Source organism: Gossypium hirsutum, chromosome A07 (genome assembly GCF_007990345.1).
Source record: "Gossypium hirsutum isolate 1008001.06 chromosome A07, Gossypium_hirsutum_v2.1, whole genome shotgun sequence".
NCBI classification, from domain to species: domain Eukaryota; kingdom Viridiplantae; phylum Streptophyta; class Magnoliopsida; order Malvales; family Malvaceae; genus Gossypium; species Gossypium hirsutum.
The window spans coordinates 27,124,083-27,196,171 of NC_053430.1; the positions used below are offsets into that span (position 1 = coordinate 27,124,083).

Genomic DNA, 72,089 nt, shown 5'->3' on the forward strand with positions numbered 1-72,089 from the left:
CAGCTATGTCTTGTTCTTAATAGTTAGTCTATGTTATTTGGCTTGTTCTTAAAAAAAAACTGTGTATACACATTAGTAGTAATCTTTTGTTTCTGAGCATAAGTATTTAAATTCCATATTTTGAGAAAAAGCTCTGTTGTACACAAGTGATGATTAAATCTTTTTCTAGTTAAGTGATTTTCCAATTCAATCTCGATTCTAACCATTTCTTTCAGCTTGTGACCACATCCTCTAACCAAAGCCACGTTACAACCCTCTAAAGACCTTTTGATTGATGTATCATCTCAATTTATAGTAGTGGAGATGTGATTTTCATGCAAGCCTATGGTAATAACTTTTCATATTGACTGGTGAGTGCTACTTTCATTGTCCTTAAATACTTTGAGTGATTTGAGTGAATCTTTAGTGAGGATGTTAAACTTCGTGAGATTTCGAATCGAGGTAACCACTTAGATAAGGGGAGATGCCTAAGTCTTGCATGATTAAATACTCAACTTGGAATGTTTGAAGCTCTAATGTTCTTTTAGTTGAATTCTCAATGTACGACTACTCATGAATTAGTTTGAGATATTTTCGATTAAGATTACAAGTTAAGAAGAATTTATTTTGATTATGAGTTGAGAATTTTGCTTGAGGACAAGCAAATGCTTAAGTGTGGGGGTATTTGATAAATCATAATTTATACATATTTTTACCCCATGCTTAACACAATTTTATGGATGATTTTTCCTTAGAATTGGTGAATCTGATGCTCCTAATGCCTTAATTTCATGTTTTATACTTAGGAGAGTATAAAAGAGCGAAAGGAACGAGAAACGGGCCAAAAACAGAGAAAATCGACTAAAGTTCAAAATCAACACGGCCTGGACTTCCTCACACGGGCAGACCACATGGCCGTGTCCATTTGGAAGAATCAAAGCACGACTTACATGGGTAGAACACACGTCCGTTCCATTCTAACAGGTTCGAGCACGGCCTGAAGTAATCGCACACGGGTGTGTCACACAGGCGTGTCCCTGTCGAGCCCAAATTGAGTCTAATTTGGAAAAAGCTAATTTCGAGGGTTCTTAGGCATTCCAAAGCCTATAAATACACCCTAGAGGATGAAGAAAGGGACACACACAGTTAAGGAGGCAAGGAACTGCTCAAGGGAAGCCGATTGATCCATCTTAGAAGCCAGATTCACCACCAAGACTAAAAATCTCCCCTCAATTTCTCTCCAGGAGTTTTGGGTTTTCTTTATGTTTTGTATTCATTATTCTTCTGAGATGTTTTCCTTTTTAGTTATGAGCTAAATCCCCTAAATACCTAATGGGAATGAAACCAAAGACGAATCTTGTTATTATTTTCTGAATTGTATGATAAATATTTGGCTTGTTCTTAATTATGTGTTCTTAATTGTTGTTTTGATATTCCAGGATATTGATTCAAGTTAAGCTTTTATTCAGAAGAGGAATAGACCCTGTCTAACAATACAATTGTCATAATTAAGCAAAGTTGATTGCGCGCCTAGAGATAGGGTGACAAGATTTTTCTGGATCAGGGTGAAACCTAATAAGGGGATCCATAGATCGAGTTAATGCAACCCTAGGGTGTTAATTAGAGAAAAGTCTCAATTATTCAATCTAGGGATTAGACGTTATTAGTCTTGAATAGGGATAATAACATAACTTAGGGATCTCTATAGAACAAGTTAAATGAATAAATCGTCCGATTCAGAGTTAGAATAACAAGTGAAGTCTAGGTGGATTCTTCCTTAGGTATTGTCTTAATTCAATCATTTTCCAAAAGTAATCCCCCAATTCTATTTTTTGTGAATTCTTAGTTTAGTTAATTAGTTAGTTAAAACAAACCCCCTTATTCTTAGGCTAGATAATAGAAAGACAGTCATCACTAGTACTTTTAGTTCCTTTGGGTTCGACAATTCGGTCTTGCTAAAACTGTACCACTGTTTGATAGGTACACTTGCCTACATCGTGATAATAGTTAGTTTCAAGAACAATTATTTATAAATATTTAAAACTTGTCACACAAAAAATCGCGATCAATAACCACAGAAGAACCTTAACTTTAAGGTTCTATAGCTATTAATACTTTTAGCTAATAGAACGCTACTTTTGCACTTTTCGCGACTTAGACCTTTTTACCGAATTAAGCATTTAAACGACAAAATTTTTTTATGAAACTTTCAAGTAATTAGTCTATCATGATGTAGACCTTATTAAAATAATAAATTAATAAAATAAATATTTTAACTTCGAATTTGTGGTCCCGAAACCACTGTTCTGATTTGACCTAAAGATAGGTTGTTACAAGTTGGTTGTATCGTGGTTTAGCTCCGTAACTCAAGTCGGAATGATCTTTCCACCCTGGGTTCTAGGTATTAGCATAAGGGTCATATCACCTTTGGGGTGGTCTAGAAAAATTCCCCACAACATCCAAATAGGCCATAGTGTCATCACACAAACTAGGGCATGTGTTTGTTGTATGTTCGAATGTTACACAAATTCCGCATGGTTGGGTTGGTCCTGTTTTTGCTGCAAAAAGAGAATTCATGATATTAATAAGTCGATCAAATTTATCTTCTAAAGCTAAAATACTTAGCTGGTGAACCCTTTGGTAGGCTTAGGATTGGCTCGGAATTGCTGAGTATTTACAGCCATTGTGGATTTCAAGTCCCTTGCCTGTTGTGAGTCATGTTGACCAATGCTTCTCCACTGACGGAATCTACAATATTCATCTTTATAGGCTTTAAGCCCTCATAGAAGTATTGGAGCAGAGACTGTTCTGTTATCCTATGTTGTAGGCAACTTGCACACAACTTCTTGAATCATTCCCAATAGTGTAAAGAGATTCCACATCTTTTTGCCTTATCCTAACGATATTTCTTTTTAACTCAGCTGCACGCGATACTGGAAATAACCTGTTGAAAACAAACGAGAAAGATCAATCCAAGTTGTAATAGATCCAGGAGATAGATAAAACAACCATTACCTAGTAGAATCTGTTAAAGGAAAAGGGAAAGCATGCAATTTGATTTGATCATAAGTTACACTTTAAGGTTTCATACAAAGACAAACTATATGAAACTCTTTTAGATGTTTTTGTGGATTTTCATTTTGTAATCCGCGAAAAGTCGGTAGTAACTGGATTAATTATAACTTCAATTCAAAATTAGTATCCATAGTAGGACACGCAAAGTATAATGACAGTTGTTCTGAAGGAGCTTCGGCCAATTGTCAGATCGTTTGAGCCATAGATTGATATGCTAGATTCGAGTTTTTGTTAAACCTAGCGTTAAACACTTCTTTTGGTGGATCGACTCCTATTATTTCATTTTCAAGTGTTTGAGTAGGGTTTTCGTTAACCTTAGACTCAACTTTGACGCCTGCTTCTATTTTCGGCGGTGGGTTACTCTGAGTCCCTACCATCTCTGACTGGTTTTTACGTAGCTTTGTTTCCTTGTGATTAGCTTTTGCAGTCTTCTCTATTTCTGAATATAACATAAGAATACCTAGAGTAGATCTGGTCATAAGAAACAAAAGAAACAAGATTAGTACGTTACCAGTCCTTGGCAACGGCGCCAAAATTTGGTGTATCATTGAAAGAACCAAAAATAACCTTTCCATATGAAATAACGAAAAAGAATATTATAAGGGAAGTAAGGTCAAATCCTGAGGGACTAGATTTTCACAAATTATTGTTCCTCGAGATCCCGAGCATAGTCGTGTCCAAGAAAAAGTGGCGTACCTAAAAAAACATAATTTAAAATATAGAGGGGTTGAAATTGTATAAATTGAAATCGAAATTGTAAAAAGAAACATAATTGAGAAAAGTGATTCTTTGATTGTGAGATTCCAGCCTCTAGTTATCTCGATCCTCCTTAGGTTCAATCCTAGGCTTTTAGGTGATCCTTCTAATGACAGAATAAGCCAGTTATAGTGGAAGACAATCCCTACGACCACTAGCTCCACTTAGATTTTAACCTTACGATTTAGAGGAACCTAAATCTAACCAACGGTCACTTTTTTAGGACCGTCTTACATTATATCATCACTTCTCAATGGCGAATGCCACGTCATTTTGTCTCTTGGGCTCAACAACCACTGATGAAGTAAGCTAACGAACCGACTGTGTAACCTTCCCAAAACATATAAAGTTGTCGCCTTTGCACAAGATGAAAAGATCACTTTTGGAAAGACATGGACGAAAGCATCAGTCTCGTAATGCGGAGAAACGATGAATACTCGTTGAGAAGGCAAAGTGTGGATTTCAAGCCTCATGAACCTTTTTGGTGGCATCTCGACAACCTTTGGCTAGATGGTTTAGTGGCTTATGCTTTTTGGGAAAAAAGAAATGAGTTTAATCAAATGAAATTTTATTGAATAATAAAAGGAACAAAAGCTAAAAGCTTTAGGGAGATGAAGTTTTTATAGAAAAGATGAGTTCATATTTATATCACTCCTTCCCCTATTTATAGTACATAAAAAACTTAGTTTGTTCCTATTTAAACTCTAAAAGATAAATGAAGATAAAAGTTAAAATTAAATCTAAATAATGATCCTAACAATAATCCTAATAAAATTCAAATTTAAATGGAGTCTTATTTTTATAAATCTCTTCTTTGAATTTTTTCCCCCAAGTCTTTCACACTTTATATTTTTTGTGCCACTTCTTTCCTATTTCGCATGCTGACCTGTTTTATCTTTAAATTCACACTTTTTTCCCCCAAATTTCTTTTTACCTTCAATTTAGTCCATACAAGATAAAAAACTATAAAAAAGCACAAGTTAGTAGAATCATATTCAAAATATATATGCAATTAACACATAAAAGTATGTCATTTTAGAGTATTATCATTAACTAAATTATCATAATAAGTCTAAAAAGGAATCCACATATTTACATAGGATGAGAGTTGAATACGAAATCTCAAAGTTTCCAACACCCCAATCTTACCATTGATCAAAGCCTCATTAGCTCCTTATGTCTTATTACTTCTCTTCTATCTAACTCACCATCTTCTCTGACCCTTTCAAGGCCATAACCTCTTCCATCATCATATGCAAATCAAGCAACCTATAGCTTCTTCTAGACTTTTTTGGAAAATATTTTCTTTTTGAAGTTTTGGTGAGAAATAATGAAGCAATCATTAACAATGTAATATTTTTGAAGATTTGTGGTAAGAAATGAGCTACATATCTTATTTCCTTTAATTGCTCACTTAGTCATTGTTGGGCTATAATTACTTATTTGTATAAGGATAGATTGAGTTTAAGCAAATAGGTAATCTGAATAATTGTTGAATAAAAATCATTAACCAAGCGAGACTCCACAAAGTAGGATTTGTGAATCTGAATTGCATTAACAAATCCCATGTGTTTCTCTCCTCTTATTTGCTTACTACTTGTATTCTGTCTGAACTTGTGTTTGAACTTCTATTTAAACATCAGTTTGAACAAAGAGTAAACCGAAGTTCCTACAATACTCAATATTCATTTTGATAAGTACAATCAATAATATTTACATTAGTATTACACAATATACAGATCCAAAGTCATATCCAATGTCAAGTACAAATCTTAATTTGTTCATCATAATTCTTTACAGTGATTTAATTTAGTAACACCCTTTTTGTAAAAAATAATAGAGACTAAGATTAGATACATAGATATCCGACCCACACGCCATGAATGCATACAACACTAGTAATAACAATAACAGAAATTTGGAGATATAGAGTGTTACTAATAAACCAACCATACATGCTAGTACTTAAAGCACTAACAAAACACCTACGGCACAAGCAACCCGTACATGTCATACGCGCAGATAAAATTCCGTAACCATTGTGTATAGAACGTCCCATGCAAGTCGACAGATTAAATGGAACTCAGACACAGTTGAACTGGCACAAATCGTGGAATATACGGATAAGCTCATCTACCTGAAGCCTTGGTGGTCCAATGAAACACTCCAATAAAAGTAGAGGTACTAGGGTAATTAATGTAAATCCTAAAGGATGAAGATGTATAGAGTTTAAGTCACTTAGGACTCTCATCTTGTAGATAGACACAAATCTTGATCATCGATGTAACTCAATCTATACTATTGGTTTTGGGGGAGCTCAACTATAAATAGAGGCCTTCCCCCTATTTGTATCCACTCAATTGTAAACCCTCAAAATAAGAAACTACTTTTGAGAGCATTTACTCAAACACTTGGTGTGCGCTATTTTTTTGCGACTTTCTGTTCATTTATATCTTCTTTTTTCTTTCGAGTTTTCTTCGGAACCTTAGAGAATTTCTGTTGAGAATTCTTATTTTTCGAAAGTAGGCTGACTTAGGCAGGATTTGAATCCAAGAGATTGCCTAAGGCTGTGTGATTTGCTAAACTAATATTCTAACTCCATAACATACACACAATAATAATCAAAGACACAATACTATTATTTTATGACATGCCAACTATACTCAACAAGATTTACCTTGTTATTTACAAATGCTTATACAATTTTATCGACTTCTCTCTATTTCAATATTTGTTAAGACTCATTACCAATTCACCTCTCACAATCAATCCAACTAATGGCAAACAATTTATAACATAAACTTATCTTGATCTTACCTCCATATTTCCATTTAGCTTTAAAAAAAAGTACTACACAATCAAAGCTTAGCTATCATTAAAATTCAATATAAAATTGTCATCTGTCTTTAACCTTATTTGAATAAATCAAATGGGTAGCTCTAATTCTGATTATTCTCCTCAATTAGTTCACTTGAAGATAGAGAATTAACACAAAACTAATCAAGTAACTAACTTGCTAAGATTTTCTTACAAACTACAAAAATTGGAGAGGCACTCTCACTTTTCTTGAAGCTTTCTCTTCCCTCCTGAATGATAACCATTCTTTTTGTGTTGCTCCAACAGCTGGCTGTAACCATGAAATTGGGTGGGAGATTCGTGAAGCCAAGAGATTGACACATCACTTACTAACCCACCATATATGCTCAATTTAAAGACGCCTTTCAAACCATCAAATGTAACCTTTAAAATTTGGATTTAATAACTCTAATTCTCCGATCTCCACTTATAATCGGCTCCATCTGATTATATAATAGCATGATTAAATTGCCAATTACTCTTCTATATGTTCTTTCCAATTTTCTCAATTTAAGATACATTCACTTCACTTAGGCCACAAGGACAGCCGGCCAACTTTGCATGAAAGAGAGTAATTTGGCAACAAACCTTCCTGTGTTTTTTTGGCAATAGTTTGGTGGACTTCACCACCACCATTCTATTTCTTTTCCAAAACTGTTTGTTTGCCAGTAAAATGTTTTCCGGAAAATGATTTACTTTTCTGAAAATAATTTACTTTTCTGGTGTTTGGATAAATGTGTGTACAATATTTTCTGTTGTTTGGCAGATTTCCTAAAAATATTTTCTGGAAAAACTGTTTTTACATATATTAGTTAATAAATTTATATTTTAAATTGTTTTTACATATATTGCAATGATTTTTTTATAAATAAATAAATCAAATTAAATATATAATAATACTTAATTATTAAGCTAGAATATTAACATAAATTGAAATCAACCAAAGTTTAGACAATAACACAATGATTGGTGAGTAAAATGCTAAATTATTTAAAACATATCAAAAAAACAGAACTGGTTCAACCATTACCACCCTACAATGAAAAATTGGTCAAAAGTGGAACAATATATTAAACAAATTACATACATATATATATAGTTCAAATTAACTACGACAAGAGAAGCTATTGTATCAATGGACTTCATTTTTTTTTTCTTATTGTCCTTTTCTTGTATCTGTATAAACCCCTTGAAGAAGAACTAGCAATGGAGGCCTCATGAATGGCAGTCAAAATTTGGTATATATAAATGGGGAAGACGATGTAAGCGAGGGAAAAGGGAGCTAATCAAGTGCTGCTTTTTTTTTTACGAGCAGATATTGGCTTTGGCAATAATAGGCTATTGAAAGAGTAAAATGACTGACGATATTTCAAAAGAGTTTGATACAAAGAAAATAACAAGTTATTTTGTTTTAGCTACTACTAGTTCCTAATTCCCTTGTTAGCAAAAATTTCACAAGTCTTATACACGATTCACTACTTACGTAACTATATGCCACTTTTAGCTAGTTGCCAATGACCGACTAAAAGTAAGATGTTCATAATATAGAATGCAGAAATGGGCTAGGGCTGCAACACACACACACACAAAGAAAGTTTATTCCAGTTCACTACTACAGCAATTTTTAAGTATAAGAGCAATCATTTTCAACTTCCATAAAAGTGGATATTCCAAAAGCTAGAAAGAAAACCCATAAATAAGGTCTAACAAAAAAAGAAAACCAAAGATTCAAGGGTGATAATGATGATTATGATGGAGAACAAAGCAAACCCACCTGATCCTTATAAAGATTATCGTTGAATATGTCTTCAAGAGACCATTGAAACACAATATCAATGAAACCCATATCTTTTCTAAGATATTAAGAAACACCTAACACGTTTATTTCATCATGCTTTGAACAACAATAAACAACCATAAGGCAGTATATTAACTTAGCAGATCCTTCGACAGCCAGAAATTTCATCAAAATTCCATCACTCATACCAGCATAAAGATCCAACAAAACAACCAAAGAAGAAAATGTAAATAACTCGCTACCATTTATTTAATTAAGTAAATAACATATGCAATTGTTGCATTTTTAGCAAGTTTAAAACATTTTTAAACAAGGAAATTGCACACTAAAAAAACTTCATATACTTATCGCATCACGAAGATTAACATGTCGTAAATAAGCCCTTTGGAGGTTTGCACCCTTCAAATTTGCATTGCTTAATTTCGCACCCTGAAGACCATGTTCATCACAATGAACTTAATCACACTAAACATGTTGGGTCAAAACAATTCATTCGAATGTTTATCAAAATATCGAGCTTGCTAGAGTTATCAGGATAAGTTATCGCACATATCAAATTAAGTTATAGAACCCTAGTATTTTCTGTTTGGGTGCCTAATGATAACTTCACATAAATAAAATGATACATGTGATAAAGCAATTGACTTGTAAACGCCATGCTTAAGGGTCCCTTACCTTCAAATTGGCTCCTTCAAGATTAGCTCCCTCTAAGTTGGCATCAGTAAGATCAGCACTCTAAAAGTCCAGAGATTAAGCATATTAATAGTTTACAATAACACAACTAACACACTAAGCATGTAATTTTAATTTTAATCATTCAACCGAACCATTATAGCTCAAACAATCACGAATCTGAAAATATTATTCCAACAAGCTTAAGGAATTTATAATAACCTAAGATCTTGTAATTTCCTACTTTATATATGCACATTCTATTCAATTCAATGAACCACCTTTGCTTTTTTATTTTAATTTGGTGAATCACCTGTAAGTGTGCAGAATGAAGATCAGCCCCACAGAAGCTACAATCTATCAAAGAAGCATCTGCAACAATGTAATTGATGATGATACATCAATATTTAAACCTTAACAATAAATAGTAACAACATTTAGGTCTGAATGTCCGCTATGGATATGTTCAATTTTTTTGTTTCAGGAGTTCCATGTATTTGAAGAGTCTTTATAAGACTGTATCTCTATATCTATATCCAGACATGCATCTAACATAGGTATTGGACTTTGGTACTTCAAGAATATAGACATTTAGTAAGAAATCTACTAACTATAGAAAGATGGCAAGTATTTGCCTTGAAGATTTGCACTCTGAAGATTCGCCCCAGCTAGTAAAGCCCCACGAAGATTTGCCCCGGTAAATTCACACCTTCCCTAGGCAAAAAAAAAAACCGTTGCAAACAAAGTTCACAAGAAAATGCACTCTCCAAAACGGATAAATAATTCTGAGGATCTTACTCGCGCAAAGTTGCATTGTGAAAATTCGAACCCACAGCATCCACATGCTGTTACAAAAACAAAGAGGTTTATTATAAGTATGGGCTTAAATTTAATTAAAGCATTGACAGTTAATCACATACTTCACTTAAGAATCAGACATACCCAAAATTTTGAACACTGAAGATTTGTACGTGAGAAAAATACATTTTTGAGACAGGCAAAGCTGAAATCCACAAATGAAAGATCCTGCACAAATAAAGAGGGAAAAAGGAAATGATGAATCCAAAGTGCAATAACAAGCGACATTACATTACTTCTGCTTCTTCATTAGACTTGAAGTTGAACCACAAGGGATAAAATGATAATAAAGAGAGACATCAAACATTCGGATTAAAACTGAAACACACACACACATTCAACAATCTAAAAGAAAATGCCACAAATAACCACCATCATCATGGATCAACGAAAATGAGAAAACTAGTATTAGAGCCAAAAGGCATACACAAAAGCTACAAACAAAAGATCAATGAGACCGAGTCTCGCTTCCTGCGAACAAGGATTCTACTTCTCGAAAATAAGAGTTTCCCACAAGATTTTGTCAAAAATTTGGGATCAGAAATTATTTACCAATTTAGAGAGATCAAGGCCAGAAAGGTTAACTCCTCAAAATTTAACTCTTTCAGACTGTATGCACTTGATGATATCTGTACACGTCAGTTCTGCTGGAGACTTTTCATCTTCCTTCCTCTTATTAAGAACAGAATTGATTCCTTCGATTAATCCCTGAATCATATCACATAATACTGTCACTGAACAAAATTTCAAGAGATCATACCATGGGCTGCAAATAACAATCACCTAAAACTGTTGCAACGATCGAGATCCAAGCATTTCATATGATGTCGTTAGTAGAAGGAAGATCGCTCTATAAACAGTAGCACTGACGCCATAACCAACCTCTTCTAGAAGCTTGTAATCACTGGGATTCGCTGAGTAACTCCGACTTCCTCCCATTCTCCGCAAAACCTAAAGCCTTAAACCGCCTTTTGGAAAAAGAACCAAATCACTAGCAGTCGAGTAATCGACGTTGAACGCCGGCGGCAGAGTAATTAATGTAAAAGAATCGTAGTGAAAATAAAAAACGCGGCAATGAAGACTAGAAATGGATAGGGCTTTTTTCTTTTTGTCAATGAAACTACTGCTGATTGTTTTTGATACAGAGATGAATTCTGGGTCGGGGACGCAATGAAGGGAAGGGGAAGGGGAAGGAGAAGGAGAAGGAGAAAGCGTTTCAAGATGATGGGATGTGAAGAGGAAAAACTTTGGAAAATGTCTTACCGAATTAGAAACGGTAAGACATTTTCCCCAAAAAAAACACTTCCTTTTCCCGTGTTATGTAAAATATTTTACAGTGAAAAATCATTTCCAACCAAACAAACAACAGAAAATGCTGAAAAGCTTTTACGGAAAAGCTTTTACAGCTATACAAACGGAGCCTAATTTTCATTTTATTTTCTTAATGGTTTTCTTTGCATTATGAGCAGCTAAATTTTCCTTCTGGCTTTGGACTGATAATTAATCTAATGAAACTGTATGTATATCCTTCATTTTGTTATATATCTTAAAATTAAATACAAAAAATGTGATTAGACTATTTGATAAACATAATTTTAAAAATTTTAAAAATAAAATATTTATAGGATGATGTTAAAAGAAATAAAATAAAAAGAACTAAAAAAAATTCTACATTAACTCATTATCTGTTTATCATTTTTCACATTTTTATTAAAAAAAATTATTTATTTATTATGAATTATCATTAAAAAATTTAAATCTTTCAAAATATTAATTTTCAGATTACTTGTTTTTCAATGGATTAGAAACAAAGCCTTCCACTTACTTTCCTCTTCATTTATCCCTTCTCTGTTTTTCTTCATCTAGTTGCCGTTTGCAATATGTTTAAAAATTTAGAGTCGAATTTAAAAATAAAATGTTTAAAAATTTAGCGTCGAATTTAAAAATAAAATGATAGTTTAAGACTAATATTGATATAGTTTAAAACTTAAATCACATGTTAGTTTTTGCTGTTTCTTGTTCCCAAAAAAGCATGGGATACAATGGACAAGTCAGGGTCTCGTAAAAGGTTCGGTTCCTTTGAAAAATATGGGCATGGCTGCCTTGCCCATGCACGCAGCTCTTGTACAGCTAGCTAGGGACCCTCTTTTCTGCACCAAATTCAGGGCATCCATTCCAGTGTTTTCTCTTCCGGTAGAGACTCCCTTTTTTGCCTAGAAGCAACCTCTACTACCCTCTTAGGAATATTTAATTATTTTATACGTATATGAGTGAATCTTCCCCCTAGAAATTTGCCTTGCGTGTTCCAAGTTTCTGAACTTTTGCTTTATAAAATAAGCAACAAGTTATACAGTCTACCTAAAAAATTATAAATCCATTTAGGAGTTGAAGTTAAGGATACTTAATCTTCTCTGACGATCGTGGATTTACTATCTGGTCACCCGGTAATTGTTGCAAACTTTTTTGGATTTATCATATTATACAATCTTGGCTGGAGGAGGATTATTTGTAGAAACAACAAGGCAGGCAAATTACTTGTCCTGCTTTACCTTTCAAACCTTCACCTGCTTCGTACCCAACAAACAGGTGCTCGAACCCTTGCAGCCTTGGCCGATAAATCTGGACCTGTCTTCACAATCAGAGTCGGTAGATTCCGAACCGTTGTCGTCAGCAGCCCCGAAGCGGTCAAAGTTGTTTCATCATTAATGATAAGGTCTTCGCCAATCGGCCAAGACCGAAAGCAGGAACATACCTCGGTTACGACCATGCAAGCTTCTGGTTTGCTTCTTACGGGGCGTATTGGCGTGATTCGCAAGCTAGCGGTGGTTGAACTCCTCTTGGTTCATAGAGTAGCGTTATTAAAGCAAGTACAGGTCTTGAAGGTGAATGCATTTATAAAAGATTTGTACTTGTTCTGCAAGAAAAATGGACAGAAGATCTCGATCGGTCCAAGGCTTGAAGTTTTGATCGTAAACATGATGGTGAGGATGATAGCAGGGAAGAGATATGTCTCGCGTGCTGATGGTGAAGCCAATGAAGAAGCACAGCGTGCCATCAAATTTATCAAAGAATTTGCGTCGGTGTTAGCCACTGTTACTGCAGTTTCCGAGTGGTTCCGTTTCTAAAATGGATGGATAAATGGAGCAGCCAAGTGAAATCCATGAAGCGTATTTCAAAGGAGATGGAATCACTTATTGAAACTTGGGTTGATGAACATAAACTAAAGAAGCTTAAAACCGGATCAAACAACAATAACCAAGATTTCATCGACGTGATGCTGTCTACTATAATGGGTGATCATTCCATATCCATGTACGGCTATACCATGGAAGACTGTGGTGTCAGCGGCTACAATATTCTAAAGGGCACTCGTTTATTCGTTAATGCATGGAAGTTGCACCGAGACCCACAAGTTTGGTCCAACCCTGAAGAGTTTGAGTCAGAGAGGTTTCTCACAAGCCATCAAAATGTGGTTTTTTTGGGACAACTTTGAAATGGTTCCATTCGGTTCTGGTAGACGAGCATGCCCGGGGATGAATTGGGCGTTGCAAGCTATATGCTTGACAATGGCTCGAATGCTACAAGGGTTTGACTTAACAACCCCTTCAAATGCTCCCGTTGATATGAATGACGACCAAGGTGCAAGTGCAACCATGCTCAAAGCAACTCCTCTTGAACTTATCCTCACACCTCGCCTTCCTCGTCTTCTTTATCAACTCTAGGCGAAACGAGAAATTTTATTTAGGTGAGGCCTAGATAATATTATAAAACTTTAGGGTAAAATTTGAATTTTTTATATTAAAAATGTTTAAATTAAAGTATTGATTTTTCTAAAGGGTTAAAATTATAATTTTTTTCATTTAATCAAAGGTTAAAAGGATTAAATTGAATCTTTTACTTTTGGGGAGAGGTTATAAAAGAATTTTCCCAGTTAGCCAAAGTGCTGAGTCCCCTACCTATCTTTTTGGCTACTACCTATCCCTATAGATGATATTGTTGATATTGTTGAGACAGTAACCACCAACCTTAAAAAATTTACACTATGTTTGGTTGGGTGTATTGGATTAGCCAATACACCCCTAATCCGTGGGCCCCACTTAAGCCCCTCTTAAGCAGTTGTTTGGTTCAATGTATTGGCTAATACACCCCTAATACGTTACGGCCCTAATCCCCGAAAATCTCTGTTTTCTAATCCCTGACTCCTCCTCAGTTTACATCCGTTTTAGTTTCACGCCCTAATTTGCCCTCTGTTTCCTGGGTTTGTCTCTCCTTTATCTCTTTCATTGCTTGCTTCGCCTTCGGCCAGTAGCCCCAATTTCTTGCTTCGCCTTTCGTGCTTAGTTTTGCTGCAAAAATGGAATACTTTTGACTTTAAATCCGTTCCTAAATAGTAGAAGGAAAATACCAGTTCAAACACTCTACTAAACTGCATCAAATTTCGGATCCTCCATTTCTTTAAAAGAATTTTCTCAGTTTCTTTTCTATTCCATTTTGATCTTATTTATTTCCCACCAATTTTTCTCACAAACTTCCGCGTTGCTGTTGCAAGCAGTACCGGAAATTCCCCTCTCTTTTTATCTTTAATCGGTTTCCACAGTTATTTTTCTTCGATTATTTGAATGAAGCTGAGGTAGCTGTTTTAGGAACAAAGGCGATTTGAAACATTTTTGAAAGAAAGGATTGATGGATAGTTATTTGAACCAGAACTTCGATTTGAAATCGAAGCATTCGTCGGATGAAGCATTGGAAAAATGGAGGACAGTTGTTGGTTTCGTGAAGAATCCGAAACGGCGGTTTCGATTCACTGCCAACCTCTCCAAACGTTATGAGGCTGCTGCTATGCGTCGCACTAATCAGGTCCCTTCACTTTTCAATCCACTCTCTCATTTAGAGATTGCTCAAATATCATTTTCAATTTTTCATCATTTTCTAAATGTAGTAAAGATATACTGATTAGTGATTATCATGAGAGAAATGAGCAGAATTTTTTAGTTTTGTTAATTGGCTTTGCGTTTCTAATATGGTAGTAGGATTATGGCAATGTAGAGATTGTTATTATTATGGAAAATTGCAGGAAAAATTGAGAATTGCTGTACTGGTTTCGAAAGCTGCCTTTCAGTTTATATCAGGTGAGACCGTTTGCTGCAAATTCAACTTTGTTCACATTTTTATTTCGTAAAACGCCTTTGAATATGTATAAATGAATCTTCGTTTTGCAGGTGTACAACCTAGTGACTATGTTGTTCCTGAGCAAGTCATAGCTGCTGGTTTTCAACTTTGTGCTGATGAGTTAGGATCCATTGTGGAAGGCCATGATGTGAAGAAACTAAAGTTTCATGGTGGAGTAAGTGGCATTGCTGAAAAACTCTCCACATCCACCAACACTGGACTAAGTTCTGATGCTGCTTTGTTGAGTAAAAGACAAGAGATTTATGGAATCAATAAGTTTGCTGAGCCTGAAGCTAAGGGATTCTGGGTCTTTGTTTGGGAAGCTCTTCAGGATATGACTCTTATGATCCTTGGGGCATGTGCTATTGTGTCGTTGGTCGTTGGGATAGCAATGGAAGGTTGGCCAGCCGGAGCTCATGATGGACTTGGGATTGTTGCAAGTATCTTATTAGTCGTGTTCGTCACGGCAACCAGCGATTATCGCCAATCTTTGCAGTTTAAGGATTTGGACAAGGAGAAAAAGAAAATCACCATTTAGGTAACAAGAAATGATTGTAGGCAGAAATTATCCATATATGATTTGCTTCCTGGTGATATTGTACACCTTAATATTGGTGACCAAGTCCCTGCTGATGGCCTTTTTGTGTCGGGATTTTCCGTGCTAATCGATGAATCAAGTTTAACAGGGGAGAGTGAGCCAGTAGTGGTGAATGATAAAAACCCTTTTATGCTTTCTGGTACTAAGCTTCAAGATGGATCATGCAAGATGTTGGTTACCACTGTTGGGATGAGAACTCAATGGGGCAAATTGATGGCAACCCTCAGTGAAGGGGGAGATGATGAGACCCCACTGCAGGTGAAATTGAATGGAGTAGCAACTATCATTGGGAAGGTAGGCCTGTTTTTTGCTGTAGTGACTTTTGCCGTAATGGTGCAAGGACTGTTAAGGAGTAAACTGCAAGAAGGGACTATCTGGAGTTGGTCTGGCGATGAGGCACTGAAATTGCTGGAGTTCTTTGCTCAAGTTAATTCCTAAGATTCAGGTGTCCTCCCATTGTTATTTTTGCTTCAAATACCAGTTAGGTGCTTCTAACAAAAGGATAAATCCTGTAATTCATACCTCAATTCTCGTTTTGCAGGTGATAGCTCGATCTTCTCCTATGGACAAGCATACTCTGGTAAAGCAATTGCGAACTGATATTCTTTCATGCGCCTGATACTAGTGTTATGATAATGATTCTTTGTTAGATCCTAGTAAAATATTTTGCTCAAGTATATGTACTGCGTGATATTTACCAAAATCAAGATTCAACTAATCTCAATTCTCAATTCCAGGTGGCTAAGGAGAGTGCTGATGTCATCATTCTTGATGACAATTTCTCAACAATTCTGACAGTGGCCAAATGGGGCCGTTCAGTGTACATAAATATTCAGAAATTTGTACAGTTTCAACTGACTGTCAACATTGTTGCCTTAATTGTTAACTTCTCCTCAGCATGTTTGACAGGTAACAACGGAATATGTTTGCCTACTAATATTTTAAACCAATGTTCTAGCTTCTTTGCAAATGATAATCACTTGAACAGGAATATGAAATATGGTTATGTGTTCATGAGTGTAAGTATCAAGGAAACGAAAACTCCGAACAATATAAAATTTCTCATATTTTCTTATGCTGCAGGGAGTGCTCCTCTGACAGCTGTTCAGCTATTGTGGGTGAATATGATCATGGATACTTTAGGAGCACTTGCACTTGCAACCGAGCCGCCAACCGATCGGGTTCTTCAGCATGCCGATCGCTGCTGCTTTGAAGCTGGTCCCAGTATGAAGCCTATATGCCTGGATTTTGTGAAGAACATCAAGGAAGCCTTAATGTCACTCTTCGTGATGTATAGGGAAGAATTCTTACCAGCACCTGGAATTTACATGAGCTTAGCCTCTACACTATTCATAGTGTGAACCATTACCATTGTGCACCCCTAAATATTGTCTAACTTAATTATTATAACAGTTAACATCATCTGAGAAATAAGCAAAAAGTTGTCTCTACCTTCAAGGAGTTATCATCATTAGGAGAAAAAAAGACCAAGATTCCATCCATTATTAACACTAAGGTAGATCTAGACACCAAATAAAAGTGATGCTGTAGAAACCTATAATCCATCCTTTCTATAATTCCAACGATAGAGCAACAATCATACCCTTCTATTTTCTTCCACCATTTTGATAAATAGTCAAGATGAATGGAAATGCTAAAATACATGAGCGAGAGAAGATTTGCAGGCTACAATCCAACAATATAGGGAGATGCAAGCCTAGAATGAATTACTTTGGGCTCAACTCTGGGAATGCGCCTGATAAGGTTCTTAAGAGATAAAATTTAACCGACGATCAGCGGTATGATGCTTTGAGTAAAATTCCCGATCATCCAACTCAAATGATCGTTTTCTTCAGTTTACCTTCTGTTGCCCGATTGGAATGGGTCAGAAGATTTCTTTCTCACCATTAAATATCAATGTTCAAACTTTTTGATGTTGTAAAACTTTTGAACATATTGATTATGATGTACAATTTCATTTTCATCTAACTTTTTCTTAGTATAAGTTAATTATGTTTATGCAGAATATAATTTTCAAGTTATATATTTAATAATAATTATGTTAATTTATATTTTACAGTATCATATATTATGATTTGAGTAAATTAATATAAGAATATTAATTATTAAGAATTTTATTAAATTATATAGTTTAATTAAAATATATTTAATAATAATTATGTTAATTTATATTTTACAGTATCATATATTATGATTTGAGTAAATTAACATAAGAATATTAATTATTAAGAATTTTATTAAATTATATATTTTAATTAAAATATATTTAATAATAATTATGTTTAAATATGATTAAATTATTTATTATTGATAATAATAATCTTATTATAATTTAAATAACAATAACAATAATCATTTACCAAAACAAATTTATGCTAAGGGTATTCTAGTCATTTTAGTTTTTTCCATTATGCTATTACACCTCTATTCCATTCAACCAAACACAAGATTACTATTACGCCTCTATTCCATTACATTCAACCAAACAGTGGATTAGCTATTACACCTCTAATCCAATACACCTCTAATCCCAATACACCTCTAATCCAATACGCCTCTAATCCAATACAGCGAACCAAACGTGCCCTTAATCTTCATAAACAGTGAAACGATACCTTAATTATACTAAAAATAAATAAATGTTATATACTTCTAAACCCTAATTATACACAGAGAGAAAATAAAACAAAGTTAAGCAATTCATTGACTTATATTCTATTTATTAAATTATGCAAGTCAAATTTAACGTAAATTTAAAATTTTTAACTATTTACTTTATGTATAAACTTTCAACCATTCAATAAATATTAATATATACACTAGTTTAGATTGATATGATAGAGATATCAAATCAATTCGAAAATTTACATGCATAACAAATAAAGTTTTACCGATAAATTTAATGGTTGGATCATTAAAACATTAATCATATAAATATAAATAAATATTAATAACCTATAAAAGTAACATATTTTAATCCCATTCTTAATGAGTTTTGGATGATTAATTATGCAAATTAGTGAATTTGATACTCCTAATCCTTTAAATTCATGTTTCTATACTTATGAGAGCATTTAGGAGCGAAAGGAATGAAAAACGAGCTAAAATTGAACGAATAAAGCTATTTTCAATAGTCACACGGCCTGGGCATTTCTAGACGGGCTGGGCACACGCCCGTATGAGCCACGCGGGCTTAACACACGCCTATGTGCCAGCTCATGCTAATTTCACACTCTGCTTCCCAAATACGCGGAAAAAGCATTCTAAAGTTTATAAATACCAATTAGAAGAAGACATAAGGGAGCCATCAGAGAATATCAAAGAAAACACTCGAAGAACACCATCAGAATCAACTCAGAAGCGGATCTCCATCAAGATCGAAGATCTCCTTTTAATTTATTTCGAAGTTTTATTGAATTTCTTTATGTCTTGTGGTTATCCTGACTTTGAGATGTTTTCATTCAAGATTATGATAATTCCCTAGATACTTAGAGAGGAAGAAACCCATGATGAATCCTTTTATTTAATGTCTGCTTTTACGTGATAAATATTTGATTCTTGTTCTCAATTATGTATGCTTATTTCTTATTTTAATATTTCCGAGATATTAATTCATGTTTAATGTGCTTAATGCAGTGGAGTAAAAGTCCTTGTTTAAGAGTAGATCTAGCATAATTGAGTGGAGTTGCATGCAATCCTAGAAATAGGACGACATAAATCTACCAGATTAGAGTCAAATCTAATAGGGGAATCCATTGATCGATTTAATATAACGATAGGGGTTCTACTTAGAAAGAGATTTCTATTAATCAACCTAGAGTCAATTGTTCTTACTCTCGAAAGAGATATTAACATAATTTAGGGATTTCTATAGATCAAGATACAAATGAATAAATCGTTTAACTCAGATTCATAATAATAGGTGAAGTCTAGGTGGATTCTTTCCTAAGTATTGTCTATCTCATAGGTTAATATTCGATTATTTCTTTGATTCGATTTCTGTTGCGTTTTTAGTTAAATTAGTATAGTAAATTTAGATTAAAAAACATTACTTCAAATTGTCGGCTAAATAATAGAAAATTGGTAATTACTAATACTTTTAGTCCTCGTGGATACGATATTCTCTACTCACCATAGCTATACTATTGTTTGATATGTGTGCTTGCCTTTGTCGTATTTATAGTTAGTTTAGTGACCATCAAATATATACATATAAAATTTACACCAAAGTAAATGGATCCCTCCCGTAATTTAAATATAAATTGTTTTTATGTATAAGAGTTTTTTTTAACTCTACTAAAAGTAGATTTTTTTTTCGTTGAGTTATTTATTTAAGTTTACAAATTAAAACACTTGAAAATGTGAAATTTGAAAAATAAAATTAATGAAAAACTAAATTTATTTAAAATATAAATATGAATTTTTTGAAAAACAATATCAATGATGTGTGTATATGTAATATTAAAACTCGTTAAACAAACACAGCCTCGATACAACTGTAATAATAATGGCGCCATTATTGATGTCCTATAATTTTTTTATTCGAATCTCTCTAATAATAAAACTCTAAGGTTATAAAAAGTCAAGAGTGTTCTCTCTCAGTGTCCTAGAGAAACAGTGATTGTTGTGGTTAGGTTTGAGTATGGTGGTGACATTGTTGGAGCATGGAGAGGGATGAGATCTCCCTCTTAGAAGATGAACTTCTTCAGTTATCAGTGAAAAGTTCATTGGTGGTTCCGAGTGAAAGTCCGACATTAATTTGCCCTGTTTGGATGAGAAAGTCGTATAATCCAGATAGTTTCAAGGCTCAACTTAAAAGTATTTGGAAGAGAAAGAAAAAGATGGATATTCAGGTGGCTGGGCAGAATTTATTCATGATTTCTTTTGACACTGAGGATGACTTGGAGATGATCATGGAGGGTCGACTTTGGCTCTTGCATCGTCAACTTATTATTTTTGAAAAGTTGGTAGATCCTATAGAAAGAAGTAAGATTCGGTTGGTACTCTTACCGTTTTGAATGAAAATTGGTCCATGCCCGTCGAAATGTGATAGAAAGGATTTGATGCAAGCTATTAGATTTACATTTGGAGGAGTGATTAGATCAGAGTTGAAGAGTGAATTTTGTCGAATGAAGATTCAGTAGGATGCCCAAAAACCATTAAGAAGAGGGGTATTTGTCACAATCGGTACTCAAGAGAAAATCTGGGTGGCATTTAAATATGAGAACCTCCCGAATTTTTGTTTTGGATGTGGGCGAATGGGACATGGGACATGGGATCAAGGAGTGTTGTGTTATTTCTGCAAATATTAAAGAAAGACTGGATGACGAACTCCCTTACTCCCTTACAATCATGTGGCTGGCCGTGTGCTAGGTCGTATGCACCACAGGGCATGTGGCTGGTTGTATGATGCATACAGGCGTGTGCGATTACATAAGAAATTCGAATAGGCCATACGGGGCACACGGGCTTGTGTGATCACACGTGGAGATCAGGCAGGTCGTGTGGCTTATTTTCAAAAATTTTCACCTAGGCTTGTTTGAGTCTGAAATTTGTAATAAACCTCTAGTGGGGTTCATTCGATTTAAATAAGACTTGAAAATATGAAATCTAATAGTATGATACTGTAAGTAGTGTAGGTTTTTCACAAGTAAAAACTATGCATTAATTATTTATGTTTTAACGTTAATCAATTATTGTTAAATATGACTCCTATTTTCAGTCAAATTTGAAAAATAGTCTTTCAGTTAAACTCTGTTTACTTGTTTCAATCAAACACTGATTAGTTTAGATTATTTTACTATTATTTGACTTATGAATTTAGCCTATAAATAGGCTCTTTTACAACCTTAGAAAACACCCATTAGAGATTAGAACTCATAACACATTTAGAGAATTTTGTATTTACGTTTTGTGGATTCTTTATTTTCGGGTTTTTGGGGTTTAGTTTTTTATCTCCATCTTTTGTACTCTTCGTTCTTTTGCCATTATAATAAAATTATCTTTGCCCGTGGTTTTTTATCCTCTTTGGAGGGGTTTTTCCACGTTAAATTTGTGTGTTCAATTTCTCAATTTATTCTGCTATTTTCTTGTTCGTTGCTTAATCGGGTCGAAATCCTAACAAGTGGTATCAGAGCTAGTTCAATTTTCATAGATCAGCCCATTCAGAGATGGCAACAACAAGGTTTGAAATTGAGAAGTTCGATGGTGAGACAAATTTCAATCTGTGGCAAGTTCGGATGATGGCAATTCTAGTTCAATCAGGCTTGAAAAAGGTTGTTGTCGGGAAAAAGCCTGAGAATCTAAATAAAACAAAATGGGAAGAGCTTGATGAAAAGGCTTTATCTGCAATCCAGTTGTGCCTCACAAATACGGTATTGCAGGAGGTATTGATGGAGAAGGCCTCATCTGCCTTGTGGAAAAGGTTAGAAACTCTTTATGCGACTAAGTCTCTGGCTAACCGTTTAGTGTTGAAACAACGTCTATTTACGTTTCGCATGAACGAAGGTGAGCTTCTTAGAGATCACATCAGTCAATTCATTACTCTTTTAAATGATTTAAAGAACGTTGAGGTTCATATTGACGATGAAGATCAGGCTATGCTATTATTGTGCTCTTTACCCCCTTCATACAAGTCTTTCAGGGAGACCCTGATTTATGGCAAAGACAAACTCTTATTTGAAGATGTGAAGGGTTATTTGTTGAGTAGAGACAAACTCGACAATGAGCTTCATTTGGATAGCAAGACAGATAGGCAAGCTTCAGTTTTGGTAGCATCAAAGAAACGAGATAAAAGGTGTCGCTATTGTAAAAAATTAGGTCACGTCAAAGCAGATTGTTATAAACTACGAAATAAAAAAGCTGCTGAGAGTAACGAGGAAGATGTAGCTAGTGCTAATTTGGCCGATGAAAATGGGGATGATTTCTTGTTAGTGTCAACAAGTGATAACACCAAGCTCACGTCCGAGTGGATCCTAGATTCAGGATGTTCTTTCCACATGTGTCCCAATAGAGAATGGTTCTCCACATACAGTTCAATTGAAGGTGGAGTTGTGCGCATGGGAAACGATTCATCTAGTAAGGTAATTGGTATTGGTACTGTTAAAATTAAGATGCACGATGGGACGATTAGGACACTCTCAGATGTCAGATATGTACCTGATTTACGAAAGAATCTCATCTCCTTAAGTATTTTAGACTTGAAAGGATGCAAAATCAACATCGAGTCGAGCGGTATTAAAGTATCTCGTGGAGCTCTCATTTTGTTAAAAGGTAAAAGAACCGGCAGTCTTTATATCCTGGAAGGTTATACAGTGACCGGTGAAATCGGACGTCCCTCGTCCGTTACGGAGTTGAAGTCAACTTGTTTGGAGCGGAGGCAACTTGGTCATAGGAGGGAAAAAGGTATGACTGTTTCGTTGAAGAGAGGTTCTCTTTTAGATGCAGGTTTTGAAAAGTTAGGGCACTGTGTTCGTGAAAATCAGACCCGGGTTAGTTTTGATCTGGCAGTGTACAAGTCGAAGGCTAGAAGTCTTCCAATTTCTAAGCACAAATTCGACTCAGTTAATTCCCTGCATAGTTCAAGATAGGCTCGTGGCGGGCTTTGGCAAAGATGGTGTTGTGGAAATATGAGTCAAGGTGGAGATTTGTTAAATATGACTCCTATTTTCAGTCAAATTTGAAAAATAGTCTTTCAGTTAAACTCTGTTTACTTGTTTCAATCAAACACTGATTAGTTTAGATTATTTTACTATTATTTGACTTATGAATTTAGCCTATAAATAGGCTCTTTTACAACCTTAGAAAACACCCATTAGAGATTAGAACTCATAACACATTTAGAGAATTTTGTGTTTACGTTTTGTGGGTTCTTTATTTTCGGGTTTTTGGGGTTTAGTTTTTTATCTCCATCTTTTGTACTCTTCGTTCTTTTTCCATTATAATAAAATTATCTTTGCCCGTGGTTTTTTATCCTCTTTGGAGGGGTTTTTCCACGTTAAATTTGTGTGTTCAATTTCTCAATTTATTCTGCTATTTTCTTGTTCGTTGCTTAATCGGGTCGAAATCCTAACAATTATGATTAGTATATGTTTTGAAACGTAATTAAGTGACGATTGAGATGTACTAAAATGCTTAATAATTCTAAATCTAAGGTAAGTGCTCTAACTTGTATTTTGTGGTCTTCTATTTGTTATGTGATAATGAATATGTTGCATTTTGACACTCATGTTTTGTGATATTATAGCACAATTTTGTTTCTATTAATCCGAACTCTTAATACGAGATAAACTTTTGAAATCCCCATATGTGATTGCATGTTAAGCATGCCACTATTCTGATTCTGTTTCTGTATGTCATATCACACGTATGGGATGGGTTGATATTGAAAGGAGGAAGTGTATTCTGACAATATTACTGCAATTTTGGCAATTAAATCGCAAAATCTTTCTGGTAGCTCAACTGCACCTTTATTAGTGGTATACAACCATGACCCGATGTGATTAGATGGATGGGTTATCGTAGTCTTAATTGGTGTAATTGGTTGGACGGAGTTAGTGTGTAGTGGATGGTTGTAGGATTTGTGATTGCATCTGTATCTAAATCTACGTCTGCATTTGTAACTGAATCTGAAAATACATCTGATTATGTATATGAGAATATGTTTGAATTTGCATCTGAAAACTTATCTTTTATTTATGCATATTTAATTTGTTGCTTGGGTTGTGTTACACACTGAGCTCGTAAAGCTCACTTTTTGTTTGTTATCCTCTTAGGTATGCGGGAGCTCAGCTTGATTTTCCACATAAAATGGTTCGAATTATTTTAATTAATTTTTCTGGACTTTTGAATTTTTGTACTAAGTTTTTGGATTTGGGTTTGCTTTTGGGTGTTTGATCTATTGTCAGTTTTTGGGTGTTATTAAACGTAAAATTGCAAAATCATACGAATTTGACAAGTTGGAATTCAGTTTTGAAAACTAAAACTTCAGAAATTTCCGCTACAAAGATTAAATAATCACTCAAGTGTTTTTCTATAAAATAATTATATGGTTTTTAACGAATGTTTGCCTTAGTATTAGAAATGATCTGCCAACATTAGTACTTTCAAAACACATGATTTTGAATTCAAATTAAGTGTCTCCAGACTTTAGTTTTTCTAAATATCTGTGAGAATTTTGCCAAATTTTATGCTTTCGAAACACGTACTGAGTTTGATTAAAACAAAAGCTTTTAAAGAAGTTGATGTAATTCTTCAATATTCGTTATAAATTCTAGGCCAGGTTTGGGGTGTTGCATCGTGCTTATGTGGCCACATAAGCTACTTCATTGACTTGTGGTTTGATTTATGGTCAACTCATGCTTACTGTTAAAATTTGGTTGATTTTAGAAAAATTCGTAACGTTGAAGATGTCAATCCAAAAAAATAAGGGTTAAGGGCTCAAACCCAAAAACCCATCAATGTTGAGGTATTTCAATAATTATGACTAAAAAACTAACAAGAAAATCAAAAAAACTTTAAAAAAAAGGAAAAAAAAGAAAGAAGATTTACCAATTGTGAGATAGTTACATTTCTCATTTGTGCAATTTTTAGTTTTAATACTTAATTTAGCCCTTGAATTATATATGTTTTTTTCACTTTGATACCTAAACATTTTTGTCGTGCTATTATCATTCTATTACTAGATTTAGACTAATTTTTGTAATGACACCAATAAACATGCGACATTAATTAGAATGTGTTATGTGGCACCTCCAACCAGATAGAACATTGCATGTGGTAGACATGTTTATTAAAATTAAAAAATAAATATAAACTCAAAAAATATATAAAAACATATAAAATAATTAAATATTTATATAATATACAATTGAATTTGACAAATTTTGACCATCGTTGATTTGTTGGCTAGTCAATGACCTGCATTGATTGATTATAGATTGGTGTTGACCGGCAATAATTAAATTTTCATTTGTAGTTTTAATATTTATAAAATTTTAAGAAACCTTTTGTAGAAATTAAACATATTTGAAATTTCTTTAAAAACTATTAGAACTTTTCTAGAACTTTTTTTAAATTTTTTTTAAATTTTGAGTTAAACCTTTTCAAATTTTAGAATTTATATTTTTAGTTGATTGTTTTCTATTTTTTCTATTTTTTCAATTTTTATAATTATATATATTTTCTGGGTATTTTACAAAAAAATCATTAGAAATTTCTAGAATATATTTTTGAAATTTTGAGTTTTTTTTTGTAATTTTCTAAAGTTTAAATATTTTTTTCAATTTTTATTTATCATTTTGGATTTTTAGAATTTAAATTTAATATATTTTGAATTTTCTATTTTTTTAAAATTAATAGTTTTTGTTTTCATTTTTTGAATTTTGAACGATTCATGTGTTATATAAATATTTTAATTTTTAATCAAAATAGTTTACATAATATGAAAAAAATATATATAGAAGGCTACTGGCTCGTTCTAATAGTCATGTGTTAGGTTCTTTTCATTAAAACAGAAAAATCACTGTAGGCTAAAATGTGTAACAAAATAATAGTATAAGTATCAAAATGGGACAAAAATAGTTTAGACACCAAAATGAAAAATAGGTATAATTAAGCCTAATTTTTATTATGTTTTAGAAAATTTTAATAACTTTTTATATATTTTTAAAAATTTTATAATTAATAAAATTATATCTAGAATGAACTTGAACATATTGATGTAGATAAACTTAGACTTTTATTTGTCCAAATTCATCATGGACTTGATTTTATAATATTTTTTTATATTTTTAAAATTTTTTGTTGAAGTGTACCGTCATCTCAGCATCATGATAACTAACTCGTGAATTGTTAATGACCATGTCAATACAATAATAATTAATAATGAAAATCATTAGCTAATTTTTAATGTATGAAAGACTTGATTAAATACAATTTTTGAAAAAGGAGTTTGATTGACTTTTTAAAAATAGGTCGTTGCTTCTTGACCTTAAATCTATTTTTTATACAAAAGTTTCCCTTCTAATTTTTCTTTTCAATCTCCTTGAGTGCCTTTGCTCAAAAAATAAAATTGTACTTATGATTCCTTCTTTCTATAATCATTTTAACTAATATATTCTATTTAATTTAATTTTTAAAAATTTTATAATTTTGAAAATTTTATAAGATAATTTTAATAAAAATCCCAATTTACAATATTTTTCAAATATTTTATTCTTATAAAATTACATGGCAAATTTTGTTTGAAAAAAATTATAAAATTTTAGCATGTAATTTAAAAAAGTTACTACTTACAATAGTTAATTAGTTCCTTGATATATAAAAAGCCACTACTTTTTTATTTTTATTCTTTAATAAAAATGGGCATTCCATGATTAACTTTTTTTTATAAGAGACATTTCATAATTAGCTAACTTGTGGTATAGGGAAAATGACTTTCACTTTGTTGATTTGAATTTGGACAATTTTTTTCCCAACTCTTAAATAAAAAAAATATTAAATCCTTAAATTTAGTTATTCAATATTTTTTATACCAAACATTAAACTATTTTAATATAAAGGTGACTGATGAGAAGAACAAACTTTATCATGGGATCTAACTTAATAAAAGGGCAAAAGGTGAACAAAATTATAGATGGTTTTGGTTGGATGGACAAATTAAGAAACATTAATCCATTTTAAGCATTTTATAAACAGCTAAAACAAAGGTTTGGACTCATTAGGAATCTCACCATTCACCAAGCTGGTTAATGCTAACTTACAAGATCCTCATTTAAAGGCGATCAGCATATCATATGTATATATATATATATTAGATCCCTCTCTCTCTATTGGTGTCGATCTCAGTGACATTAACGATACATGAGTGCCAGATTTGGATAATTAAAATAAAAAGGGCGGTTGGTTAAAATGGCAGACTCTCCAAATCTCTAGACATGTTTGTAACCATTGGTGCAAATTCATGACGTAAAGAACCCCCAAAGATTCTCTTATCCATTGAAAAACACACACAAATTTAAGTTTAGATAAGCTTTTTGTATTGTATTTATCAACATATGGTGCTACAGCTAGTACTACAAGCCATGGCAATGCCTTTATTTAATTAATGCTTCGTTTGAAGCCAATCAAATTCAATGGTCATGTTCTTAAGATGCCCTTCCGAGGCGACTCTACCTTTTTGTTCTAATCGATGGATGAGTTCTGGAAATTTGGGCCGTTCAAACTCTGCAAAAATCAGAGGGGAGGCAACTGAGGGACGCACGTGTTTAGTGGATGGAATTTCATGTGGGGATGATGACCCATACCATGTGCAACTGCAAACTGCTAAGCTTGTGATTACAGATTTACCAGATTAAAATGGCCAAAAATAGCCAGCTTAATTTCGGTGGTGCTTTGCCCAAAAACTGCATTATAATCATCATCTTGATATCGTTGACAAAAATTAAGGTTTCAAAATTTAAAGGTTGATATTTGAGTTTTGTATCTGTAACTGTAATATGTGGATTTTATATGTGTTGTATAATGTTCGATTTTTTTATTTCGTTAATAATATAAGAGAATATAAGTTCGAGTGTATTAAAATATATTATCCTCTTATAAATATACTTTTATATTTTAAAAAGTAACATAGGGATAGTCTCGCTATAAAGTACTAGAGTGGATTTTTTTTTTCAAATAATACAAGTTATTTGAATAAGTAACTTAATAGAATTATATTTGATATAACATCAGTATAAAAGTTTTATAAACCACAATGAATAATAAATAACACGATATCTTAATATTGAATAAAACAAAAAAGTAATGCTCTATAAATAAATAGTAATAATTTTATTCAAACATAACTAAAAATTAGTTGTAATTATTTTTTAAGTTTTGAATTAGAATTTAATGTTTAAGATTTAGAATTTAGGGTTTATATCAAATTTCATGTTTAAGATGTAGGGTTTATATTAAATTTTGAGTTTCGTATTGCGGGCTTATGCTTAGATAAAATTTTTTGTGTTTATTTATAAATCTTCCATTATCTTTTTATTTTACGAGTGATGAGATATTGTATTGTTTTTCACTAATAGCGTTATGCATTGATTATACACCAAATATTAACCCTTTAATTAGTGAGTAATTTTTTTTAGAAAAGTGGATGACTCTTTTAGAAAGTCAATCGTGCACTAGCTCATCTATCTATATTACACATTAAACACTTGATTGAGTTGTTGTTATGAGTTAATTAGACACAAATTCAGTTGAATATGATAAAAATATACTTATTTTATAATAAAAAAATAAATTATATTATTTTGTATAAAAATATATATACATATAATAAGATTTGAACCCAAATTTTTATAATTTTCAAACATTTATATTCAAACATACTTCATTTGTTATTTATATAATTTTTTATTAAAAATTTATTATATAATTCGATTTTTCATCTATACCGTAATGTAATAGATATTATTTACTTATTTAGGAAACCTAGACTACAAAATTGGAGTTGCATGTCAAAATAAATAACAAAAAATAACTTTTGTTTTCAAAATATTCTTATCCTTTGCTTAATATATATTTCCGAGGAACAAAAGCTTTTAAATTTTGGTTTCTAGAATCGGTATCTCCAGACTCCAGAGGAATAATTCTTTACGATCAAACTGACATGTCTCTCATTGACAGTAATTTATGTTGGGTGCATAATTTAGCTCTAATCATTATTTTCCCAAGAAAAATATGTTTAAGAATCCGAGAATATAATTCATGAATCAAAGCGTTAACCATCCATTTTTTCTATCAATTCAATAATCCACAATGTTTTATTTTATTCTATTTTAAAATTGTGTGGTACACATTCTTGTTTGTTTCTTTTATATATATCTATATATTAAAAAATTAAATATATTCATATACCATATTTATCTAAATTCAAATAAAATAAACATTCAATAGAATAGCCCTAACCAACGATCTAAAACAACAATGGTTAACACTTCTAATTAGAATTAGCTAAAACAGAGGAAGAATCATGAATCTTAATTTCAATGATTACAGTTAAATTTTGGTATAACAAATCCAGAGCTGGAGATGAAAGGAGAGGCAGGTAAAGTTCTCACAATACTTTGAAACATGTGAAGCCAAGTGTTTATGGGCTTTTTTCGAGCATTTGGAATATGTAACTTATCTAAACCCTTTTCTCTCCCAGCGATGGCGCAGCGATCCGAAAAATCCCAATAGGTTCAGCTTCATCAAGAGACCGACTACTCAGGCATTTTACTAAGTCTGGGGATTATGAAATTAGATCAAGTTATCGGTTTCTTTGCGATGAAGAAAATGTTATTGAGCGTAACAGCCCATCTGCAAGCTTAGATTGCTCGGCAGCTTCAAAAAATTTGGCAAAGCTATGGAAACTTCAATTAGCGCCAAAAGTTAAAACATTTATTTGGAGAACTTGCCATAATGCTGTAGCTACCAAAAAGAATTTGGCAGAAAGAACAAAGCATAAGGATCAGAAGTGCCCAAGGGGTTACAATGAAGATGAAGCTATGCAATACGTCATGTTTTTTTTTTATCCATTTGCTAAGGCAATTTAGCCAATCTCTAGTTTTAAGTACAACCCAAGAAGGGAGGGATTTCAAAACTTTTGATTATGGTGGGAAGGTATTTATTGTTTCAGCAGAAAGCTAACTAAAGCACATAAAGCAAAAATCGGGAAGGATAAAAATTCATTAACCAACTGCAATGACTATATACATGACTCTAAAATAAAATAACAAACTCAACTTCCTACTCCCACTAAAACAACCCACTAACGCAACAAAATAACAACTCCTTTAACTCCAACTAAACTTGAAAATATCAAAAACAAACTCCTTAAAAACTAGGACTTCAACTAAGACTAACTTAATGACAGAAAAAGACTTTGTAGCCCTTGAGACACTAACATTCTCCTCCTGACTCAAGTGCAGGAGACACCAAGTTTGTTCGTAAGAAACTCAAATCGACTAACATGGAAAGACTTAGTAAAAATATATGTCATTTGGTCCTTTGATCTGCAATAAACCAACTTCATTTCACCTGTCTTTCGCACTTCCCTCAACACATAATACTTGACTTTAAAATGCTTTGTTCTTCCATGAAATACATGGTTAAGTGAAATAGCTAGAGTAGCTTAATTATCCACAAACACCTCTATGCTTCCCTCTTGTCTCAAATGTAGATCATCCATTATCTTCTTCAGCCATACAACTTGATTTACAGTAGTTGTAGCTACAATGAATTTAGCTTTTGCAGTTGATTGAGCCACCATCTCTTGCTTTCTTGAACACCAAGAGAAGCAACCTGACCCAAATGTGAAGCAATAGCCTAAAGTGCTTCTCATATTATCTAGTGATCCAACCCAATAACTATCAAAATAGCCTTGCAACTTGAACTTCTCAACTTTGCTAAAATTGATTCCTTTTGCAAGTGTCCCCTTCAAGTATACCCTCTTTGCAGCAATCATATGAATTTCACTTGCACAATGAAGAAATTTGGACAAAACACTTACAATATACATGATGTCTTGCCTAGTGGATGTGAGGTACATTGGACACCCAATAAGACTCTTGTAATCTTCTCATCTACAGAATCTACCCCATCCATCTTCTAAAGTTTTTCTTTCTGATTCATTGGGACTCCTCCATATTGAGCCTCTTCAAAATCACCTTTACATAATTTTTCTAGTAGACAAACACCTCATTCTAACCCTGCTTGATCACCATTTCCAAAAAGTAATGTATCTCACCAAGATCAATCATATCAAATACCTTCACTATGTCTTTCTTGAATGCTTCAATCTGAGTTGTATCACTTCCTGTCATCAACTTGTCATCTACATATAGAGAGATACAATGATTAGATTTGCTCCTGACTCATGCTCTTCACAAAGCCTAAGTTTAGAAAGTGCTCATCCATCTTGTTGTACCATGTTCTAAGAGCTTGTTTTAACCCATAGAGAGCCTTCCTTAACAGATACACCTTCTTTTCTTGATCTAGTGTAATAAAGCTTTTTGGTTACTTAACATAGAATTTTTTCCTTCAATACTCCATTCAGGAATGTTGACTTCACATCCAAATGATGCATCATCCATCCTTGTTAAGCTAACACAACCAAAAGCATTCTAATTGTGTCGATCCTTGCCATAGGTGTACCACCCTATACCCGACCCATTTTACCGAATCTGAGCATAAGATGCCACATTTCTTACACACTTAACTAAATTATTCAGTCTTCTAAAAACTATATTGAATATACATTTATTTATTAAAATTTCCTTCTTAAGATAATATGTTTGAATAATGCATTTATCGTTTTATCAAAGAACTTTCAAAGATAAATTAAAATCTTATATCAATCTACTTAAAGAAACAGGCACATTATGGCGGATATTACTATTTTTCATTTGAAAACATGTTTCAAAAAGGATTCCTCTGTATGCTTAATATTGCCCTCAATCTAACACCATGGCATATCACTGGCTTGGTCCCTCCTAGCGTAAAGGTTCCACTCATAAACCTACAAACCAAAACATGTATATATGTTTCCAAAGAACTTTGCAAGTCTCACTCAGATTTACCTTTTTTACAAAAATGTAGATTTTTTTTTATTACTCCATGAGTTTGGTTTCCCTCTCAGACAATGGTGGATACATTTCTGATTCTCGATTGGTGAATAATCATAAGTCAATTATTGCATTTAACCATCTTATACTCATTTCATGTTAACTATTTTACACCAATCCCCTACAGATTGTAGTTAGATACGCTTCTTAGATAATTACCCAGCGGGTTCTATTCTTGGCAGATTCTTTAAATACTCTCAAGATTACTAGAATACTTGTTACATTATACCTTCAAATCAACCCATAAAAACAGATTTAATGGGGGAATATAACAGTTTAATTCTTGTAATACAAATTCCAAATGGCTTCCGTACAAGATTCAATAGTTTTCAGGTATAGCGGACCCATACACTACCAACATTCCAGATGTCCCAAGTTCCTTGTCATGACAGATCACTATGATATATTCAACAATTGGTTACTCTGTCGGGTATTCTACTGGAAAATGCCTCACAGTCATACTCAGATCTTACACACGACAAACTAGGATCTCTCCACTTGATCATTACAGAATTCATTCCTCTAACTATCGAGATAACACTCCACAAAGGCTTCTAGAAAGAATTAACCATAGAGTATTTCCAAAAAATTCACCACAAAGGCTTTCTAGAGAATTTTCCACAAAGGCTTTCCAAAGAAATCTGTGTTTGTTGTCTTGGAGAACCATTTCAGTGGATACCATGAGCTCCTCCCACATGGTCTTTTACCTTCATGCCTCTTGGCCTATTATCACATGATGCCATAGCCTTAAACTTCCACAGATTTATCTCATGATCTGTCAGTTAGGTTAGCATTACAACTACCCAATCAGAAGCTACACAATAAATCTCTTTCTCACCTTTTTACTTAACTTGAAATTGTCAGACATTGAACCCATATATCAATGAATTATAAAACAAGAACTATAACACGCTAGTAGCAATACCATATAGTACACAACATCGTACTATGTTGCGCATTGTTCACCTCATATACGTATTTGTACATATCTCTAATAGACATGCATTTACATAATTCCATGACATGTAAGAGTTAAGTTTAGAGAGGCACCAGAGACCTACCTTGACCTCGACTAAGAGCTTTTGCTTTGACAGTCTTTCCCAACCCAACAAAAACTACTTAAAGGATCATAATATTTCTATTAAAATCCTCATTACAGACATTTTCCTAATATTTCTACAAGTGACCCTCATGCAGAACCTTCTTGTAACAATATTTTCTTCTATAGTCGTAATGAGAAATATTGTAAAGCTTACCAGAAGATTGTATCATCTATCTTAGTTCGACCTCATTGAAGAGGAAGAGGAGGATGTTGAGGCTAGAAAGAAGACCATGAACCTTAAGCAGATAGCCTAAAACCATTCGAAGTGTCCATTTCCCTTAAATATATTCTCGATCCCTCGATTTCCTTACCAGTTCCAAGGTAGGTGAAAGAAAATTCGGCGAAGATTATCTTCACTGTTGACCAGTCACGGGGAGGTCAAGTTAATCTAATTTACTCCTATTGAGAAATAGCTAACCAAGTTACTTATGATAACTTATTTAGTTGGCTTGTTTAAGTGTACAAGTAATCTCTCATTCATTTTGCTACTCTACTCTTTATTCTGATCTATGCCTTTTATTGCTGTAGAATCCCAACAATTCCTAACTAAACCCAAAATAAGATCCAATTTGAACAATACTCACACAAATCAATCGTACTATATCTTGACGGAGACTCTCATTTGGCATGATCTTTAAGACAATTAAGCCTCTTGCAGTTTCCTCATACACCTGACAATCTCTTCGTGTTTAAACAAACTCTAGGGCGTACACCCTTTATAGGTGCACACTTTCTTAGGTGTAATCTTTCTCCTTTTAGAAACATCCTGCAATCAATTCCTTATATACCGCTAATGGGTGGATGTTTTAATGCTAGTATGAGTTAACACTCTACTTTGCCAACTAACCAGTCAAGTGGTGGATTAAGCTGTCATGGTGCGTCTAAAACAAAATTAACATACTCATCTCACTCTTAATTGGATTCATAAATTTTAGGGTGTGATGACAAGGTCAAAAGTTTCAGAAAAATTGACTCTCCAAACCTGTGCATATCTTTTCACAACCAACCTCTTCTTGTACTTATTCACTAAACCATCAAGATTAAGTTTGTTTATGAAAACCCACTTCACTCTAATCATCTTTCTGTTTGCAAGCTTATCAAGTAACTCTCATGTCTGATTTTTCTCTATCATACCCAATTCTTACTTCATTGCCTCTATCCACCGCTGATCATCTTTGGCTTCTTTATACCATACAAGTTCAAGAACAACCACATTGCACCTCTTATAAAGTTCACTCAATGATCTTATACCTCTAACGGGTGTATCATCCACCAATTCATCAAGATTGAGACAAAACTCTTGCTTCTTTTCTTCTGCATCACTTGTCCAATCCTACTGCTCATCTTCTAGGAACTAAACATCTCTTCTTACAATCATCTTCCCTGTTTGAGGTTGATAGTTTCTATAGGATTTTAACACCAAGCTATAACCAACAAATATATCATACTCAGATTTCTCTCCTAACTTGTCCCATTTAACCTGTGGAGCATGACAGAAACATAAACAACCAAATACATTTAGACTCTTCAGAGTTGGCTTCATCCAATGCCCTTGGAGACTATCTATTCCAAAAAAAAATACAGTTGTGTTAGCTGCCTCAACCTAAAATTCCTTAGGTAGGGACTTCTCATGCAACATGACCTAGTCATCTCCATAATAGTCCTTTTTCCTCTCACTAAACACATTATGTTGTAGAGAGTAGGGAGCAATGAGTTAATGCTTTATCTCAGCCTCCTCAGAGAAAGAATTTAACCTTTCTGAGGTATATTTAGTCCCATTATCAAATCTGACAACCTTAATCTTATAGCCACTTTGATTCTCAACCCATCTCTTTTACTTCAAAAACACTTCAGCAACCTTAGAGTTTTCCTTCATGAAGTAAATCCAGCACATTCTGGTAAAATCATCAATAAAGATAATGACATACTTGTTGTCATTCAATGGAGAAGTTGCTCGAGGACCACATAGAAAAGTGTAGATCAATTGTAACTTCTTTTTAACTCTCAAAGTTGAGTTTTTGAAAGGCAATTGATCGCACCCAAACGTGTATGCACCAAGGCTATGATTCAACACAAAAAAATTATAATCTAGTGGTGTACTGCATGTGTGACAAGTTGAGTTGTAATATTTGTAGTGTTACAATGGAACCCCCGAGTAATTCCATGGATTGAACCCAAGAGAGTTCGGTGACTAAGTGATTCCTAAGCAACAAGCATGCAACCATGAAGTCTAGTTAACTTCTCACTAAGCCCTATATTACAAAAATTCATAACTAAGGTTAATTACGGTAATTAATTACCTAACACTAAAAATGAAAAATTGTAAAATAGAAAAAATTAAGCAATTAACAATTCAATAAACAAAAGCGGTTGGTTGAATTCCATGTTGCTAATTAGTATTTGAATTAGGGATCTAAAAATCTTAAACTTTTGAGTGGCTCAATTTTACCTCTCAGCCATCATTTTTCTAAATTAGACGATTTAGTTCAGTTTATCTCTCAACTGCACCAAACTAACTCGGGACAATCAAATTGGTGCTCAATAGGATCTCCTCTCAATCTAACCTATGTATTTTTCCCTATAGACGTCAATTCTAAGTTTTGAATTTTATTCGATTTAGTCTGATTTTTTTAATTTTGTCTTTGTATCAAAAACTAACCAAACAACATTTCCATCAACCAACCACCATACATTTAGTTACTCATCATCATTTCCATACAAGAAACAACCCAATATACATTCAAAGCATACACTAAAATAAGCATAATGAATAAGGTTAAAGAAAGCTTAGTGATTTCTTGATGATTGCTTAAGGAGAATGAAGGCGGTAATAATGTAGATGCAAATTATCAAGAAAGTTTAGGTTTTTAACTAAGAAAAAAGAAATAAAACTGAGCTATATTAAATGCTATGGATTAAAATGAAAATACAAAGAGAGTTTTGAGTACTACATCGAAATTACGACAAAACTACAATAAAAACTAACTAACTACCAACTGACACAACTAAAAACCAAAAAAAGTTTAAACTCAACCCTAGAATAATAAAGAAGAAGAAGAGAACAAGAAAGTTAAAAAGTTGATACAAAAGTAAATATGGCAACCCTCTTTCCATTCTCAACTAACTGTGGCTTTTAACATCTGATTACAACCTAAAATTTAGACCAAAATGCCCCTAGACACTGTATTTTGATTAGGGTTGGTGTTGGAAAAAAACTACCCTTGTAGTAATTTTTCTCCCTGTCAAACAGCGGTATTGTGACACCCAAGCTTCAGTGTTGCGATACCCAAAACAATGGGGAACTTAGGGGTCTCGATGTTGCGATACCCACTCCTCTATGTCGCTACATCACCAAAGTTAGTCTCAATTTTCTTTACTTCAGCACCTTTAAGATATCACAACATCCATGGTATCGATGTCACAATACCCTATACTAACTTAATCACATCGTTAAGTCCCCCATGATAATGTTTTACCAATTTGGGTCAAAAAAGGGTGTAAAACTAAGTAAAAACATTTATTAATGCTTAAAACTAAATATCAACAAAAACAAATAAAAGACACTTAAATTGCTCGAGAATTAACTTCTCGAGCATATTAGAGAGTCTAATTCGATGTATCAATTTACGAAAAATCAACAACTTTGTTTGATTTCCATTCAAGCAAGCTCTGCACCTCGAGTTCAACTCCTCCAGAATCGGTAGCCCAATTTCCAAATCATCCTTCTACATGAACTATAAACCTTTGTGATGAAAGTGCCCTAAACTCTTATGCCACAATTTAAAGTCACTAACCTAACACTTGAATTCCACTTGCTTCTTATCGAGTGGATTCAATTAGAAATTCTTCTTCTACATATTAATCCTAAACAGTTTGTTGCCCCTAAAGTCCAAGATCAAACACCTTCTCTCTTCAAATATATGTTGGAAAAAATCCGATTAGAAAACAATTTTCTTGCACAGTGGAAAAATAAAATTTTGAAAATCAAGCGAGTTTGTGATATTTATAGCAATAAACTTTTTCCCATAATAATACCTATACTTTGAGCGAGACTAATCCTAGACATTCTCGGCTTTCAACCAAACGGTCTTTTCTGCTATTCTCATACTACGAATTGATTCGAATGTGGGCTCAAACAATTACGGATCAAACATAGAACTAGAAATAATTTTCTTTATTTTCAGTAGGAAAGTAAATCTCTCTCTTATAGAAACAGGGAGAATTGTTATTCTCGGAAAATAAAATTTATACATAGAAATAAATTCTCACTATTTTCCAGTAGAATAACAATATGTCAAAGTTATATATAAATTATTGTGTTTTAACCCTACTGATGCCATCTATTTATAGTGAGAGTAAGTGAAACCCTAGTTAAATAAGTAGAATGCATTGACTGCCTACTTAATAGAAAAACAATCCCTTGTTGAACTAGGAGAGAGAAGGGCTAATAGGGTGTGCTTCCCCTCATAGGTATTATGACGGGGATTCAGACCTCTCCTTTTTTTATGTCTAATTATATGTGCTCTCTGGACTTTTAACCCAACACTTAATAATTTAATCCAATCCAGTACATGTTTTTCTATTTCTCAAAATATACATTATTTATTAAATTAATTTTAATTAATTAGTTTTCCAATTAAATAGTTTTCTTAACCCAATTCTATATCCATTAAATTCATGACAACTTTACTATAAAATATCTACGAGAAAATATATTTAATTTTTCTACATGTAATGGATTCACAATAACCAATTAATTTAATTCCATTTTCAAACTTCAATTAATTAATTAATAATTCAAAAAATCATAAATTAATTCTCAAGTTATTTTCATCTTCAGTGAGAAAACCACATTCATTTCTAAATGTTACTCATTTGTCTAACTTTATCATTTCTATCCATTTATGTTCATTTGATTCAACATGAAATTCATTTATGGTTTCAATAAGCTAGCAAAAAGACCAATTTGATATATGTGATTAGGGGTCAAAAGATTTAAATTTAAGTTTTAGCTTTTCGTCTATTAATTATAAACTTATTTAGTCACAAAGTCATTTCCCTATAGTATCGTGACTAAGCTCTCCCTAATGACATGCCATTACGAAAGCTATTTGATCAGTGCTCGTCCAATGACCTTGTCATAAGTTTGTTACCCTCATTAATCTCTTTGGTATAAATTCGTCCTCACAATATGATCCTATTTTTTCTCATGTTAACCATTACATATTCATTCATAAAAAATCAACTATTATCAAATAATAATTAAGTCATTGATCACAAAGACAAATGACCCGTGGCCACGTTTACTTTTCATTTATCATTGATGGTCACTAAACTAACTAAAAATTCGACTAAGACAAACGCACCTATCGAACAATAGTATAGTTATGGTGAGACTGGAAATATTGTATCCACAAGGACTAAGAGTACTAGTAATTACTATCTTTTTATTATCTAGCCTAAGAATTAAAGAGATGTTTTTAAACTAAGATTAACTATCTAATTAACTAAGAACACGATAGAGATTAAAGTTGGAAAATACTTTTGAAAAACCGCTAGAGAAGACAATACCCAAGGAAGAATCCACCCAGACTTCACTTATTACTTCTGAATTAGACGATTTATTCACTTGACTTAATCCATAGGAATCCCTAGTTTATGTTAATATCTCGCTCAATACTAAAAACAACTGACTCTAGGTTGATTAATCAAAATTTCTTTCTAATTAAAACCCCTATTGTCGCATCAACTTGATCTATGGACTCCCTTATTATATTTGGCTCTAATTTGGCAGATTTATGTCGTTCTATCTCTAGGATTGCATGCAACTCCGCTTAATTATGGAAGATCTACTCTTAAATAGGGACTTTTGCTCCACTGAATAAGCACATTAGAACCTTAATTAATATCCTAGAATATTAAAGCAAGGATTAGAACTCATAATTAAGAATAAGACAAGTATTTATCATATAATTCCAATAATAATAAGATCAATCTTAGGTTTCATCTCTCTTAGGTATTTAGGGAGTTTAGTTCATAAAAATAGGGGAAAAAATCTCAAAATTGGGAAAATAAAAAAACATAAGGAACCCAAAAACTTCGGTAGAAATTGAATGGAGATCTTCAGTCTTGAAGTAATTCCTACTTCCGAGCTGATTCCAATAGCTGTCTTCGAGTATTTTCTACCTTCTACTCTCCGTGTCTGCCTAGATCCTCTTCTCGTGTGTTTAAATAGACTTTGGAATTCCCAAAATTAGCCTTTTCTGAGTAGAATTTAAATAGGTCTCGACAGGGACACAGCTGTGTGGCACGCCCGTGTGGTAGTGCTCAAGTCGTGTGCAATTATGATATGGTTTTAAGTCAACACAGCCATTACACACGGGCGTGTGGTCTACCCGTGTGTCTAACATGGGCGTGTGGATTACCCGTGTGGAAGTATCTAAGCCGTGTGCAGCCCTGAAATAAACATATTTTGTCCGCTTTTGGCCTTTTTTTCTGGCACTTTTCACTTTCCTACGCTCATCTGGATATAAAACATGAAATTAAAGGATGAGGAGCATCAAATTCACTAAATCTCATGATAAATCATCCGAAAATATGCCAAGCATGGGATTAAAATATGTTACTTTTGAGGTTTATCAAATATCCCCACACTTAAGCATTTTAATCATAAAATTATTCTTCTCAACTTATAATTCTTATCAAAAATGTGTTCGAAATAATCCACAGATAATTATACACTGAGAATTCAATTAAGAGAACATTAAAAATTTCAAACAATCCAAGTTGGGCATTTTAATCATAAAATCATAGGTTCCCCTCTTCATCTGTATAATTACCTTTAATCCCAAATCGACAAGGGTTGACATCCTCACTAAAGATTCACTCAAATCACTCAAAGTGTTTTAAGGTTCAATAATTAAGCACTCAATAGTCAAACATGAAAAGTTATTACCATAGGCTTGCATGAAAATCAAATCTCCATCACTATAAATGAGATGATACACAAATCAAAAGGTCTTTAACAGGGTTGTAATGGAGCTTGGGTTAAAGGTGTGGATAAAGGCTGAAAAAGAGGATTAGAATCGAGATTAATTTAAATAATTACCAAACTTAGAAAAATAAAGCTAATTACCGAATTGCAAACAAGTGCTAAAATTATATCCAAAACTAATGAAGTGAGCTTTTTTCCATATAATAACTTTAATTTATCCAAGCTCTTTATAACAATATGTAATTATATGAAGATAAATATACGGTTTTTTTTAGAATAAGATAATAATGGAAAGTACATAATAAGGAATAATTCAGCAACTAAAATGAACGAACATAGTTAGGTAATTAATCAAATCAAATCTCGATAAAAAGAGAGTCAATAAAAAGGGATAAATTCTTGACGAATCAAAAAGGGTTAAGTTATGGGTTATCATTACAGGGAAATAAGAAATGATGTTTAAGGCTCAAAGGGGTTCACTAAAAGTTAATTTGTGGGTAGGCTTTTTATGGAGTAAGTGGGTTAAAACCTAAGTGCTTTTATCATCTTAGTATATCAAATCAAAGGTGTGGTCTCGACATGTATAATCGATGCAAGTTCTAGAATAACAAATCAGCATTGACTCACAAATAACCATCAATAAAAGTGAGCAAGAAACATATATGCTCTCAACGGCTCAAAATCTCACAAAAATTATGTATTTTTTATGTCAATCCTGTAAATTCAAAATTTTAAGATATTACCTCGATTCAGGGAAACAACCTAGCAATTTTAATTCTTAGAATTGTAACTTATCATGCTTGATTCTCTATTGACCTCAAGTTTAAATAATCAATGCATAATTACCTATGTTTTAATCCAAAACATATCAATAAAAATCATAAATCAATCAAAATTCATTCTAATAGTAATATGAGAAAATTATTTCAGAACAAGATATAATTCAGGGATTTTCTGATAATCATAATATCATAACCTTCCCGCACTTAAGATGTACATTGTCCTCAATGCACAAAGATAGATAATAACAATATAAGCATAATATCATAAAAGAATGGGAGAAGAGAAACTGCCCTGAATTTGGATGTAATCCTTGGAATAGCGAAAGCGGGTTTACAGACATTGGAAATGATGTGCATGTGGAACTAGGCAGCGATGAAGGTGGTGGTAGAGGTTGGGTTCTACAATCACAGCGCCAAGCGAAGAGGTTATCGTGGTGGTCAGTGTCTTGGTGGCTATGGTCGTGGTCAAGCAGGATATGACAGTCGTGGATTATCTTTCCCCATAGAATTGTTTGTATATTCCTAAGTAGCACCAATCGACTGAACCTTTTGAAATTGCAATATCACCAGTAATGTTTTAGGAAGATATATCATTGGGGTTGTTATGGTTACTCATAAAGGAACAGCCATAAAATTAAGGGGTTCAAAATATACTAATAAAATTCTTTTTGAACATGAAAAATGAAAATAAAAATAAAATAAAAACAAAAACAAAAACAAAAGGGAAAGCAAAACAAAATGAAAATAAATGGACTCAAAAGTCCTCATCGGCAGCTGGATCGTGAGGTGGTGATGCTAGAGGTGACATGTGGAAATGCTGGCACATCTGCTGTAGAGTCACCTCTATGCTGTCGAATCACTGAGTGTAATATTGCTTGAATCGATTCAGGTGGTTAGAAATTTATATCAATGAAGCAATCACATGAACTGGTCTGGGACTCGGCGGTGGTGGAGAAGGTGGGTTCACGCGGAATGAAGGGATATCGTCAGTAATATCCTTGGGGTCATCCTGATCGGTGGCTCGTGCTAATCGCTATTGAGGAGGATCGACCCCACGACGATGCTCTATCATCCTCATGTGGAGCATACTTGAGATGCCCCGTGGGGACATCTAACCAATGAGTGTGAGTGATGAGGATTGCGCCAATGTGTTCAGAAGCCCAAAGTGTCGAGCTAGACGAGTCACGTAAGGGTTGGTGCTGATGACTCCCTTTCAATGTAATTCAATCTAATGGTGAAAGGCGAGGGCGATGAAGTATGCGAGATGAAAAACATGCCCTTGCCTCATACTCCATAAGAAGTATGCGTCGTGAGTGTTAACGACACCAGTGCTCTCTCGTCGCCCTATTAAGATGTGAGCTAAAAGGGCATAGAGATATCGTAATGCTGGAGATAGAGCCGATGCCTTGGAGCAGCTGGGGTCAAAGATGCCCGTAGTAGGAATGAGAGCTGCCCAACATGAGGAAGGTGCGTAATGGATGTGACGGTGGAGATGGGGAAAATTTTCAGCCTCCATAAAGCTTTCTGTATAAAGTCCCAAGGCAACTCCAAATTCTGGGACACTTAATTGCCGCATTAGACCGCCAAGACAGAATTGGACTGTGCCTGGGTCATCGTACTCTATCATAACCGTCTGTAACTAAAATGTCGAACAAATTTCCAAAGTGAACTCCAGGTATGTTGGCTCATTAATGTCGAAGAAATGGTCCCAATGAGCGATAACGAGGATGGCCCGAACTGAGTTAGTAAGATGAACTTGTTCCAATATAGCCCAATCGATGCATTGACCCACGCCAAGAGGTCGGGCACGTAGAATTTGAAACAAATCCTCCTGAGGTCCTGGTGGAAATTGGAGGAAGGGGTGGCATATCTCAGTGGTCACAGTTGAAGATGTCACTCCTTTCCCTTTTTTAGAGACGAGAACTGCGGTCTTTTTACCACGAGTAGTGGTCATAATGTCCCTAAAATAATACATTAGCAAATAATCCTAATTAACAAATTACTCCTAAAACATAATATTCGAAATCCAAATGTGCAACTTTGTAAAGTAATTATAAATAAAAAGTAGATAATTAAACAACTAAATAAGTAAAATCCAAACTAAATAGGAATCAAAACTCAAAGACAAAGTAACCTATACTAAAAATAAACATTAACAATAGTAACTAAGAATTGGCAGAACACAGTCATATTAAACAAGAATAGTAAAATGTAAGAATAATAGAATGAACAAATTATATGTGAAGAACGCATGCCAGATAGACATCAAGCAGTGGGTAACCATACGAATGATAATGAATAATGGAAAGAAAAGAAAATAATAAAGAAATGGAATAGGTAATAAGCATAAGAAATAACTAACATAAAATACTTGTTATAATAATCAAAATAGTAATTGTTAGGGGTGAAAACGAGAACTGGAAGAAGTGATCGAAGATGCAGACGGTAGTGGGGTACGGAGGCGTGCGGCGGTGCTTGATGGTCGGAGGGAAAGTGGAAAAGGGGAAAAAGAGGGGAGAAAAGGAAAAGGGAAGTAGAGAGGAGGAAAAAATAGTAAATGGAAAGATGGTGAGTAGGGGCTTCAGTCGCCGGTGGCTCGTCGGCGAGTGGTGGCCGGAGTAGAGGGTAAGGCTTACGGCGGCAAGGAGGTGAATAGTAAAAATAGGGGTGTGAATAGTAGGTTTAAATAGGGATGGGGTTAATTTTAAAAAAAGGGGCCACGGTCGTGCAGGCCCGGTTTTGGGACACACGGCCGTGGCCCACGCCTGTGTGTCACACTCCTAGGTCGTGTTTTTTGGAAAATTTGAGTCAATATCGCACATGGCTTTTAAGACACGCCGTGTTTCTGGGACATTTGGTACACACGGCCGCATCGCACGGCTGCGTGCTCGTTCGTTCACTTCTCCCATGTCCGTGTCATATTCTCCATGCCGTGTTTTGTAGTCAGGATTGCCCACGGCTTTTGGGCATGACCGTGGGATCTGCCTGTGTTCCATTCTAACTTGTTGAAAATTTCTGTGTGTGTTCAGGTTCCCACACAACCTTAAGCACGCCCGTGTTTAATGACCGTGTGGGTTACACGACCGCCTCGCACAGCCATGGTGATTTAACATATTCCGTGCCTCAGCTGAATTTTGGGAAATTAGAGTGCAGTTTCTCCACAGTCTGAGACACGCTAGTGTCCCTCAGCCGTGTGGTTCGTACGGCCGCGGCTAGTTATCACAGCCCTTGTGGTACTCTAACTTGGGAAAATGTGTGTCCTATTTTAACACAGCCATGGACACACCCGTATATCTAGGCTGTGTTCGTCACTGTCGAATGTCAACACTAAGGCTTTAGGAGTTTACACGGCTCAAGGCATGCCCATGTCTCCAACCCGTGGTGAGCACACAACCTAAGACATGCCCGTGTGTCAAGTCGCTTGTGCCAAAAATACCTACAATTAAATTATGAAAAATGAAAGAAAAATAAAGTTATTTAGTGGGATTAGTGCCCTGGTTGCCTCTCGAAGAGCGCTTATTTAAAGTCTATGCTCGACTTTACCTTGTGGGCATATTTAAGCAGGTTCGCGGAGCGGTAGCTCCTCTCCATTATCTTTAAAATGCTCACCGTTATAAAGTTTAAGATGATGTCCGTTTACCTTGAAGGTGCCTTGGGTTGGATGACTTACCTCTACTATACCATATGGAAAAACGGTTTGGACTACGAAAGGACTGACCATCGTGATTTTAGCTTCCTAGGAAACAATTTGAGCCTTGAGTTGTATAGTAGGACAAGATATCCAGCTTCAAATTGCTCGTGTTGCTTTAAACGAGCATCAAGGCGGCGCTTCATTGCTTCCTTGTATAATCGCGAGTTCTCATACGTATTAGCTTTCCATTCATCTAACTTGTTCAGCTACATCAATCTCATCTCACCTACGAGTTTGGGATCAAAGTTTAGGAAATTTATAGCCCAAAATGCTTTATGTTCTAGCTCAAATGGTAAATGACAACTTTTCCCATAAACAAGTTTGTAAGGAGATGTTCCTATAGGGGTCTTAAAAGCAGTTCTATAGGCCCATAAAGCATCATCTACTTTCGTTGCCCAATCCTTTCTATTTGACTGTACAGTCTTTTCTAGGATACATTTAAGCTCTCAGTTTGCGACTCGACTTATCCACTAGTTTGAGGATGGCAATGGGTAGCTGTTCTGTGGTAAATTCCATATTTCTTAAGGGTTTTATCAAATTGAGCATTACAAAAATGAATACCCCTATCACTAATAATTGCTCTAGGTGATCCAAATTGAGAGAAAGGTTTCTTAAGGAACCTCACCATCACTCTAGCATCATTAGAAGGTAAAGCTTGGGCTTCCACCCATTTGGACATATAATCAACAGCTACTAAGATGTATTTATTCCCAAATCAGTTAGGGAATGGACCCATAAAATCAATACCCCATACATCAAATATTTTACATGAAAGCATGTACGTTTGAGGCATTTCATTATGTTTAGAGATATTACATGTTCATTGGTATTTATCACAAGAAGTAACATACTTGTTGGCGTCTTTGAATAGTGTGGGTCAAAAAAATCCTGATTCGAGTGTTTTATGTGCGGTCCTAGTCCCACTAGTCCTGAGTGGCAATGTTCCAAGATTTTAATTGCTTCTGACATCATAACGCATCTTCTAATGAATTGATCTGCACATATACGGAAAATAAAAGGATCTTCCCAAAATTAGTTTTTTACATCAGTAAAGAATTGTTTCTTTTGCTGATGTGTCAACCCTTTTATTGTAACATTAGCAGCTAAATAATTCGCAATGTCTGCAAACCAAGGTTCCTCAGAGTCAAATATAGCAAAGAGTTGTTCTTTAGGAAACGAGTCATTTATCTTATGTTCATCAAGCTCCTTAAGATGTCGGTTTTCTAATCTGGATAGATGATCTGCTGCAAGATTTTTCGCTCTCTTCTTATCTTGAATTTCTAAATTGAATTCCAGTAACAATAATATCCATCTTATTAGTTGAGGTTTTGCATCTGTTTTAGTAAGGAGGTATCGAAGAGCTGAATGGTCAGTGTAAACGAAAACTTTAAATAATATTAAATATGGTCTAAATTTATCGAATGCAAAAACCATAGCCAATAATTCTTTCTCAGTCGTTGTATAATTTTCTTGTGCAGCTGTTAATGTCTTACTAGCATAATAGATCGGTTGAAAATGCTTGCCTTTTCACTGTCCAAGAACCACACCTACTGCAAAATCACTCGCATTACACATTAGTTTAAAGGGTAAATTCCAATCAGGTGCAACTACAATTGGAGCATTAATTAATTTATCCTTACAAGTATTAAATGCTTCTAAACATTCCTGATTGAAATTGAAAGGCACATCTTTTTCTAGTAAATTCGTTAAAGGCTTACCTATTTTAGAAAAATCCTTGATAAATCTTCTATAAAATCCAACATGACCTAAAAAGCTTCGAATAGCCTTAACTGAACTAGGGGGAGGTAATTTCTCAATAGTTTCAACTTTTGCTTTGTCAACCTCGATCCCCTTGCTAGAAATTTTGTGGCCTAACACAATCCCTTCACAAACCATGAAGTGACATTTTTCCCAATTCAGTACAAGGTTTGTTTCCTCACATCTTATTAGAACTCATTTTAATATTTTAAGGCAAAGATGGAAAGAGTTACCGAATACCGAAATGTAACACCCCTAACTCGTATTCGTCACTGGAATAGGGTTACAAGCATTACCGGACTCATACACTAGCATTTATACAAAATCGAGTCATAAATTTGCATTCCAAATTAAAACTTTTCAAATTTCACCATAAAGTCCATAATATGGACCTACGGGGCCCATTACATGCTTTAGAAGTAATTTGGAACTAAATCGGTAGTTTTAGAAAACTTTGAAAAAAAATTCTCAAAGTTAGGGGCACACGCCCGTGTGGCCAGCCCGTGGACAGTTCTGACTTGCAAATTCTCAGGTATCAAAGGGGCATACGGCCATGTGGTAATCTTCTTTTTCACCATTTTTAAGCCATTTTCACAGGATTTTGACACACGACCATACTTGAAACCTGTGTCCTTCACACGACCGTGTCTTTTGCTCGTGTACTATTCTGACTTCACATTTAAGGATGAAAGGGACACACGATCTATAAACATGCCCGTGTGAAAGCCATATGTCTCACACGGTCTGATCACACGCCCGTGTGACAAGCCGTGTGGACTCAAAATGAACCTTATAGTTCAAGTTTACCAACCCTGCAAACTTTGAATAACAAGCAATTTAAATACAATCTTTCAACCAGTCCAAAACATGACTAAACATATCTAATACACATTTATTATACTAGTACAACAATCCAACATAAGTATATTATCAACCATTAAACAAAGAAACTTCAAAGTTATACTTAAGAACCACTCAAATTAGTTCAAAATGAACTATGTTATATCATTCACTTTACATCTATGAGCTAGCTATTAACATTCCTCACTAACATCTCTTATATTCAAAATAACATCAAAGACAACCTAGGTACATGTCATTCCTAAGGATAAGATACATCACCAAGTATTTGAGTTTGGGAGTTGGCTTGGATGCTGAGACATTAGTCACTTTGTACCTAACCTGAGCACAGAAATAAACCATATGCTGAGTATACACTCAGTGGTATTTCTATAAACCAATACTTAAACCATAGAATCCAATAAATAAACACATCATGAACATTCAATTAATTGTCTTCATTTCATAATAACATTTATTATTAGAATCGAAACCAGTAAAATATTCAATTCAGTCAGTATCATTCAGTATTCAGTGCAATAATTAACCCCTCTTGTAACACCCCAAACCCGGCCAAGAAGTTTAGACCGAATTCAGAATGCTACATTGATCACTGAAGTGGCCACGAGAAAATATTATAAAATCATCTTTTATTCGATTTTCAAAAGCATTAATATCACGTATTTAAAATCAGAATAATAAAACGAGTAAATCGCAAAACAACATCATACCACAATGTTTAAAAACCTTACATTCTAAACTAAATAATCTGAAATCATAAGCTAATAATTTGTTTGCCTCAAAACTGCCTGAGTCCTCTACATACCGAGTCCAACATCCAAAATCCCGAAATGTACATGAAAGGGGAAACAGAAGAGGGGGTAAGCTATACGAGCTTAGTGTGAGATCTGTAACACCCCGAACCCGAGACCGACACCGGAGTCGGACACGAGATGTTAACAAACTTTGAAAAATTTTCCAGACACTGCCCAGTCTGAGTACTAGTCGCTTCAAAAATCATATCTTGAGTTTCACAACTCAAAATCAGTTTTGTGATTTTTCCCTGAAACTAGACTCATGTCCCCACCTATGGATTTTTTTCTAGAATTTTTGGTCGGGCCAACTAGTACAGTTTATTAGTCAAAGTCTCCCATGTTACAGGGGTCGACTACACTGACCTTTTCCCATTACGACTGGGATATCTCTCTGCACAGAGCTTCAATACTGATGCCGTTTGTTTCTATGGAAACTAGACTCAGAGAGGAATCCATACATATATGGTATGACCCCTAATTATCTCTGGTCAATTTATAGTGAATTTCCAAAGGCGGAACAGTGAATCCAGAAACTGTTCTGGCCCTGTTCCACAAGAACCTGAATATCTCTTTTTGTACTGTTCCTATAATTGTTTCGTTACTTCCATATGAAAGTAGATTCATCAAGGTTCGATTACATAATTTATTCACTATTTAATTCCACTCCTACGAATTCTTGTGATTTTTCCAATCCACACCACTGCTGCTATCAGCTTCTGTTTTCAAAGTGAACCTTACCTAATTTGGGGTTTCATGGACCAACTAGGGCCTTGTCATACATAAGCCCACATATGATCATACTTAGCCATTCTAGTGGCTGATCATTTGCTCAACACTTCCATTCCAACATAGTTACATCATGAAACCATCTATACATTCATAAATACGAATGGTCTAATGCCATACTCCACTTCTACAAGCCATCTTCGCATGGCTGTACACTTATACATTTCATAAAGTACTCGAAAGACAACAATGGGTAGTCCTATACATGCCATATCAAAATTCAACCAAAATAGTACCCAAAAGAGCCTTTGATAGTGTGGGCGACTTCGACTTCAAGATCCCGAGTCCGATAGCTGGAGAACCAAAAATCTATAAAACAGAGGAGCAATGTAACGAGTAAGCAATTTATGCTTAGTAAGTTTGAGCAAGGAATTCCAGCATGCACAAATAATAGCACACATTTAGCTAAACGGAATATTTCATAATACGCAATTTACCGATATCAAACTTGCTTCACAACATTAACAACCCTTATGTACATACACAATAAACTAACTTGGCCGAAGGCCGGTAGCTCGTTTATCAACTGAGCGAACATTTATTTGTAAGGGCTCGATTAATATTTAACACATACGTAACATATCCCCATATTGGGATGTTTTTCGAGTATTCGCTGGAATTTTACAGCAAGCTCATTCATTACCAAATCACGTACCTTCGGAATTTAACCGGATATAGCTCCTCGTTCAAATGCCTTCGGGACATAGCCCGGTTTTAGTAACTCACACAATGCCTTCGGGACATAACCCGGATTTAACAACTCGCACGAATGCCTTCGGGACTTAACCCGGATTTAATAACTCGCACGAATGCCTTCGGGACTTAACCCGGATTTAACAACTCGCACGAATGCCTTCGGGACTTAACCCGGATTTAATAACTCGCACGAATGCCTTCGGGACTTAACCCGGATTTAATAACTCGCACGAATGCCTTCGGGACTTAACCCGGATTTAGTATCTCGCACAAAGGCCTTCGGATCTTAATCCGGATATATTCACTTAGCACAAAGCCTTCGGGACTTAGCCCGGACAGCATTCAATTAATCATGCACATCTAACAATAATTCATAGCACATTCATATTTCATTTTCGTTTACGAAACTCAAACACAAGGCACATATTGTCCTTGCACATTCGGCTCAATAGCCACACATAGAGCATGATTTAATCACATCGAAATTTAAGCTCTCTTACTCAAGAACTTACCTCGGGTGTTGTCGAACGATCCCGCTAACTATTCGACCACTTTTTCCTTCCCTTTATCGGATTTATTTCCCCTTTGCTCTTGAGCTTAATCAAACAAATAAATTAATTTCATCATTTAGGCATCAAAAGATGAACACAAGGCACTTAGCCCATATTCATACATTAGACATTAAAGTCTCATACATGCAAAAATCATGCATCAACACAACATATTAGCTAATTTCTTTCCCCTTGGCCGAATATGCATGTCCATTTTTGGGGTCGATTTCAACACTTAATACACACATATACACACTAGTAAAGCATCCTCCCCCTTTTTATCGATTTAACACATGCATTGCTCATCAACATGCAAAGTTACATTCGGCCTTAGCACACATCTTGCTAGCCGATTCTTCTCCCTTTAGCAACCAATGCACATATGTGCTCACACAAAAATGCTAAAAAGGAGGTTCAAGAATCATCAAGCCATCATCACATGCATCATTAACAAGCTTCATATTTTGCATGCAATGGCATTAACACAACCTCCACCTAGGCCGAATCTTAACTCATCCTCATACCTCATCACCACAACATCAAACATCAACCAAGAATGATGCATCCATGGTCGAGTGCCATTTCCATCACATAGCAAGATTTAGACCATGGGCTAGGTAGAACTCAAGCTAACCACTAAATCATGCATGCATCTCATGAAACATCATCAAACATACCTTAGCCTAGCTACATGCATGGCCGAATCTCTTCACCTTTCTTCTTCTTTCCTCCTTAAAATCTTTGGCCAAGGATGAACCAAAGGATGAGAAATTTTTTTCTTTTTTCTTTTTCTTTCTAATTTAGGCTAGAATAGAGGTGAGAAAGGATGAACACAAACTTTTCTCCTTTCTTCTCTTGAGCTCACGGCAATGGGGGGGAACAAACACTACACACACATTTTTTTTTTCTTTTGTTTCCATTTCTTTATTACCCATACTTCTTATTTTATTCTTCCACTAACAAAACATGTTTCATGACATGTTTTGCCCATCATTATTTGTCATGGCCGGCCACTACTCATTAGGGGGGGAAATTTGACATGCAAGTCCCCCCTTTGTCCACATGCACTAATAGGTCCTTACACATTGACCTATCACATTTTAGAATTTTCTCACATAAGTCCTATTGACTAAATTCACATGAAATCAACCAAATTGAAGCTTGAAATTTTCACACATTCATAATTACATATTCTAGACAATAAGTATCACATTCAAACATTTCGGTGACTCGGTTTAGCGGTCCCGAAGCCACTTCCCGACTAGGGTCAACTTTGGGCTGTCACAACTCTCCCCCACTTAAGAAATTTTCGTCCCCGAAAATCTTACCGGTAAATAGGTTTGGGTATCGTTCTTTCATCGAGCTCTCGGTCTCCCAAGTAGCTTCCTCGATCCCGTGTTTGAGCCATAACACCTTTACTAGCGGAACTCTTTTGTTTCGCAACTCCTTCACTTCACGAGCTAGGATACGCATCGGTTCTTCTTCATAGCTCATGTCGACTTGAATTTCAACCTCCGATGGGCTAATTATATGCGATGGATCAGATCGATAGCGTCGAAGCATCGAAACATGAAAGACGTCATGAATCTTTTCAAGCTCCGGGGGCAAAATCAATCTATACGCAACCGGACCAACTCGTTCGGAGATTTCGTACGGCCCAATGAATCTTGGGCTCAACTTGCCCTTACGGCCAAACCTGAGTATCTTTTTCCAAGGGGAAACCTTAAGGAACACCTTGTCTCCCACCTGATACTCGATGTCTTTTCGTTTCAAATCTGCGTACGACTTCTGACGATCCGTGGCTACCTTCAGACTTTCACGGATTACCTTTACTTTCTGCTCAGCATCTTTAATCAAATCAACTCCGAAAATTTTACTTTCACCGAGCTCGGTCCAAAACAATGGTGTACGGCATTTACGACCGTACAAAACCTCATAAGGTGCCATCTTAATACTTGATTGAAAACTATTGTTGTAAGCGAATTCAATCAAAGGTAAATACCATTCCCATGAACTACTGAACTCGAGGATGCAACATCTCAACATATCCTCAAGTATCTGAATTATCCGCTCGGATTGACCATCGGTTTGGGGGTGAAAAGCAGTGCTAAATGCAGCTTAGTACCCAGAGCTTCTTGCAATTTCTTCCAAAATTGTGAGGTGAATCTCGGATCTCTATCCGACACGATAGAAACAGGTACCCCGTGTAATCTCACAATTTGATAAACGTACAATTCAGCTAGTTTATCCAATGAAAAATCCGTACGTACGGGGATGAAATGAGCCGACTTAGTCAGTCTATCAACAATAACCCATATCGCAACCCTCTTACTTGCTGACAAGGGCAGTCCGGACACAAAGTCCATTGTGACTCGATCCCATTTCCACTCGGGTATCATGATCGGCTGGAGTAATCCTGAAAGCACTTGATGTTCCGCTTTCACTTGTTGACATACTAAACATCTCGAAACAAAGTCGGAGATGTCCCGTTTCATACCATGCCACCAAAATTGACGTTTCAAATCGTTGTACATTTTCGTACTCCCCGGGTGAATTGACATTCGGCTACAATGGGCTTCGTTCAGAATCATCGAAATGAGTTCCGAATTCCTTGGAACACACAAACGATTTCTGATCCTCAAACAATCATCATCATCAATTTGAAACTCCGATTCCTCGTTCGGAAAACACTTAGCCCGTTTTGCAACCAATTCATCATCGACTTTCTGAGCTTCACGAATTTGGTGAGTCAATAATGGTTTAGCTTTTAATTCAGCTACTAACACACTGTCTGGTAGAACAGACAAATGCACGTTCATCGCTCGTAAAGCAAACAATGACTTCCGGCTTAAGGCGTCCGCAACCACGTTAGCCTTTCCCGGGTGGTAATCAATGACAAGCTCGTAATCTTTCAACAACTCAAGCCAACGTCTTTGTCGCAGATTCAAGTCTCGTTGAGTCATCAAATATTTGAGACTTTTGTGATCCGAAAATACATGGCACTTCTCACCAAACGATAATGTCGCCATATTTTTAAAGCAAACACGATGGCAGCTAGTTCGAGATCATGGGTCGGATAATTCCTCTCGTGTGGCTTCAATTGTCTCGACGCATAGGCCACGACTCGACCTTCTTGCATCAATACGCAACCCAACCCAAGTAGGGATGCGTCACTATAAATGACAAACTCTTTACCTGATTCGGGTTGCACCAAAATTGGAGCTTCAGTCAAATGAGTTTTCAGTTGGTTGAAACTTTTCTGACATTTCTCCGTCCACTCGAACTTAACATCCTTTTGAAGTAGCTTCGTCATTGGTGTGGCTATCATCGAGAAACCTTTCACAAATCGTCGGTAATAACCGGCGAGCCCCAAAAAGCTCCGAACTTCAGTAATATTTCTCGGAGGCTTCCAGTCAAGTATGGCTGAAATTTTGTTCGGGTCAACTCGAATACCCGACGCGGATACCACATGACCCAAGAAGCTAACCTCTCTTAACCAGAACTCACACTTACTGAACTTAGCATATAACTGCTTATCCCACAAAATTTGCAGCACTAGCCTCAGATGCCCAGCATGTTCGGTCTCATCTCTTGAATAGACCAAAATGTCATCAATGAACACAACTACGAACTGATCCAAATACGGTCTGAAGATCCGGTTCATCAAATCCATAAATACCGCAGGGGCATTAGTGAGCCCAAACGGCATTACTAAGAATTCGTAGTGACCATATCTCGTTCTGAAGGCAGTTTTGGGAATATCTGGATCTCGAATTCGCAACTGATAATAGCCCGATCTCAAATCTATTTTTGAGAACACTGAGGCTCCCTTCAGTTGGTCGAACAAATCATCGATGCACGGCAACGGATATTTGTTCTTTATCGTCACTTTATTCAGCTGACGATAGTCAATGCACAACCTCATGGTTCCGTCCTTCTTTTTCACAAACAATACTGGTGCACCCCAAGGTGAGAAACTTGGTCGAGCGAAACCTCTATCCGTCAGTTCTTGCAACTGAGCTTTCAACTCCTTTAACTCAGTTGGTGCCATACGATACGGAGTTATCGAAATCGGCGTAGTCCCAGGTACAAGCTCAATACCAAACTCTACCTCCCGAACAGGTGGTAAACTCGGTAATTCTTCCGGAAAAACATCCGGGTATTCACAAACCACCGGCACAGATTCGGGTTTCTTTTCTAATTCTTTGTCATCAAGCACATATGCAAGGTATGCTTCGCACCCTTTTCTTACATATTTCTGTGCCAACATTGCTGATATTACAGCTGGCATCCCCTCCAAGTCCGCAGACTCAATTCGGACTACTTCGTTATTTGCGCACCTCAAATCAATAGTCTTGCTCTTGCAATTCACAATCGCATCATGCGCGGTCAACCAATCCAACCCAAGGATAACATCAAATTTATCAAACGACAAAAGCATCAAGTCCGCTGGAAAACAGGAACCTCGAATTTCCAGGGGACATTTCTTACACACTTTGTCGACAAGCACGTAACGACCCAAGGGATTTGACACCCGAATTACGAACTCAGTAGACTCAATAGGTAAAGTCTTACTGGATGCTAAGGTTTCACATATGTAAGAATGAGTAGAACCGGGGTCAATCAAAGCAATTACATTAGTATCAAAGAGGGTGAATGTACCGGTAATAACATCAGGCGAAGAAGCATCCTCGCGGGCACGTATAGCATAAGCTCTAGCAGGCGCACGGGCTTCGGATCTGGTTATATCATCTCTAGATCCTCTCTGACCACCACCAGCATTGCCATATTTCCAGATGGTCTACCTCGAGCAGTGGTAGCACCCGGTCTCCCACTCTGATTTGCATTCTGTCCCGACAACCTCGGGCAATCTTTAATGAAGTGGTCCACTGATCCGCATTTGTAACAGGAGCGGTCAGGAAATCTACAACTCCCCGAATGCCATTTACCGCAATATCGGCATTTCGTCCTGTCTCGACGTTCATTCCCAACACTGGCGACCGAAGTGCCTCGTGTACCCACAGGGGGTCGATCACGATCTCGTCCAAAAAGGCCCGAAGTGCCTCTAAACTAGCCCGCATCATCTCGAAATCTCTTCGATGTCTGTTGAAGAGACCTCCCCGAGGATGTTTTATGAAACTCTCCAGTTCCCTCATCAACCCTTTGCTTTTCTTTTCTAAGCTCTTCGGCTTTACAAGCTCGTTCAACAAGTACCACGAACTCTTGTATTTCAAGAACGCCAACGAACATTTTTATATCTTCATTCAGCCCATCCTCGAAGCGTTTACACATAACAGCTTCGGACGAAACACATTCCCGAGCGTATTTGCTAAGTCTAACAAATTTTCGCTCGTAATCAGTAACCGACATGGAGCCTTGCTTAAGCTCAAGAAATTCCTTCCGTTTTTGATCAACAAATCTCTGACTGATATACTTTTTCCGAAACTCAGTTTGGAAAAACTCCCAAGTTACTTGCTCTCGGGGCACAATAGAAGTCAGAGTACTCCACCAATAGTAGGCAGAATCACGTAGCAAGGAGATAGCACACTTTAGGCATTCATCGGGTGTACAAGATAGCTCATCGAGTACCCGGATAGTGTTGTCCAGCCAAAATTCAGCTTGCTCGGCATCATCGCTATCCATAGCCTTAAATTCAGTAGCCCCATGTTTTCGGATTCTGTCAACTGGGGCTTATGTGACCTTATTTGGTCCGTTACCGGAGGTATTGTAGGTGCGGGGGTAGTATTTGTTCGGGAATGGAGGTTGTGGAACAGCCATATTAGTTCGAATGTATTGGTTAAACCAATCATTCATCACGCTATAGAATGCTTGTCTAGCTTCATCATTCTGATTACTAGCATTAGGTTGAGAGTTTGCCGGCACTGTCCCTTGTGCGGGAGCATGCGCTACACTCTCAAGATCACCAGCTACCTCTCGGTCACGATCGGGATCCATTACTATAAATAAACACATTTACAATTGTCGGAAATCACCACACTATCAAGTAATCACATAAAATGGCATGTATAGCTAGACCCAAAACATTACGGTAGTCCTAGAATCGACTAAACCGTAGCTCTGATACCAATAAAATGTAACACCCCGAACCCGAGACCGACACCGGAGTCGGACACGAGATGTTAACAAACTTTGAAAAAATTTTCCAGACACTGCCCAGTCTGAGTACTAGTCGCTTCAAAAATCATATCTTGAGTTTCACAACTCAAAAATCAGTTTTGTGATTTTTCCCTGAAACTAGACTCATGTCCCCACCTATGGATTTTTTTCTAGAATTTTTGGTCGGGCCAACTAGTACAGTTTATTAGTCAAAGTCTCCCATGTTACAGGGGTCGACTACACTGACCTTTTCCCATTACGACTGGGATATCTCTCTGCACAGAGCTTCAATACTGATGCCGTTTGTTTCTATGGAAACTAGACTCAGAGAGGAATCCATACATATATGGTATGACCCCTAATTATCTCTGGTCAATTTATAGTGAATTTCCAAAGGCGGAACAGTGAATCCAGAAACTGTTCTGGCCCTGTTCCACAAGAACCTGAATATCTCTTTTTGTACTGTTCCTATAATTGTTTCGTTACTTCCATATGAAAGTAGATTCATCAAGGTTCGATTACATAATTTATTCACTATTTAATTCCACTCCTACGAATTCTTGTGATTTTTCCAATCCACACCACTGCTGCTATCAGCTTCTGTTTTCAAAGTGAACCTTACCTAATTTGGGGTTTCATGGACCAACTAGGGCCTTGTCATACATAAGCCCACATATGATCATACTTAGCCATTCTAGTGGCTGATCATTTGCTCAACACTTCCATTCCAACATAGTTACATCATGAAACCATCTATACATTCATAAATACGAATGGTCTAATGCCATACTCCACTTCTACAAGCCATCTTCGCATGGCTGTACACTTATACATTTCATAAAGTACTCGAAAGACAACAATGGGTAGTCCTATACATGCCATATCAAAATTCAACCAAAATAGTACCCAAAAGAGCCTTTGATAGTGTGGGCGACTTCGACTTCAAGATCCCGAGTCCGATAGCTGGAGAACCAAAAATCTATAAAACAGAGGAGCAATGTAACGAGTAAGCAATTTATGCTTAGTAAGTTTGAGCAAGGAATTCCAGCATGCACAAATAATAGCACACATTTAGCTAAACGGAATATTTCATAATACGCAATTTACCGATATCAAACTTGCTTCACAACATTAACAACCCTTATGTACATACACAATAAACTAACTTGGCCGAAGGCCGGTAGCTCGTTTATCAACTGAGCGAACATTTATTTGTAAGGGCTCGATTAATATTTAACACATACGTAACATATCCCCATATTGGGATGTTTTTCGAGTATTCGCTGGAATTTTACAGCAAGCTCATTCATTACCAAATCACGTACCTTCGGAATTTAACCGGATATAGCTCCTCGTTCAAATGCCTTCGGGACATAGCCCGGTTTTAGTAACTCACACAATGCCTTCGGGACATAACCCGGATTTAACAACTCGCACGAATGCCTTCGGGACTTAACCCGGATTTAATAACTCGCACGAATGCCTTCGGGACTTAACCCGGATTTAACAACTCGCACGAATGCCTTCGGGACTTAACCCGGATTTAATAACTCGCACGAATGCCTTCGGGACTTAACCCGGATTTAATAACTCGCACGAATGCCTTCGGGACTTAACCCGGATTTAGTATCTCGCACAAAGGCCTTCGGATCTTAATCCGGATATATTCACTTAGCACAAAGCCTTCGGGACTTAGCCCGGACAGCATTCAATTAATCATGCACATCTAACAATAATTCATAGCACATTCATATTTCATTTTCGTTTACGAAACTCAAACACAAGGCACATATTGTCCTTGCACATTCGGCTCAATAGCCACACATAGAGCATGATTTAATCACATCGAAATTTAAGCTCTCTTACTCAAGAACTTACCTCGGGTGTTGTCGAACGATCCCGCTAACTATTCGACCACTTTTTCCTTCCCTTTATCGGATTTATTTCCCCTTTGCTCTTGAGCTTAATCAAACAAATAAATTAATTTCATCATTTAGGCATCAAAAGATGAACACAAGGCACTTAGCCCATATTCATACATTAGACATTAAAGTCTCATACATGCAAAAATCATGCATCAACACAACATATTAGCTAATTTCTTTCCCCTTGGCCGAATATGCATGTCCATTTTTGGGGTCGATTTCAACACTTAATACACACATATACACACTAGTAAAGCATCCTCCCCCTTTTTATCGATTTAACACATGCATTGCTCATCAACATGCAAAGTTACATTCGGCCTTAGCACACATCTTGCTAGCCGATTCTTCTCCCTTTAGCAACCAATGCACATATGTGCTCACACAAAAATGCTAAAAAGGAGGTTCAAGAATCATCAAGCCATCATCACATGCATCATTAACAAGCTTCATATTTTGCATGCAATGGCATTAACACAACCTCCACCTAGGCCGAATCTTAACTCATCCTCATACCTCATCACCACAACATCAAACATCAACCAAGAATGATGCATCCATGGTCGAGTGCCATTTCCATCACATAGCAAGATTTAGACCATGGGCTAGGTAGAACTCAAGCTAACCACTAAATCATGCATGCATCTCATAAAACATCATCAAACATACCTTAGCCTAGCTACATGCATGGCCGAATCTCTTCACCTTTCTTCTTCTTTCCTCCTTAAAATCTTTGGCCAAGGATGAACCAAAGGATGAGAAATTTTTTTCTTTTTTCTTTTTCTTTCTAATTTAGGCTAGAATGGAGGTGAGAAAGGATGAACACAAACTTTTCTCCTTTCTTCTCTTGAGCTCACGGCAATGGGGGGGAACAAACACTACACACACATTTTTTTTTTCTTTTGTTTCCATTTCTTTATTGCCCATACTTCTTATTTTATTCTTCCACTAACAAAACATGTTTCATGACATGTTTTGCCCATCATTATTTGTCATGGCCGGCCACTACTCATTAGGGGGGGGAAATTTGACATGCAAGTCCCCCCTTTGTCCACATGCACTAATAGGTCCTTACACATTGACCTATCACATTTTAGAATTTTCTCACATAAGTCCTATTGACTAAATTCACATGAAATCAACCAAATTGAAGCTTGAAATTTTCACACATTCATAATTACATATTCTAGACAATAAGTATCACATTCAAACATTTCGGTGACTCGGTTTAGCGGTCCCGAAGCCACTTCCCGACTAGGGTCAACTTTGGGCTGTCACAAGATCAAACTATCTAGCTACCAAAGTAGAAACAGATACAGTAAACTTGAAATAGTTCAGCAGCGGAACATACTTACAAAGCGACTATAACAAAACAGACCATATGTAACTTTACAGTCATATGGCTCTGTTAAACACAATATCGGAAATTTCCAGTAGTCACAAACTAGCCTAAGCCCTTTTCCAAAATCAGAATCGGTTGGGCCTTAGCCCTTCACACATGGTTCCTTTAGACACGAATGCCTTTCAGTCAAATAGTACGATCCGACTCCTCAGTCAATCAGACAGTCAACTATTTTAGTCAAACAGTCAAACAAATACTGCAGTTAGAGAATCACACAGATGCATATAAATGCAACCAACACACCATCTCCGTCCAACCCTACATATCCTGTGGGGATTTAATCAACCCACCCATCCCTGCACTCCGAACAGGACCTCGAAAAAACCATCCAACCTTATACTCCACAGAACATCATCCCGGGTTGCCCAGCAGCGATGATCATCAATGTTGTCCTCGACCCTCAGGGAATTGGGACCACCCACAACCCTCTAGGTATTAGGGGCTATCAAAAAGCTGTACAGTGCTATGCGGAAGACCGCAGTACAGGTATGCAATATGAACTACCATATCAGATATATTCGCAGCAAAGCTAGCGTATAAGCTGTATCGTGCAATGCGGTAAATCGCGGTACAGACGTGCAGTATAACTGCCAGATCAGATGACGGTACGTAGCGTAGCTAACATACATGTGGTACAGTGCAAGGCAGTAACCTGCTATACCATTATAATTAATGTCCACGACCCTCAGGGTATTGGAACCGCCCATGACCCTCTTGTACTATTAAGGGCTTTCAAAATACAGATAAACTGCCAAATCATAAATCTCCCTTCTCTTCAACATCCCACCCAAAAGCTTTGTTACAAATAAATGTATGCAAATGTATATATGCAGATGCATCAACTCAGAAAACCAGTTCCAGACATTCAATCAGAAACAGCCATTCACATTCAGTCAGACAGTACAGAATCAAACATGTGCACACTCATAGCTCAAATTCAGTATCAACCAAGTCACATATTTATTCGCAAATAACACATATAAACCGAAGCCAGATTAGAGTCACTGTTACCCTTACTAAAGCTTAGCCAATGGTTGATTCATACAGAGGTCAAGATTACACTTAAATTGACTAAATTCCAAAACTTGGCGAGATAGGGCCACACGACCGTATGTCCTGGCCGTGTGGAGTAAGGCAGGCCGTGTGGGGGTCCATATGCCTATGTGACGGGTAATACACGGCCGTGTGACAGAGGCACACACCCGTGTGGTTCTGAGGCATGGTCGTGTGATCAGGCCATATAAGACACTGTCCAATATCACTAAATTCAAATGTGGAGTAAACACGACCGTGTGAAAGTCTCACACGTTCGTGTGGCCACTAGACACGGCCGTATGTTCCAAAACACACACCCGTATGGAATCCCTAATTCCCAAATCAGTCACAGGCCCTGTGGTCAGACCGTGTGACCCCCAAATCTCAATCCCTAATTCACAAACTCACACGTTAGTGTGGACCAAGAGACACGGTCATGTGTTTTCTGACAAAAATCTCCAAAACAGCACACAGTCGTGTGGCACTAAAATTGGCCGTGGGGGAGATCACGAAACCACCCCAAAATAGCCTGAAACCACCATCTAAGCCACCGGAACTATCCCTAATCATTTCCCTATCAACAATAAATCAAGATGTGGTGATTTCTCACCACTTCCATCAACTAGCAACTCAATATCAACAGCTTAGCATAAAACTAAGGAAAACCAAAACAATTATTTTAAAAAAATAGAAAAATAGTCAAAGGTCGAATCCCACACCTATTTGCGATCGGAGAAGACAACTGATGAGCGAGATTCTCGAAGCCAACAAGTCAAGCCAAAACTGTCTGCGATCGGAGAAGACGATAGAGGAGCAGAATTCCCAAAGCCAACAAGTCAAACTAAAACTTGAGTATTATTAGCAAAAGCAAAAAAAAAAGTAGAAGGAAGAATGGAAGGGCCAGAAAAATAAGAGAACGTGAAAAAAAATAAAACCCAGAATGAAATAAAATAACAATAAAAAAATAAATATAACCAATAAAAAAAATTACTCACTTAAACTGAGCAAAAATAAAAAGGCTTCGTAAGTACACACACAGCGACTCGAACCTAGAACTTAAAGGTTCACTAAACACCCACCAACCCACAAAACCAGCAGGCCCATTCTGACACTAAACTGCACATCCACACACATGTGTGCAACCTTCCCACTATCCCTACATTCAAAACCCAGAACTTTTAGGCCCAAAACTTGGGGTGTTACACCTATTAACATAACTCGAACTTGGACGGATACACAGATCCAACTCAAACACCGGGATAGTATACAGTGTCTCACCGGCCAAAGCAGAAATACACTGTAACAGTAATAGTAACAGTAGCAGTAGCAGTACACAGAGTACCTCATCGGAACGAATCTGGAACAGTAACAGTAGTTGACACTTATAGTGCCTTATCGACACAAAGTCGGAATATCCCTAAACACTTCCAATCCTATGGCATGCCAACTATATCCGACTAGCCCGACACTGTTAATAGGGTTTTCATTTCACTTTTAAATTTTCGTATAACAGTTATTACATTTCAAATTTAACCATACTTACTTTTAATTTGCTTACCAAACATAATAAAGTAATACATACAACATTTAATTTAAAAGCTAAGTTTATAGAAATACAAACCGCGGTTCTCGAGTTTATTCATTATCTTCGCTAACTTTCTTTTTTCCCTTCTTTGATGACGTTTTCGGTGCTACGTTAGCCACGGAAAAATTAACATTTAAAATCATCAATACATATCATTCAATAACACACTCTTATATTTTCCACGTAATGTTTACAAAAATTCCAATTTAGTCCTTAAGCCATAGCTAATTCTTTTTCTTCAAAACCAATCTCATATTTTCATTCTAACCCATCTTTAACAAGTTTTAACATTTAACTTCCTTAATAAAATACTAATTCTACAATTTAGCCAATCTAGTCCCTACTATAACAAAACTTATATCTTTTTTTTTACAATTCAATCCTTCTCCCACTTCTAACTTGAATTTCTATCATTTTATCTCATAATTCATCTATTTGTTCAATCTAGTTAACATCTAAAAATTCACTAACTTTCTAAATTTCAGTATGATTCAAGTAGGGCTCTATTCTAGGATTCCAAAAACATCAAAATTACAAGAAAATAAACTAAATTGACTTACCAAATAAGTTTTAAACCTCAAAACCTTATTTTTCATTTTCATTTTCTTTCCTTCTTTCTTTCCCCCACCTTCATTTCTTTCCCTATTCTTTCTTTTTAAATTTTGTTTCTTTTATTTTCTTTATTCACTTAATATATTATAATATTAATATAATTATAATATAATATTATTTACTTATTATATAAGTAAATACTAATAATTATCAATATATGTTTTATACATACTCCACATGTGCTTCATTATTACCACACACTCATAGTTTAATTGCTAATTTAGTCCTTTGACTTTTCTTTATTCTTTAATTCAACTTTTACCCTTTTATTCAATCTAGTCCTTTCATTAAATTAGCTTTAATTCAAGCTAATTCACTTAACCAAAGTCTAATTAACTATACTACTAGTTTCGTAATATTTCTAATAAATATTTACGAACTCATTTTGTAGAAATGATGACCCTAAACTTCAATTTTCCAATACCCGTAAATTTTACAAGTCATCCATAAATACCTCCATAATGTCTTCTACGAGTTCATCAAAAATGGCTAACATGTATCGCTGAAAAGTAGAAGGGGCATTACATAATCTAAAAGGCATTCATCGATAAGCAAACGTACCGTATGAAAATGTAAATGTCATTTTCTCTTGGTCCTCAAGAGCTATTAGGATTTGGAAGTAACTAGAGAGTCCATCGAGGAAGCAATAATACATATGCCCAGATAATCTTTCCAACATCTGATCAATGAATAGTAAGGGAAAGTGATCTTTTCTTGTGGCATCGTTCAATTTCCTATAGTCAATGCAAACTCTCTATCTCATGACTGTTCGTGTTGGGATCAATTCATTCTTCTCATTAGCCACAACAGCAATGCCTCCTTTCTTAGGGACAACCTATACAGGACTCACCCAAGAACTGTCAGAAATAGGATAAATAATTCCTGCATCTAGAAGTTTAATTACCTTAGTTTTAACAACTTATTTCATGTTAGGATTCAGTCGTCTTTTAGTTTGCACGCAAGGTTTATATTCATCTTCCATTAAAATTTTATGTGTGCAGAAAATAAGACTGATCCCTCTTATGTCAAAAATCTTCCAAGCTATAGCTCTTTTATGCTCATTCAATACTTGAAGTAACTCGTCCTTGTAAATCTGAAGCAATAATTACTGGTAATGTGGAGTTATTTCCAAGAAACACATATTCTAAGTGATTTGGTAATTGATTTAATTCCAATTTAGGAGGTTCTTTAAATGAGGGTTTTAATTTTAATTCCTTGTTTACCTTAATCCCCTCATAGCTCTTCTGTCTCAATGAAGACTCATTAGAATTTAATTCGGCTTTTGCCTTACCTAATATAGAATCATCGTCATTTACTTCCTCTCCTTGGGCAAAGCACAGTTCCAACGTGTCCTTATGAATGATTTCCTGCAAAGAATCTTGAGCAGTATGATAAATAGAATCAATAAAATAACAAGAGTCATTTTGTTCTCTAGAGAATCTCATGACATGATAAATTTTAAAATATTCTCTTCATCACCTACCCTAAGTACAAATATACCATCACCTACATCAATAACAGCCTTAGCAGTGGCTAAAAATGGGCGACCTAAAATTAAAGGACCTCAACATCTTCGTCTATGTCAAGCACAACAAAATCAATAGGGAATATAAATTTATCTACTTTTACGAGTACATCTTTAATAATTCCCCTAAGATATTTAACAGATCTATCAGCTAGTTGAATACTCATCCTAGTAGGTTTTAGTTCCCCAAGGTCAAGTTGCTTGAACATTTTGTAAGGCATCAAATTAATGCTAGCGCCTAAATCAGCTAGTGTCTTTTCAACATTTAAACTACTAATTAAGCAGGGAATAGTAAAACTTCCTAGATCTTTCAGTTTACTTGGTAGCTTATCTTGGAGTATGGCCGAGCACTCCTCATTGAGTTCTACTATAAACAACTCTTCAAACTTCTTTTTATTTGGTAGAAGCTCCTTCAAAAATTTTGCATATGTAGGGATCTGCGAGATAGCTTCAACAAAAGGTAAGTTAATACGCAACTGTTTAAAAATTTCAAGAAATTTACTGAATTGTGAATCCATGCGGTCTTTCTTCAACTTTTATGGATACAGGATTGGTGGTTTATATTCCCTCAACACCAGTTTTTCACTTATTTCAGGTTTTACCTCCTCATCCTCTTTCCTATCAACTTCTTGTGGCAGCTTGTGTTTAGATTCAGCTAACACTTTCCCACTCCTTAGTGTAACTGCTTTCACATGCACTTTTGGATTGCGTTCGATGTTACTAGGCAGACTCCTTGGTGGTCTTTCTAAAATCATCTTAGCCAGCTGTCCTATTTGATTCTCGAGCCCTTGAATCGATGCTTGTTGATTTTTAAGTGATGTTCAGTGTTTTGAAAATGAGTTTCCGCTATTGAAATAAACTTTGTCATCATCTGTTCAAGGTTTCGGCTTTTTCTCTTGCTGGTAAGGTTGTTGTTGGAAGCCTAGAAGGGGTGGTGGTCTCTAATTCCCTTGGCTTGCCCAGAGAAATTTGGGTGGTTCCTCCAACCTGCATTGTAAGTGTTACTGTAAGGATTATTTTGAGGTCGAGGATTATTACCCATATTATTTATTTTCTCGTTCTAGATGTTAGGGCCATAGGGTAGGTATTCAGAATTGCTCGTTCCACCTCTACTTGCATCGTACTGCATTACTGGATGTACTTGCGTAGAACCAAACAAATCATCAATTTTCCTATTCAAAAGTTCTACCTGATTTCAAAGCATAGTAACTGAGTCAAAGTTAAAAATGCCGACTGCTTTGGTCGGCGTTGTCCTCATGACTTGCCACTAATAATTGTTCAGTGACATCTCTTCTATGAACTCATAAGCCTCTTCAAGGGTCTTATTATTGATGGTTCCACCAGCAGCTGCCTTGATCATTTGTCTAGTTGAGGGATTCAAACTGTTGTGGAAAGTTTAAACCTATAGCAAAAGAGGTAACCCATGGTGAAGGCACCTTCTCAATAAATCATTGTACCTCTCTCATGCATCATAAAGTGTTTCTAAATCCATCTGCACAAAAGAAGAGATATCATTCCTCAACTTTTCCATTTTATCGGCAAAAAATATTTAAGCAAAAAATTTTCGGTCATTTGTTCCCAAGTAGTGATTGACCCTCGTGGTAACGAATTCAACCACTGTTTAGCTTTATTTTGTAATGAAAAGGGAAATAACCGAAGGCGAATGGCATCGTCAGAAACGCCATTAATCTTAAAGGTGTCGCAAAATTTCAAACAATTTGCTAAATGAGTGTTTGGATCCTCGTCCTGCAAACCATCAAACTGAAAAAACTGTTGTATCATTTGAATCGTGTTAGGTTTCAGTTCAAAATTATTTACAGCAACAGCAAGTCTAACCATACTCGATTCAGTTCCTGTTAAATTGGGCTTAGCATAGTCGTACATAGTACGAGGAGCAGGATTCTGATCCACTGGATTTGCAGCAACCACAAGAGGCAATGGATTATTTTAATTTTCAGCCATTTCCCCGATGTTATTGGTGTCGTCCTCGTGCTCTTCCTCTATATACCGTAGACTTCATCTTATCTCTCTATGATTTCTACGATCTGTGCTTTCAATTTTACTGTCAAAAAGTAGAGGTCCTGACGATTTTCTTCTAGTCATAAACTATAAAAACTTGCCAAAAGAAAATAAAAGAAAAATTAGTAATTAAAATAAAACAAAATTAAATTGCAATAAAAATAAAAATGGCTAAAGTAATAAACATTATGTGTTCCTAATATCTTAGTCCCCGGCAATGGCACCAAAAACTTTATGGTCGCTAAACTAACTAAAAATTCGACTAAGGAAAGCGCACCTATCGAACAGTAATATATTTATGGTGAGGTCGAAAATATCGTATCCACAATGACTAAAAGTTCTAGCAATTACTATCTTTTTATTATATAGCCTAAGAATTAAATGAATGTTTTTAAACTAAGATTAACTATCTAATTAACTAAGAACACGACAGAGATTAAAGTTGAAAAAACTTTTGGAAAACCGCTGGAAAAGACAATACCCAAGGAAGAATCCACCTAGCTTCACTTATTACTTCTGAATTAGACGATTTATTCACTTGACTTAATCCGTAAGAATCCCTAGTTTATGTTAATATCTCTCTCGATACTAAAAGCAACTGACTCTAGGTTGATTCATCGAAATCTCTTTCTAATTAAAACCCCTATTGTCTCATCAACTCGATCTATGAACTCCCCTATTAGATTTGACTCTAATCCGGCAGATTTATGTCATCCTATCTCTAGGATTGCATGCAACCCTGCTTAATTACAGAAGATCCACTCTTAAACAGGGACTTTTGCTCCATTGAAAAAGCACATCAGAACCTGAATTAATATCCTAGAATATTAAAGCAAGGATTAAAACTTATAATTAAGAATAAGACAAGTATTTATCATATAATTCCAATAATAATAACATCTATCTTAGGTTTCATCTCCCTTAGGTATTTAGGGAGTTTAGTTTATAACGATAGGGGAAAACATCTCAAAATTGGGAAAATAACAAAACATAAGAAACCCAAAAACTTCAGTAGAAATTGAATGGAGATCTTCAGTCTTGAAGTAATTCCTGCTTTCGAGCTGATTCCAATGGCTGTCTTCGAGTATTTTCTGCCGTCTACTCTCTGTGTCCGCCTTGATCCTCTTTCTATGTGTTTAAATAGCTTTGGAATGCCCACAATTAGCCTTTTTTTAGTAGAATTAAAATAGGTCTCGACAGGGACACGGCCGTGTGGCACGCCCGTGTGGTGGTGCTCAAGCCATGTGCAATTCTGATATGGTCTTAAGTCGACACGGCCATTACACACAGGCATGTGGTCTGCCCGTGTGTCTCACACAGGCGTGTAGATTACCCGTGTGGAAGTGTCTAGGCCATGTGCAGCACTAAAATAAACCTATTTTGTCCGTTTTTGGCCTTTTTCTCACACTTTTTACTTTCCTATACTCATCTAGATATAAAACATGAAATTAAAGGATTAAGAGCATCAAATTCATTAAATCTTATGATAAATCATCCGAAAATATGCCAAGCATGAGATTAAAATATGTTACTTTTGAGGTTTATCAATCATGTAATGCCAATAAGAGAATATCAATCACTCATGTCTTAGGTTATGAATTCCATTACTGTGAATGATGCTACATACTATAAAACTCATATACCCGACGTACTAGCTTTTGGTTTCTAATGTATTGGACCTTAGGCTTTCACTTACATCAAACTATACGAGTCATGCATACATAGTCCATCATCCACTCATGATTAAGGTATGCCACCGTATGAATGTCACAGGTGACTAAATCCATAAAGAATTTAGAATCTATTTCTCTTAGGTCGAGTCTGGCGTATTATTAGTCAAGTTAGTCACATCTATGTCTCAATCTTCTATGAGTCATTTGCTTCAATGCCCAAGACAAAGCATCTCTCCAATTAGACTTGATAGATGTCTGTCATAATTTGATACACCAAATTAGGCTCTCCAATGCAGTTGAGGAGCATATTCTCAACAAATTTAAGTGTCTTTTATATTCTTTTTTCAATTTTTTAGTTCTAAGCATTCATAAATATTTTTTTGTTTAGTTTTAGACCCTTTTGAGACCAAAATTGGCCAATTTTTTTATGAGAAACCTAACAATGTAATTGAGTTGGTGTAGAGAGACAATAAAGGCTCAAACTCAATGAGAATGTCATTCAGAGTGAGTATCATTACACCAATGCCATAGAAGTCATGATATCCCTGAAGGTGTTGAGATGAAGAAATTGAGCCTTTTCGAGCGGTATTGCAACACCAAGGGATGGGAATCACGACACTGAAACCCCCAATACCCCAATTTAGATACTATTTTGGGTATCGCGATACCTCTGCCTAATGGGTGAAAAACTGTAAGGGCAATTTTATGTCCAAACAAGCTTAAGTCTTTTTTTAATCTGAGGGCATAATTGTCAATGTTAGGTTAAATGTTTGTACACTATAAATACTACTTTATAAGCTTTTGATTTCATATTTTGTTGGCTAAACATTTCTTTTTTGTTTTTCATAGTTTTAGGTTGGATTTTTTGTTCTCTTCATTTTTAGATTAGGTTTAGAACATATTCTATTTTATTGTTTTCTATTTATTCTCTTATTGTTGAGGACTATGCAAAAGAAAGATTATCAAAAATTAGCATTTTCTTAAACTTTTTAATTTTATTTTCTGTCTACCATGCGTTTGATAAAATACTTGTTTGAAATTTAAGTTTGATTATATACTAAATTGGTTGGTGGTTTGTTAATTGGTTATTTCTTAGTTTAAATTAATGTCTATTCTTGAATTAATTGATTGTTCAATTATATCAAAATGCTTAATAAGTAGAATTGATACCTCTAATAAAAAATCTAGATAAACGAGACCAAGAGGAAAGTTTATCATTAGACAGTTTGATATAATTGTGTCGAATAGTGAGACTGAGAGGAGATCTATATGCCTAGGTGAGATAGAGAGGAGAACCTAGGTGGTATCTTTTAGTCTAGGATGAGACCGAGAGGAGATTCTTATCTAAGAGTGACAAACAATATAATCGGTATAGGTTTATTAGCTTAGTTAGTGAGTAATGAACCGATCGATCATCGTTTTATCTTTTTCATTGTATAAAGTAATAGGTAAGAAAATTAGATTAGTTTGTTTAATTGGTAATTTAAATTTAGTTTATAAATAATTTATTTTGGATTTTGCACTAATAATTCGCGAGTTATTTAGATTAGTAATTGTTTAACTTGTAACTAACTTGATAAACACATTTATCAATTTGAAAATCTCTTAGGTTCGATCCTTGGAATACTCGAGTGTTTCATTATAACACTACAAATAATATAATTGCCCTATCACACGTGCAGTAAAAACAAAAATATTAAAAATTAGTTAAGCCTAAAGTATCTTAAAATTTTAAGGAAAATAAAAGAAAACCCCCTTATTTATTTGTAGAATCATCATTGTTCGACATTGAAAATAAAACAAATGGTAATTGAAAATATAAAAGAAATAAGGAGCTTAAAGAAAAACTCCCTCAATTGAGACTAGAGCCACCTTTGTCCGAAGTGGAGTCAAAGGGTCATTTGTCATACTAATCATACCCATCTAAGAAGCGATAATACTCTCACCCAGCAAATCTATCAAACATTTGATTTAAGAATGGTAACAGAAAATGATCTTTTCCGATAATCCACACGGATCCTCCATCCTATACTGTTCTGGTCAGGATTAATTTATTGTTCTCACTCTCCACAAGTGTAATGCCTCCTTTCTTTGGAACGTATTGAACTGGAGTTATCCATGAGCCATCTGAGATAGGGTAAATAATTCCCACATCTAGCCACTTGATAATCCCTTTCCTGACTACCTCTTTTATAATCAGGTTTAACCGTCCTTGACCTTCAATCGTTCCTTTTTTGCCATCCTCTAATATGTTCTTATGCAAGTATAAAAATGGGATAATACCCCGGATATCAGCTACGATCTACCCGATCACCTTTTTAAACTTCTTCAATGCGTCAATCAATTTTCCCTCTTGACTCACGGTTAGCTCAGCTAAAATTATGACAGGCAAAGTAGTAGAGTTACCTAAATAAACATATTTTAAATGAGATAAAAGCAACTTTAACTCCAATATAAACGACTCTTCAATTGATGCCTTCAATTGAATATGCTCATGGGACGCTAACTCTAAAGATTCAAATCAAGATTGTTGAACAAGTCTCTTCAAATTGGCCTCTAACAAAGCCAAATATTCCTCCTATTATTCATCATTTAGTGGACCGGACACTAAGATGCGCTTTAATGGATCCTCTACAGAATTGAGTTCCCATTCTGTAGCTAAGGATTCTAACTCGGACATTGCGGAACACTCTTCAACTACATCAAGAATTGAGTTCCAATTCTGTAACCAATACATCTTTGATTTTTCCTTCCGAATGTACTAAGGATTTATTTGCTAGTTGAAGCATAACCGTCGTTGGCCTAACTTCACCAATTCCTAATTTTTTGAATAAAGACATGGGCATTAAGTTGATGCTTGCTCCCAAATCACATAAAATCATATCACAATAGGAATCTCCAATATTACAAGGTATGGTAAAGCTCTCTGGCTCTTCCATTTTTTTAGGGAAATTTATTTTGCAAAAATGCACTACACTTCTTTGTGAATGTCACTGTCTCAAATTCTTCGAGTCTTTTCTTCTTAAAGAGACTATTCTTCATGAAATTGACATAGTTTTAAATTTGTTCTAGAGCTTCCATCCATGGGATATTTATGTGAAGTTTCTTGAGTACATCCAAAAACTTTTTGAATTGGAGTTCTTGCTTTTGTTGCTAAAACCTTTAAGGATAAGAGGTGGTGGAACCTTAGCTTTGTTTGGGCAGCTTTTCTATGGCATATCTTTGCATCTGATACAAGTGTTAAATTATCAAAATTGACTTGTTGAGGGTTTACCTTATCAAGGATTGCAACTTTCGACTGCTATAATGCCAGAGTTTCAACACTCGATTAGACTTCCTCGTTCTAACCAATAGTAACCTCAACAACTCTAGGCTCAAACATCATTCCACTTCCCAAAGTGGCAACTTTTCAATGCTCATTACCCGAACTTCTCAGATTTTTAGTGTCGCTTGGTAAAGTAGCTTTGGGTTTATTTCGAAGTTTGTTGGCTAGTTGCCCTATCTGGTTCTCCAAATTTCTAAAAGCGACATCATTCTTTGTCATATATGCTTTTAACAAGTTCTCCAAATTATTGGAAGATTTAACTTGTAGAGGTTTTTAAACTTGTTGAGAAAACCCAAGTGGATGATTCGATCTGGATTGCATATAGGAGTTGCTAGGACTAGCCCCTTGATTACTCCATGATGAATTAAGATGAATATGCCCTGAAGGATTCTAGTAATTTGGTTGTGATCTTTACC

At 35.4% G+C, this 72,089-nt stretch overlaps 2 protein-coding genes, 1 non-coding gene and 2 pseudogenes across 3 annotated transcripts; 3 read left to right on the plus strand and 2 right to left on the minus strand.

Annotated features, from left to right (window-relative positions):
- Nucleotides 1-8,691: 8,691 nt before the first annotated feature.
- Nucleotides 8,692-11,439, minus strand: LOC107953043 (FH protein interacting protein FIP2-like; annotated as a pseudogene).
- Nucleotides 11,440-13,124: 1,685 nt separating this feature from the next.
- LOC121203690 (protopine 6-monooxygenase-like) lies at nt 13,125-13,716 on the plus strand. Its single transcript, XM_041074128.1, has 2 exons — nt 13,125-13,441; nt 13,512-13,716. The coding sequence occupies exons 1-2, from the start codon at nt 13,125-13,127 to the stop codon at nt 13,714-13,716; spliced, it is 522 nt and encodes a 173-aa protein (XP_040930062.1).
- Nucleotides 13,717-14,072: 356 nt separating this feature from the next.
- LOC121203691 (calcium-transporting ATPase 2, plasma membrane-type-like) lies at nt 14,073-17,212 on the plus strand (annotated as a pseudogene).
- A 13,736-nt stretch (nt 17,213-30,948) lies between these two features.
- Nucleotides 30,949-31,335, minus strand: LOC121203692 (secreted RxLR effector protein 161-like). The gene has a single exon (XM_041074130.1). The coding sequence runs from the start codon at nt 31,333-31,335 to the stop codon at nt 30,949-30,951; it is 387 nt and encodes a 128-aa protein (XP_040930064.1).
- Nucleotides 31,336-66,074: 34,739 nt separating this feature from the next.
- LOC121204084 (small nucleolar RNA R71) lies at nt 66,075-66,181 on the plus strand. The gene has a single exon (XR_005899012.1). It is a non-coding gene; the product is annotated as a small nucleolar RNA R71 (small nucleolar RNA).
- The last annotated feature ends 5,908 nt before the right edge of the window (nt 66,182-72,089 follow it).

Coding starts and splice junctions, on each gene's coding strand:
- LOC121203690 (XM_041074128.1), top strand. CDS start 13,125: ATGGATAAATGGAGCAGCCAAGTGAAATCCATGAAGCGTATTTCAAAG. Junction 13,442..13,511: donor GAAGAGTTTGAGTCAGAGAG/GTTTCTCACAAG, acceptor CGGTTCTGGTAG/ACGAGCATGCCCGGGGATGA.
- LOC121203692 (XM_041074130.1), bottom strand. CDS start 31,335: ATGTATATTGTAAGTGTTTTGTCCAAATTTCTTCATTGTGCAAGTGAA.